Source organism: Triticum aestivum, chromosome 4A (genome assembly GCF_018294505.1).
Source record: "Triticum aestivum cultivar Chinese Spring chromosome 4A, IWGSC CS RefSeq v2.1, whole genome shotgun sequence".
In the NCBI taxonomy this organism is placed as follows: Eukaryota; Viridiplantae; Streptophyta; class Magnoliopsida; order Poales; family Poaceae; genus Triticum; species Triticum aestivum.
In genome coordinates this window covers 421,067,272-421,139,360 of record NC_057803.1, presented here as the reverse complement: position 1 = coordinate 421,139,360, position 72,089 = coordinate 421,067,272, and positions in this window count along the sequence as shown.

The following is a 72,089-nucleotide window of genomic DNA, read 5'->3' as shown; positions in this document are numbered from 1 at the left end:
TATGGGCAGATGGGAATTTGTCAATGTCCGGTTGTAGAAAACCTAAAGTTTATCTTAATTAAAATACATCAACCGCGTGTGTAACCGTGATGGTCTTTTTCCGGCGGAGTTCGAGAAGTGAACACGGTGTTGGAGTAATGCTTGACGTAGGTTGTTCTACGATCACTTCTTGATCAAAAATTCTCGACCGTGCTTTTGCCTTCTCTTCTCGCTCTCATTTGCGTATGTTTAGCCACCATATATGCTAGTCGCTTGCTGCAGCTCCACCTCATACCTTTACCTTTACCCATAATCTTAAATAGTCTTGATCGCGAGGGGGTGAGATTGCTAAGTCCCCATGACTCACAGATACTTCCAAAACCAGTTTGCAGGTGCTGATGATATCGTGTAGATGACGTAACCAAGCTCAAGGAGGAGCGCGATGAAGACCTTGTCCTTTGTGTTGTTTCGTTCTAGTTGATCAGTAGTGGAGCCCACTTGGGGTCGATCGGGGATCTGTGTAGCATTGGGGTAGCCTTCTTTTATTTTGGTTCCGTAGTCGGACCTTGATTGTATCTGGTTGATGTAATGCTTTATTCATGTAATTGTGTGAAGTGGCGATTGTAAGCCAACTATGTATCTCTTTCCCTTATGTATTACATGGGTTGTGTGAAGATTACCTCACTTGCGACATTGCTTTCAATGCGGTTATGCCATATGTTCATGTTGTTTCCTGGTGATCCGTGCCTCTTTTGAGGATGATATGTAAGGATGATTTGTTAACATTGTGGTGCTCTATCAATCCATGTCTTTGTTTGCATTTATGGAGCAACCTAGCTTGAGTCAATCGAGCTCTACTTTTGCTATTTCGTGAATCCTGGCAGATTGTTGACTTGTTAGCGATTTCGCCGAGGTTGTTGCTATTGATCCGTGCATGCTATGTTGTTGTTCTTGCCATGTCAAGCTTCTAGGGCATGTATTCTTAATGGGTGTATGCTTAGTTTGTCATGCCATGCTTTGTAGTGACTGCATCGAGCTCGTGAACATGCCTACTCGTTAACTGATTTGCATGCTCCAGTTTTTCACTAAGTCTGTAATCTGATCATGTTTTTGCCATGTTCACATGCTTGCAATTGTATTTTTTGATCCTTTTGGCTCAAGGTCACTAAGGGAATTTTGTTAAGTGCTTTGAGTAGGTTCATGCCATGCCTTGCTTTGCCATGTTAATCTCCTGTAGCATGTAGTTTGCATGCTCTAAAGTGTGCTACCAAATGTTAAATTCCAGACTTGTGTTAATTTCACTAAGACTGAAACCTGTTATCATTTGCACTTTTGCCATGCTTGTTTGAATCTGTTAATGGATGAATTGGCCGTAGCTCAGTGTTCATCTTTTGTCAAGCATCATGAGTGGTTCCCTGCCATGTATTTTGTTGTCATGTTTGAGTGCTGTAGCATATTTATCTTGATGCTTTTAGATGGCTACTTGCTGATTATCGCAGATCGGTGCCATATTTTTTTTGCTTTCCATTTCCAAACCGTGCATCCGATTCCGGTGATCTTTATATCGATTTCAACCGAAATCATGTCACCTTTCGAGTGGCACTCTTGGATTCCCAAGTTGAGGCCAGGTTCATTCATTCCCTTGCAAATCATGCATATGCATCGCATACCGCATCCCGCATATCATACCGTGTTCATGTGTTGGTTGTTTACTATGTTGTGTGCTTCTTTCCGGTGTTTGCTTCTCCGGGTTGGTTCCGATAACGTTGCGTTTGTGAGGACCCGTTCATCTACGTCCACTTGTCTTCTTCGTGGACTCGTTCTTCTTCCTTGCGGGATCTCAGGCAAGACGGCCATACCCTCGAAATCACTTCTATCTTTGCTTGATAGATGCTCGCTCTTTTGCAATGCCTACGTTGTGATACCTACCACTTGCTTATCATGCCTCCCATATTGTGAACCAAGCCTCTAACCCACCTTGTCCTAGCAAACCATTGTTTGGCTATGTTACCGCTTTGCTCAGCCCCTCTTATAGCGTTGTTAGTTGTAGGTGAAGATGAAGTTTGTACCTTATTGGTACATGGTTATGTTGTTCCTTGTTGGAACATGTTTACTTGTTGGGATATCACAATATCTCTGATTTACTTAATGCATCTATATACTTGGTAAAGGGTGGAAGGCTTGGCCTTATGCCTGGTGTTTTGTTCCACTCTTGCCGCCCTAGTTTCCGTCATATCGGTGTTATGTTCCCGGATTTTTGCGTTCCTTACACAGTTGGGTTATGATGGGAACCCCTTAATAGTTTGCCTTGAATAAAACTCCTCCAGCAATGCCCAACATTGGTTTTACCATTCGCCACCTAGCCTCTTTTTCCCTTGAGTTCTGCAGACTCAAGGGTCATCTTTATTTTCACCCCCCCTGGGCCAGTGCTCCTCTGAGTGTTGGTCCAAACTGAGCTGCCTGCGGGGCAAACTCGGGAAACTTGAGGGTTGGTTTTACTCGTAGCTAGTCTCATATAAGTGTACCCTGAAAACAAGATATGTGCAGCTCCTATCGGGATTTGTCGGCACATTCGGGCGGTGTTGCTGGACTTGTTTTACCATTGTCGAGGATGTCTTGTAACTGGGATTCCGAGCCTGATCGGGTGTTCCCGCTAGAAGGAATATCCTTCGTTGACCATGAGAGCTTGTGATGGGCTAAGTTGGGACACCCCTGTAGGTATTTGAACTTTCGAAAGCCGTGCCCACGGTTATGGGCAAATGGGAATTTGTCAATGCCCGGTTGTAGAAAACCTGAAGTTTATCTTAATTAAAATACATCAACTGCGTGTGTAACTGTGATGGTCTCTTTCCGGCGGAGTCCGGAAAGTGAACACGGTGTTGGAGTAATGCTTGACGTAGGTTGTTCTAGGATCACTTCTTGATCATAAATTCTCGATCGTGCGTTTGCCTTCTCTTCTCGCTCTCATTTGTGCATGTTTAGCCACCATATATTCTAGTCGCTTGCTGCACCTCCACCTCATACCTTTACCTTTACCCATAATCTTAAATAGTCTTGGTCGCGAGGGGGTGAGATTGCGGAGTCCCCGTGACTCACAGATACTTCCAAAGCCAGTTTGCAGGTGCCGATGATACCGTGTAGATGACGCAACCAAGCTCAAGGAGGAGTGCGATGAAGAACTTGTCCTTTGTGTTGTTTCGTTCTAGTTGATCAGTAGTGGAGCCCAGTTGGGGTCGATCGGGGATCTGTGTAGCATTGGGGTAGTCTTCTTTTATTTTGGTTCCGTAGTCGGACCTTGATTGTATCTGGTTGATGTAATGCTTTATTCATGTAATTGTGTGAAGTGGCGATTGTAAGCCAACTATGTATCTCTTTCCCTTATGTATTACATGGGTTGTGTGAAGATTACCTCACTTGCGACATTGCTTTCAATGCGGTTATGCCATATGTTCATGTTGTTTCCTAGTGATCCGTGCCTCTTTTGAGGATGATCTGTAAGGATGATTTGTTAACATTGTGGTGCTCTATCCATCCATGTCTTTGTTTGCATTTATGGAGCAACCTAGCTTGAGTCAATCGAGCTCTACTTTTGCTATTTCGTGAATCCTGGCAGATTGTTGACTTGTTAGCGATTTCGTCGAGGTTTTTGCTATTGATCCGTGCATGCTATGTTGTTTATCTTGCCATGTCAAGCTTCTAGGGCATGTATTCTTAATGGGTGTATGCTTAGTTTGTCATGCCATGCTCTGTAGTGAGTGCATCGAGCTTGTGAACATGCCTACTCGTTAACTGATTTACATGCTCCAGTTTTTCACTCAGTCTGTAATCTGATCATGTTTTTGCCATGTTCACATGCTTGCAATTGTATTTTTTGATCCCTTTTGGCTCAAGGTGACTAAGGGACTTTTGTTAAGTGCTTTGATTAGCTTCATGACATGCCTTGCTTTGCCATGTTAAGCTCCTGTAGCATGTAGTATGCATGCTCTAAAGTGTGCTACCTGATGTTAAATTCCAGACTTGTGTTAATTTCACTAAGTCTGAAACCTGTTATCATTTGCACTTTTCCCATGCTTGTTTGAATCTGTTAATGAATGAATTGGTCGTAGCTCAGTGTTCATCTTTTGTCAAGCATCATGAGTGGTTCCCTGCCATGTATTTTGTTGTCATGTTTGAGTGCCGTAGCATATTTATCTTGATGCTTTTAGATGGCTACTTGCTGATTATCGCAGACCGGTGCCATATTTGTTTTGCTTGCCGTTTCCAAACCGTGCATCCGATTCGGGTGATCTTTATATCAATTTCAACCGAAACCATGTCACCTTTCCAGTGGCACTCCTGGATTCACATGTTGAGGCCAGGTTCATTCATTCCCTTGCAAATCATGCATATGCATCGCATACCGCATCCCGCATATCATACCGTGTTCATGTGTTGGTTGTTTACTATGTTGTATGCTTCTTTCCGGTGTTTGCTTCTCCGGGTTGGTTCCGATAATGTTGCGTTTTTGAGGACCCGTTCGTCTACGTCCGCTTGTCTTCTTCATGGACTCGTTCTTCTTCCTTGCGGGATCTCAGGCAAGTTGACCATACCCACGAAATCACTTCTATCTTTGCTTGATAGATGCTCGCTCTTTTGCTATGCCTAGGCTGCGATACCTACCACTTGCTTATCATTCCTCCCATATTGTGAACCAAGCCTCTAACCCACCTTGTCCTAGCAAACCATTGTTTGGCTATGTTACCGCTTTGCTCAGCCCCTCTTATAGCGTTATTAGTTGCAGGTGAACATGAAGTTTGTACCTTGTTGGTACATGGTTATGTTGTTCCTTGTTGGAACATGTTTACTTGTTGGGATATCACAATATCTATAATTTAATTAATGCATCTATATACTTGGTAAAGGGTGGAAGGCTCGGCCTTATGCCTGGTGTTTTGTTCCACTCTTGCCGCCCTAGTTTCTGTCATATCGGTGTTATGTTCTCGGATTTTTGCATTCCTTACTTGGTTGGGTTATAATGGGAACCCCTTGACAGTTCGCCTTGAATAAAACTCCTCCAGCAATGCCCAACATTGGTTTTACCATTCGCCACCTAGCCTCTTTTTCCCTTGGGTTCTGCAGACTCAAGGGTCATCTTTATTTTAACCCCCCCTGGGCCAGTGCTCCTCTGAGTGTTGGTCCAAACTGAGCTGCCTGCGGGGCAAACTCGGGGAAACTTGAGGGTTGGTTTTACTCGTAGCTAGTCTCATATAAGTGTACCCTGAGAACAAGATATGTGCAGCTCCTATCGGGATTTGTCGGCACATTCGGGCGGTGTTGCTGGACTTGTTTTACCATTGTCGAGGATGTCTTGTAACCGGGATTCCGAGCCTGATCGGGTCTTCCCGCTAGAAGGAATATCCTTCGTTGCCCGTGAGAGCTTGTGATGGGCTAAGTTGGGACACCCCTGCAGGTATTTGAACTTTCGAAAGGCGTGCCCACGGTTTTGGGCAGATGGGAATTTGTCAATGTCCGGTTGTAGAAAACCTGGAGTTTATCTTAATTAAAATACATCAATCGCGTGTGTAACCATGTTGGTCTCTTTCCGGCGGAGTCCGGGAAGTGAACACGGTGTTGGAGTAATGCTTGACATAGGTTGTTCTAGGATCACTTCTTGATCATAAATTCTCGACCGTGCTTTTTCCTTCTCTTCTTGCTCTCATTTGCGTATGTTTAGCCACCATATATGCTAGTCGCTTGCTGCAGCTCCACCTCATACCTTTACCTTTACCCATAATCTTAAATAGTCTTGATCGCGAGGGGGTGAGATTGCCGAGTCCCCGTGACTCACAGATACTTCCAAAACTAGTTTGCAGGTGCCGATGATACTGTGCAGATGACGCAACCAAGCTCAAGGAGGAGCGCGATGAAGACCTTGTCCTTTGTGTTGTTTCGTTCTAGTTGATCAGTAGTGGAGTCCAGTTGGGGTCGATCGGGGATCTGTGTAGCATTGGGGTAGTCTTCTTTTATTTTGGTTCCGTAGTCGGACCTTGATTGTATCTGGTTGATGTAATGCTTTAATCATGTAATTGTGTGAAGTGGCGATTGTAAGCCAACTATGTATCTCTTTCCCTTATGTATTACATGGGTTGTGTGAAGATTACCTCACTTGCGACATTGCTTTCAATGCGGTTATGCCTCTAAGTCATGCTTCGACACGTGGGAGATATAGCCGCATCGAGGGCGTTACATAACATTTCAAGAATTCTCAAGCATCAAAGCTTGGGGATGCCCCGGTTGGCATCCCACCTTTCTTCTTCTTCAACAATTATCGGTTAGTATTGGTTGATCCTAAGTTTTTGCTTCTTCACATGATGTTTGCTATTGTTAGATGTCATTTTATTTTGCTTTGCTTGCTGTTTGAATAGAATACCAAGATCTAAAACTATTAAATGTTAGAGAGCCTTCACATAGTTGCATAATTATTCGACTACTCATTGATCTTCACTTATATCTTTCGGAGTAGTTTGTCGTTTGCTCTAGTGCTTCACTTATATCTTTTTAGAGCACGGTGGTGGTATTATAGAAATAGATGAACTCTCATGCTTCACTTAGATTATTTTGAGAGTTTTAAATAGCATGGTAATTTTCTTAGAATCCTAATATGCTAGGTATTCAAGAACAATAAAATTCTCTTATGAGTGTGTTGAATACTAAGAGAAGTTTGATACTTGATGATTGTTTTGAGATATGGAGATGGTGATATTAGAGTCATGCTAGTTGAGTAGTTGTGAATTTGAGAAATACTTGTGTTGAAGTTTGTGATTCCCGTAGCATGCACGTATGGTGAACCGTTATGTAACGAAGTTGGAGCATGAGGTGTTTATTGATTGTCTTCCTTACGAGTGGCGGTCGGGGACGAGCGATGGTATTTTCCTACCAATCTATCCCCCTAGGAGCTTGCGCGTAGTACTTTGTTTTGATGACTAATAGATTTTTGCAATAAGTATGTGAGTTCTTTATGACTAATGTTGAGTCCATGGATTATACGCACTCTCACTCTTCCACCCTTACTAGCCTCTCTAGTACCGCGCACCTTTCGCCGGTACCATAAACCCACCATATACCTTCCTCAAAACAGCCACCATACCTACCTATTATGGCATCTCCATAGCCATTCCGAGATATATTGCCATGCAACTTTCCACCATCTAGTTCATCATGACACATTCATCATTGTCATAATGCTTAGCATGATCATGTAGTTGACATTGTATTTGTGGCAAAGCCACCGTTCATAATTCTTTCATACTTGTCACTCTTGATTCATTGCATATCCCGGTACACCGCCGGAGGCATTCATATGGAGTCATACTTTGTTCTAGTATCGAGTTGTATCATCAAGTTGTAAATAAATAGAAGTGTGATGATCATCATTCAATATAGCATTGTCCCAAAAAAGAGGAAGGCCAAAAAAGGCCAAATAAAAAAAAGAAAGGCCAAAAAAATAAAAATAAAAATAAGGGGCAATGCTACTATCCTTTTTCCACACTTGTGCTTCAAAGTAGCACCATGTTCTTCATATAGAGAATCTCTTGTTTTGTCATTTTCATATACTAGTGGGAATCTTTCAATATAGAACTTGGCTTGTATATTCCAATAATGGGACTCCTCAAGTGCCCTAGGTCTTCGTGAGCAAGCAAGTTGGATGAACACCCACTTAGTTTCTTTTGTTGAGCTTTCACACATTTATAGCTCTAGTGCATCCGTTGCATGGCAATCCCTACTCACTCACATTGATATCTATTGATGGGCATCTCCATAGCCCGTTGATATGCCTAGTTGATGTGATACTATCTTCCCCTCCTTTTTTTCTTCTCCACAACCACCATTCTATTCCACCTATAGTGCTATATCCATGGCTCAAGCTCATGTATTGCGTGAAGATTGAAAAAGTTTGAGAACATAAAAAGTATGAAACAATTGCTTGTCTTGTCATCGGGGTTGTGCATGATTTAAATATGTTGTGTGGTGAAGATGGAGCATAGCCAGACTATATGATTTTGTAGGGATAACTTTCTTTGGCCATGTTATTTTGAGAAGACATGATTGCTTTATTAGTATGCTTGAAGTATTATTGTTTCTATGTCAATATTAAACTTTTGTCTTGAATCTTATGGATCTGAATATTCATGCCACAATTAAGAAGAATTACATTGAAATTATGCCAACTAGCATTCCACATCAAAAATTATCTTTTTTCTCATTTACCTACTCGAGGACGACCAGGAAATAAGCTTGGGGATGCTTGATACGTCTCCAACGTATCTATAATTTTTGATTGCTCCATGCTATATTATCTACTGTTTTGGGCAATATTGGGCTTTATTATCCACTTTTATATTACTTTTGGGACTAACCTATTAACCGGAGGCCAAGCCCAGATTTGTTGTTTTATGCCTATTTCAATGTTTTGAAGAAAAGGAATATCAGACGGAGTCGGAACGGAACGAAATCAACTAGAGAAGTTATTTTTGGAAGGAAATACACCCGATGGACTTGGACTCCACGTCAAGGAAGGAACGAGGTGCTCACGAGGGTGGGGGCACCCCCCTAGGGCGTGCCCCCCTGTCTCGTGGGGCCCTCGTGGCTCCCCTGGCGTACCTCCTGCACCCATATATACCTACATGAGCTAAAACTTCCAGAACGCAAGATGGATCGGGAGTTCCGCTGCCAGAAGCCTCCGTAGCCACCAAAAGTCAATCGGGGCCCTGTTCCGGCACCCTGACGGAGGGGGGAACCCTCACTGGTGGCCATCTTCATCATCCCGGTGCTCTCCATGACAAGGAGGGAGTAGTTCTCCCTCGGGGCTGAGGGTATGTACCAGTAGCTATGTGTTTGATCTCTCTCTCTCTCTCTCTCTCTCGTGTTCTTGAGATGATACGATCTTGATGTATCACGAGCTTTGCTATTATAGTTGGATCTTATGTTTCTCCTCCCCCTCTTCTCTCTTGTAATGAATTGAGTTTCCCCTTTGAAGTAATCTTATCGGATTGAGTCTTTAAAGACTTCAGAACACTTGATGTATGTCTTGCCGTGGATATCTATGGTGACAATGGAATACCACGTGCCACTTGATGTATGTTAAGGTGACCAACTTGCGGGTTTCGTGACATTGGGAATCTATGCGTAGGTGTTGGCACACGTTTTCGTCGTGATTCTCCGGTAGAACTTTTGGGCACTCTTTGAGGTCCTTTGTGTTGATTGAATAGATGAATCTGAGATTGTGTGATACAAATCGTATAATCATCCCCACGGATACTTGAGGTGACATTGGAGTATCTAGGTGACATTAGGGTTTTGGTTGATTTGTGTCTTAAGGTGTTATTCTAGTACGAACTCTAGGGCTGTTTGTGACACTTATAGGAATGGCCCAACAGATTGATTGGAAAGAATAACTTCGAGGTGGTTTCGTACCCTACCATAATCTCTTCGTTCGTTCTCTGCTATTAGTGACTTTGGAGTGACTCTTTGTTGCATGTGATCCAATTATGTTAGTATTATTGAGAGGACTTACACTAGTGAAAGTATGAACCCTAGGCCTTGTTTCCTAGCATTGCAATACCGTTTACGCTCACTTTTACCATTAGTTACCTTGCTGTTTTTATAATTTCAGATTACAAAAACTATTATCTACCATCCATATACCACTTGTATCACCATCTCTTCGCCGAACTAGTGCACATATACAATTTACCATTGTATTGGGTGTGTTGGGGACACAAGAGACTCTTTGTTATTTGGTTGCAGGGTTGCTTGAGAGAGACCATCTTCATCCTACGCCTCCTACGGATTGATAAACCTTAGGTCATCCACTTGAGGAAAATTTGCTACTGTCCTACAAACCTCTGCACTTGAAGGCCCAACAACGTCTACAAGAAGAATGTTGTGTGGTAGACATCAAGACTTTCTTGCCTTGCTGGAAGCAGAGCTGCACGGTGTGGTAGAGCTTATCCTGAGTGGGCGAGATGAGCACTGCTCCAGCTCCCACGCCCTGGCATGCAAATGTACCATCGAAATACATGTCCCAGCCATCTGGTGCTTCAGTTCCTGGCGAGAGGGATTGGTCCTCGCCTGCTTCAAACCTCGGGGCGTCAGTCCATTCTGCCACGAAGTCGGCAAGCGTAGCTCCCTTGATGCCCCTAGTTGTGCTGAACTCCAGCTGGAATGCTTGCAGCTCGATGTTCCATTCGGTGACTCTTCCAGCAGCGTTGGGGTTCCTGAGTACTGTCGGTGTCAAAACTGTCGGATCTCAGGTAGGGGGTCCCGAACTGTGCGTCTAAGTCAAATGGTAACAGGAGGCGGGGGACACGATGTTTACCCCGGTTCGGGCCCTCTCGATGGAGGTAATACGCTACTTCCTGCTGATTGATCTTGATGATATGAGTATTACAAGAGTTCATCTACCACGAGATCGTAGAGGCTAAACCCTAGAAGCTAGCCTATGGTATAATTGTTGTTGTCCTACGGACTAAACCCTCCGGTTTATATAGACACCAGAGGGGGCTAGGGTTACGCAGAGTTGGTTACAAGGGAGGAGATCTACATATCCGTATTGCGAAGCTTGCCTTCCACGCCAAGAAAAGTCCCATCTGGAAACGGGACGGAGTCTTCAATCTTGTATCTTCATAGTCCAACAGTCCGACCAAAGAATATAGTCCTGCTGTCCGAAGACCCCCTAATCCAGGACTCCCTCAGTAGCCCCTGAACCAGGCTTCAATGACGATGAGTCCGGCCCACAGATTTGTCTTTGGCATTGCAAGACGGGTTCTTCTTCCAGATACTCCATAGAAGATTTTGAACACAAGGATAGTGTCCGGCTCTGCAAAACAAGTTCCACATACCACCGTAGAGAGAATAATATTTCCACAAATCTAATCTGCAGACACGTTTAGCAACATGACATCATGTCATGGCCCGGTCATTATTCGAATCGTTTTTCTCAACCAGCACTACACATATCGGGATTCTCATCAATACGGACATGGGTAACCCAATCATGCCTATTGGTATGACTCCTCGATTTTAGGCAAGTCCCAAACGGGCCCGAGGAGGACTCTTGATATTCACCCTCTTTATAAAGAGGCCAAGGCCTGTCCTTTTTTCCCTCTCGTACTCAATCGAATCCTTCCCATGCCTCGAGTTCTAACTTCCAAGGCTCAGGTCAGGCACTTCGGACCTTCAACCATGTCCGGATCCCAACCTTCAAGGTCAGTGGATGCCTTCCTCTGTCAGAGAGGAAGACATCAAGAAGCTAAGAGAGGCCATGTATTTGACCGGTGAAATCTCGCACAGGCTGCCTGCTCGAGGGCAGGTCATTCCCACTCCCGAATCCAGCAAGAGTGTGGTATTCATCTCTCACTTCCTCCGAGGGCTAGGCCTCGCTCTGGATCCCTTTGTTAGGGGGCTCATGTTCTACTATGGGCTGGATTTCCATGACCTGGTCCCGGTGAGGGAGTCCTGGATTAGGGGGTCTCCAGACAACCGGACTATACCCTTTGGCCGGACTGTTGGACTATGAAGACACAAGATTGAAGACTTCGTCCCGTGTCCGAATGGGACTCTACTTGGTGTGGAAGGCAAGCTAGGAAATACGGATATGTATATCTCCTCCTTTGTAATCGACCTTGTGTAACTCTAGCACCCTCCGGTGTCTATATAAACCGGAGGGTTTTAGTCCGTAGGACAACATACAATCATACCATAGGCTAGGTTTTAGGGTTTAGCCTCTCTGATCTCGTGGTAGATAAACTCTTGTACTACTCGTATTATCAAGAATAATCAAGAAGGACATAGGGTTTTACCTCCATCAAGAGGGCCCGAACCTGGCTAAAACATCGTGTCCCGTGCCTCCTATTACCATCCGCCTTAGACGCACAGTTCGGGACCCCCTACCCGAGATCCACTGGTTTTGACACCGACATTGGTGCTTTCATTGAGAGTTCCACCGTGTCGTCGCCGTAAGGAATGATGCCTCATCTCGTTGTTAAAAACAACATTACTGCCGGGGGAGCCCTGGCTGTCGGCCAAACTCTCCGGCTTGGCAGTTTCATCATGACCGCCCATTCAGCCGCTGCACCGATGATGACTTCTCGGGTCATCGAAAACAGCCTCCACATCGGCTCGGAATTTGCCGAGCAGATGGATCCAATGGAGCTCTCTTCCCTAAACGAGCTCTTGGATCGGATCGCCGCCTTGGGAGTCGCTATGGACTATGATCGGATTGGGCTTAAACCCGATCAAAGGGAGATTAACTCTCCACCTGTCACCCATCATATTGCGGTGGTGGAGGAACAACGCGGCGATTCTTCCTCTATCTTGAGGACTAACTATGTCCGGATTCCTGAGCTCTCCGAGCCGGATACCCATTTACGGGAGGACATCACCCAAGCCCTGAACCTAGAGTCAGGCAGCGGGCCAGACTCATCGGGCAACATCCCGGAATCCAAACTTCCAAGATGGGAAACACCTCGGCCCCTGGGTCTCAGATAGGGTAAGGGTTTAGACTCAAATACACCCACCCACCCAGACATAAATGATCTTTCCCACATTACGCAAGAGCCCCATGAAACAATACATCATTATTGGGCCAGATTCCTCCTTGTGATGAACAAGGTTAAGGACTGCCGCGAGGAAGACGCAGTCTCACTTTTCGGCAATAACAGCACGGACAAGGGAATCCTTAACGCCATAAGTCGGCGTGACATATCACGCTTCACCGACTTGGCGTCCATAGTACGAAAGTACTATGCGATGGAAAGTGCCTGGGATAATCCAGCTCAGAATATACACCCAGTCCGAAGTAAAAGGGTGCACTATCATAAGACACCCGAGTTAATTACAAAGATGCAATAACCCTTTACAGGGCATGGAACCATATTGGAGGGATGGCTCAACGGACCCTGCAAAATTCATAGTATAGCGGATACCATACCAACGCACAGCCTTAGAGCATGTTGGATTCTTCGGCAGGTGGCCAAAAGTGGCGAGGATCTTCTCATCCCAGATGCCACAGAGCACCATCCCAGGGATAACAATACGGTATTAATAGTCATTGAGACCTTCGCATCAAATAATAGGCGCAAGTGAACACTCCGCAACATTGCCGAAATCTGCCACGTGGCAGCAATAAATCCATGGAGCGACACGGCTATTACCTTCAATCCAAGTGATGAACCTAAATTCCGAATATCCCGAGCACCAGCTGCACTGGTCCTCAGTCCAATTGTGGACGGCTTTCGACTCACCGAAGTACTCATGGACGGTGGTAGTGGATTAAACCTCATCTATGAGGAAACTCTTCAAAAAATGGAAATAGACTGGAACCGCATTGAGAAAAGTAGCACAACCTTTAGAGGAATCATCCCCAGTCGGAAAGCACACTATGCTGTTAAAATCACACTAGATGTGGTATTCGGCACGGCGGAGAACTATAGGTCCGAAGAAATTAGATTCCAAGTGGCCCCGTTCAGTAGTGGATACCACGCCCTTCTAGGGCGGGAGGCGTTCATGATCTTCCAAGCCATACCCCATTATGGGTACATGAAGCTCAAAATGCCCGAGCCCAACGGAATCACCACTCTCGCTAGTCATCTGGACACATCACTCCGCGCCGAAAACAAAACAGCCGCATTGGACCTCGAGGCATTATCCGAAGCCCTTTCGGCTGAGGAATTAACTGCGCTATGCTCCACGTTGAACAGGGACGACATGATACTTGACAAGAGATCCAAGTCCACCTCTTTTAAACCAGCGGATGAAATAGTCAAATTCCAAGTCCACCCAACGGACCCTACAAAAACATCCTCCATCGGGGCACAGTTAAACCCCGCCGTGGATGCCGCACTACGAGAGTTCCTGTGCGAGAATTGGGACATATTCGCCTGGCACCCCTCAGACATGCGAGGAATCCCAGCAGGCTGGCTGAGCACAACCTCAATATTCTAAAGTGATTCAAGCCGGTCAAGCAGACTCTTCGGCTCTGAACCTAAGAGACAAGCTATGGGAGAAGAACTAGCCAAGTTATTAGAGGCCGGTTTCACTAGAGAAATAAAACACCCAGATTGGCTAGAAAACCTGGTGATGGTACCAAAGAAGGACAAATCCTGGTGCTTGTGTGTCGATTTTAAGGACCTCAACAAGGCCTGCCCCAAGGATCCCTTCCCTTCCCCCGCATTGATCAAATTATCGATGCTACCGTAGGACACGAGTCATTGTGTTTCCTCGACGCATACTCCGTCTACCACCAAATCAAGATGGCGGAGTCCGACCAAGCCGCAACAATATTTATCACACCATACAGCCCCTTCTGTTTCAACACAATGCCTTTCGGGCTCAAAAACGCCGACGCAACATATCAGCGCATGATTCAGACATGTTTGGAGAAACAGATCGACAAAACAGTAGAGGCATACATATATGATGTGGTCGTCAAAACCAAGCACGTCGACTCTCTAATAGACGACTTGAGGCTAACATTCGACAACCTCTAACAATACAACATCAAGCTCAATCTGGAAAAATGCGTTTTTGGCGTACCGACCGGAAAGCTCCTGGGCTTCATTGTCTCCAGTAGAAGAATTGAAGCTAATCCGGCCAAAATCCGAGCTCTTTCACAGTTGGCTACCCCAATAGACCTCAAACAAATCCAGAAATTAACTGGATGTGTGGCGGCTCTAAGCCGCTTTCTCTCCCGCTTAGGAGAAAAGGCATTACCCCTTTATCGCCTCCTTCGGCGCACTGAACACTTCGAGTGGACGGGCGCTGCCACAGCCGAATTGGAAGAAATAAAGGCCATACTGGCAACCAACCCAATCCTGGCCGCGCGAAACATCGGCAACTCATCAGGTTGTAATCGTAGTGCTCGTCGTCGAACAAGAAGCGGACGGACATAAATTCCCTCTTCAAAAGCCGGTATATTATGTATCCACTATCCTCACTCCATGCAAATCACGGTACCCACATTATCAAAAGATAGCCTATGCGGTATTCATGGCATCCCGGAAGCTGCGACACTACTTTCAAGAGTGTTTGATTACAGTAGCCCCAAAAGTGCCACTTATTGATATTATAAATAACCGCGACGCCACGGGCCGGATTGCCAATTGGGCCATTGAGCTCCTCCCGTTCGACATAACATACAAACCTCGGCGAGCCATTAAATCGCAAGTATTGGCCGACTTTGTCGTCGAATGGACAGAAGCCGAACTACCTAAAGAGTACGACGCATACTCCAATTGGATCATGCACTTCGACGACTCCAAAATGCTGGCTAGTCTGGGGGCTGGCGTCGTCCTGACATCCCCAACCGGAGATACAGTTCAATATGTACTGTAGATACTGTATACAGACTCCAACAACGCAGCCGAATACGAAGCCCTGTTACATGGTCTTCGGATGGCAGTATCCATGGGCATTCAACGCCTCGAGGTGCGTGGGGATTCGAACCTCGCAATATCCCAAATAAATGGAGACTTCGGTGCCAAGGATCTGAAGATGGCGGCCCATCGAAACGCCGTCCTAAAGATGTCAGCTCGGTTCGAGGGGCTCAAATTTCACCATGTGGCTCGGGAAAACAATCAGACGACGGATATCCTCGCCCGCATCGGTGCAAAACGCGATGCGGTCCCCCCAATAACTTTTTGGAGAGGTTGTTTAAGCCATCCGTGGTATGGGAAGGGGACACCGGTAACAACAGTCCGGACCCGGCCAAAATGCCTGATACCGAACACTCTGACATAATTGGAGGCTCTGCCACCGAAATAACACCTTCAGCCCACGTAATAATGGCCATCATTGCCCCGTGGACAGAACCATTCCTGGCCTACCTAACTAGGCAGGAACTTCCCGAGGACCAAAATGAGGCACATTGCATAGTGCGGCGATCTAAAGCCTATAGGGTCCACGAGGGAGAGCTGTATAAAAAAAGCACTACCGGAGTCCTTCAAAGGTGCATCTCCGAAGAGGAAGGGCGGAAGCTTTTGGCAGAAATTCACGCCGGACTCGGCGGCCACCATGCTGCAGCCCGGGCCCTTGTAAGCAAGGCCTTCCGTACAGGTTTTTATTGGCCAACAGCCCGGGCAGACGCACATGACTTGGTCCAACGCTGCTACGGTTGCCAGCTTTTTGCAAACCAAAGCCACATGCCACCCACCGCCCTCCAAACAACCCCCATTACTTGGCCCTTCGCGGTCTGGGGGCTTGACATGGTTGGACCCCTTAAAGGGGGAACCCATAAGAAAAAAATACTTACTGGTCATGGTGGATAAATTCACCAAATGGATAGAAGCCAAACCTGTTAAAACGGCCGAATCCAAACCGATGATAGACTTCATATCCGGGGTTGTACACCGCCCCACAGCATCATCACTGACAATGGCACGAACTTCACGTCCGACGAGGTAAAACTTTGGTGTAACAACATGGGCATCAAGGCCGATTATGCTTCCGTCTATCACCCACAAACCAAGGACCAAGTTGAGTGAGCAAATGGTCTTATCATGAGAGGCATTAAACCCAGATTAGTGTGGTCCTTAAAGGAGTGTAACACGCACTGGGTAGAGGAGCTCGACTCTGTACTCTGGGGGCTGTAGACCATGCCGAATCGTACTACTAGATATACACCCTTCTTTATGGTGTACGGCGCAGAGACAGTTCTGCCCTATGAGATAATTCATGACTCACCTCGAGTGCACATGTACGAAGAAAGAGAAGCCGAGCTCGATCGGCAGGACGGCCTGGACACCCTGGAGGAGGAGCGCGACATGGCAAAAGCCCGTTCCGCATTCTATCAGCAACAGGCTCGCAGATACCAAAGCAGAGAAGTACGGGCCAAAACTTATAATGTTGGTGAGTTAGTTCTACACCTGCCGGAGAAGAAAAAGACCAAGCTCGAGCCCAAATGGGAAGGTCCCTTCATTATTGACCAAGTTCTGACCGGTGGAGCATACCATCTGCGGGATGCATCGAATAATCGACTTGAGCCGAACCCATGGAACGCAGCCAGGCTCTGAAGATTCTACACCTAGCGCCGGACTCTATGTTCGTCTCCTTCCTCTGTCCATTTTTTGCATATACATTATCTTTCTTTTTTCTCTTTCTTTCTTTTATTCTTTCTCAAGGCCTTCAAGGGCCAACTTGTGCCTCGCTTGCACACTATAGACACGCTAACCGCGCTCATTATACCTCGGGGCTTCTTACACAGAAGCTTAATTATCTATCTGGGCTTCATGCCCCGCACATGTGTTATTCTTCCGCATGTACCTTTTATTCGCCATTATATGCATCGATATGACTTAAGTTTTGGCCAAGCTGGGTTGCCTGGCTCTTATATTTATCCCCTACGTTCCCGTTAATTCGGCTAGGGCATAAGGGGAGCACCTCTGCAATCGTTACTGCCGAGTCAGCCGGATATGTACGTCAGACTGGGTGAAGCCGAAAGCTAGCGTTCTTAAGGGAATATTCGATCGGCGAACAGAAGATGATTTTTATTTATTTTCCATATATGCCCCCAGATGTTTTTGCCTGCATCTCTACTCGCAGTCCGGACATGCACTTTAGGGCATGTGTACCTAGAGAAAGGAACCCCTAACAGAATTATTCTCCCTGTAAGATGTTTCTTACTACCCATGTAAGATAACGGAACTAGTTGGGTACTTGTCTGTTCAAACACTAATGACCCCTACGCCTGGTTTCCACGCATACACCGGTTCTTATATAACTGAGCGGGTATTCGGACACACTCCGGACTATCGGGTCCCAAGGTTGAAGCGAAAAGGTCCGCCATGACAAATGATTTACAATCCGGCAAGAAGGCATTATACATGTCACTTTAATTACATAGTCATGTAGACTGACTAAATTCCTCTTCTATACCATCCAATAGGCGGTCTATCCTACAATCCTGTTGGGAATACTTTGCGGCTAATTCTACTTGCCCATAGACTAAGCTAACGGGTATCTCTTTCCCATCGGGCCCCACAGGTCCGACCTCGGCCATGTGGCTTCCCTGGCACCTTAACGGCAGGCCGATATCTTCTATAATCAGAAGCGCCGCCGTGCTCCCTTGAGCTTCTCCGCAAGCTCTCCAATGCTTTGTGGCAGGGAGACTGATGGCCACAAGGCCTGGGCAATACCTTGCATCACCTGCCGAACTTGTTCGTGCAGTTGTGAGAGATCGGATAGAAGATCACCCGCAGACCCGGGCATCTCCTCCACGGGACGACCCGTCAGCATACCTGCAGACATAACTCTGTTAGCCGGCTTCTCCGCCACCCCCTTTTTTAGGGTTCGTTCAAGCACTTGCTATAAATTCCGCGTCGAAGCCGCTTATTCTCCTTCTTGGAGTCTGCAAGCTGGGCTCGAACATCTTTCATTTCCACGCTCATCTTGGTATTGGCATCTTGGAGATTTTTTTCTCCCGCCCGACCTCAGTCAGCACGCGTTCCCCAGCCTTTAGCTGTCGTACGACATGTTGGTCTTCCGGATTCTCTCTGGATTCATCTGCAATATCTATTTTTAGATCTGCAGCCACGCCACATGCTATATGGTACCTATCATTCTTTGAAACAAATGTTACCAGCTGGGGACTTTTTGGGTTCCTTCAATGCGGCAGCGGTGGCCCGAAGTTGGGTCTTGCATTCCTCTAGCTCCTATGACAGTCGAGTACTCTTCTGTGTAAGAACCTGCACAATAGATGATCCTTAAATCAGTTCTACTAACTGTTTCAAGTCTTAGGGGCTACTGATACATATAATCGTCAGATTTGCTTACCCGTACATCCCTTACATACTGGTCCGTGGCTCTGGCTAGACCATTTTGAGCAGCACGGAGGTACGCGTGTCCAGAATTGAAGGCATGAAATGCCTCTGGTGAGAAGCAAGCGTCACGGAGTACGGCCCGGCGACGCCTATGATTCATGGCGAACTCCACTTCTGAATTTGTAGCGGATAGTCTATCCGCATCCTCTGTAGGGGGAGTATCCGGCGTCCGCCCCATGTCGGCTTCCACCTTTATGTCCGGTCCTAGAGCCCGACTAGTGGAAGAATGATCGGCAGCCTCACCGAACATATTCCTGCGAGCGTTTTTTCTGCTAAAGAAACATGGAAGTCATTTCATTTTGAGAAAGACGACAACCACGGAGCGGGTTTTTTTGTCATACCTCTGAACCGGCGTCTCCGTCCTGACCGCCTTCCTTTTTGGCCTGCCCGGCCTCGGTGCCTCTTGTTGGCGAGTTGCTGCGGGTTCGGCACGGCGTCCCGAATGCCTTCCCTGTAAAACACCATATGTATATGGTAGGTGAAGTGTCTAAAAGGGGATCCTAGTTTTTGGAGTTGGGATTTTTGGTTTTTCTTACATGCGATGCAGGAAGCAGTCCGGGATAGTCAGCCGTAATGGCCACCATGGCGTCATCACAACTTAATTGATAGAACTGCCGGTCTATCAGCTCCACGAATATGTCCCGATCTTCTTTGAGTCCGGGACCGAGGGCCCGGTCAGGGTCCTCTGGTTGTGGAGATGGGCTGTTGACCTCCCTTATGGCTTTTCGTAGTTCCTGCCGCAAAATGGCAAGGTGAGTACCTACGACAAAGAACACAGGAAGAATGGGAGTAAGGAGATATAACTTACCCAGCTTGGAGGGTTGTACATGGAGAATCCATCCCGTGGCTTGATGCGGATGAACTCCTCTTCTTCTTCCTTGAACAACTCGGACAAATTTTTTGCTAAAGCAGCAGCGTTTTCCGGACCCTTACGCCCGCAACGGGTGGCATCATCTTCCCCGTTAAAACACCACAAGGGGTGCCCTCGAAATTGAAGTGGCTGCACTCCCCTTGTTATGCATATTGATATAACCTCGATTACTGTCAATCCTGATTGAGCCAGCGCTTTAATCCGGTTCATCAGGTAAAGAACTTCTCCGTTGTCTTCCCCCTGGGGGCTCTGTGGGCGCCAACTTCGGCGTTTCTTTAGAGGAGCATTTTTGAACTCAGGAAGACCCCGTCGAACAAGGTCCGGAAGGGGGATGTCCTCCATATAAAACCATGCTCAAGGCCAGTCTTCGGACGTCTTTTTCGGAGAACCGGACAGGTATCCGGTTTCGTCGATGCGCCATATTTTGGCTCCACCCTCTTGATAAAGTGACCCCTTCTGTGTGCGGGGGACGAGGCAAAATAACCTTTTCCACAGCTCGAAATGAGCCTCGCAGCCTAGGAATAACTCGCAGAGGGCAACATAGCCGGCGATGTGTAATATGGAAGCAGGGGTGAAATTATGCAGTTGGAGGCCGCAAAACTCCAGGAGCCCATGGAGGAAAGGATGAATTGGAATTCCGAGTCCCCTTAATAAGTAAGGAACAAGGCATACCCGCTCCCCCGTAGAGGGGCTGGGGAAGCTCTCCGCTTGCTCCCCGCCATTGTAGGTGGCGAGCTCGGCTCGGACGGGAACCATATACGCTGGAGGGAGAAATCCCTTGGTCTGCAGTTCAACTAATCGACTGTCTGGGACAGAACACCTCTCCCAATCACCGGGCTTAGGGCTATGGGGGCGGGAGGAGGAGCTGCGGAGGTCGGCCATGCTGGAGTGGATTTTTCTGAAGCACGCTCCGATGGATTCTCGCTGGGGGAGGATGAGATGGATTGGATCTAAGAATCCCCATCCCTTTAATAGACAATTTATTTATCTGGCTAGGGGAGCGAATGTAAAAACGCCCTGGCTCCTCGTATTTATTCGACGCGTGGAAGATAGCCCTTATTGGGCACAGAAGCCAAGAGGTCCAACATTTATGGGGCCGGACACTGCTTAACGAACATTCGAAATTTGGAGAAGAACCCTCCTTGCAATGCCGAAGACAATACTGCATGTCGGACTTGACGTCATTGAAGCCTGGTTCGGGGGCTACTGAGGGAGTCCTGCATTAGGGGGTCTACGGACAACCGGACTATATCCTTTGGCCAGACTGTTGGACTATGAAGACACAAGATTGAAGACTTCGTCCTGTGTCCGGGTGGGACTCTACATGGCGTGGAAGGCAAGCTAGGCAATACGGATATGTATATCTCCTCCTTTGTAACCGACCTTGTGTAACCCTAGCCCCCTCCGGTGTCAATATAAACCGGAGGGTTTTAGTCCGTAGGACAACATACAATCATACCATAGGCTAGCTTTTAGGGTTTAGCCTCTCTGATCTCGTGGTAGATCAACTCTTGTACTACTCATATTATCAAGAATAATCAAGCAGGACGTAGGGTTTTACCTCCATCAAGAGGGCCCGAACATGGGTAAAACATCGTGTCCCCTGCCTCCTGTTACCATCTACCTTAGACGCACAGTTCGGGACCCCCTACCCGAGATCCGTCAGTTTTGACACCGACACCCAGATTCCCTCCTTCACATCTTGTCGTTCATCGTCGTGTGTGAGGCCTTCCTCCGCATTACCCCACACTTCGGCCTGTGGCTCAAGACTTTCAATGCGAAGCCAAAGATGATCGAGGGGTGACACGCAGAGTGTGGAGGTGCTGTAATAAGAAAAAGCGCTGATGTTCCATGGCCAGAGGGTTCCTTCCCAGAGGTGTCCAGTTTATGGCAACGGGAGTGGTTTTATATCACAGCTTCCCGGGGTACCATGTGGGTGGCTGCCCCTGCCTTTTGCTCGGGCCCCCCACCACAACTGACGTCATGGATCAACAAGGGGCTGGACTGGGGGCCAGTAAACGACGTGTCGATATTGTAGAGTCGCATCCGAGATCTCCATGAGAGAGATGTCAGCCTTGTCAAGGTAATGCAAGTCATGCTAGTTCATCGAGTCCCGCCTTGCAAACGTTTACCACTCCGTATGTGGGAATTCAACCCGGAAGGACCGCAAACTATTCAACACTTCCTCGGCATGATGCTCGAAGACATGTAGAAATTGTTCTTCGGACCACAAATAAAGTGTCCGGACACCACCGAGGATGCGGGTCTGAGCTGTAATTGCCCAGATACCCAAGTAAGTAATCCCGTGGCCGAACACGTTGTCTTTTTATTTATCACAACATCATTCTGAAAAGTTGCTCTTTGACCAGGACTGGGTAACAAAGGCGAAGATGATCAGGTGTTCGGCCCCCCTTCCCGAAGGCTCGGCCGATCCAGTAGTAGCCCGAATGATCGAGCCGGCGCCTTATCAGGCGCCCTTAGGGGAAGACAAAGGGGGAAGAAAGAGGCTGAAAGCAGGCCTCACTCATTATTCATCCAAACCGGGGGGAATTAGTGCCTCTGAGAAGGAGGATAACCAGGGAGAAGAATCTGAAATTCCCTCTCCCCAAGGAAGGAAGAGGACCACCTCTGAAGACCCGGAAACAAAGGTTTCCAAATGGGGGAAGAAATCTTCGCCAGAGGGTCCTGCCTCGGTGGGTATTCTTGCCGCACAGTGCCCGCAAGGGGATCAGCCCTCTACCGAGCTGAAAGTAAACAAAAAGTACTTAATAGTAAAAATATCCTACATTACTTCTAAAGACAATAACCGAAGCATATATCTTGTACTCCGGATCGTAGCCCTTCTCGATATAGTTCGTCTTCAGGGGATCTTCTTCCAGAGATGATGGAGAGCAAAACACCTCCCCGTGCCACCGCGCCTCATGAGGCGGGCGACCCTGAACTGTCGTTGTGGAGGGTTTCTGTAAGTGCATCTAGTGCCACCCCTAGTTGGTTTTGGAATATTGACGACAAACCTAGTTAAGGGACTAATGTGTTTGTGAGAATTGCAGGATAACACAGGTAGACGCCCCTCATTGATTCGTTTTTCCTACCAGAGATGACCCCTAAAAATGTATGAAGACATTGAAGTCAAAGGTGGTATATGAAGATATTCACATTTGAAGACTATGACAAGAGAAGACACCACAAGAAGCCTATGGAGCTCGAAGACTTAGATCTTTCGTAGTTCTTTTTCTTTTGTGTTGAGTCATAGGAACCACCGTACTATTAAGTGGGGTCCAAGAGAACCAGTCAGACTGACTGAAGTGATGCCTAACCAAAAACCTATGTCTTCGAGTGAAGACTATGAGAGCGAATCTTGTCCAAAGTCGGACAAGTCAGCTTTGCTTGTAGCCCAAGTAAAGTTGCCATGTGAGTTTGAAATCTGACCGTTGGAACACGTCAGTTCCTTAGTGACCCAGGGTCATTTCGGACAAATCAGGTCGGGTTGCCAAGTGGCTATAAATAGCCCACCCCCACAACCATAAACAGTTGGCTGCTCAGATTGAGAGTACGGCTTTTGTCGTTTGAGAGCAACCCACCTCGAAGCCTTTGAGAGAGAATTCCTTGCAAGGATAGAGCCCTAACCACCCAGAGCCAGAGAGAATTGGGCATCACTTAAGTCTTCTTGTCTGTGTGATCTGAAGACTTATTACACTTGAGGATTGTGCATCCTCCAGCCGGTTAGGCGTCGCGTTCTGAGCATCCAAGAGACATTGTGGATTGCCGGTGAACGAAGTCTGTGAAGGCTTTGGAGTCTACCTTGAAGACTTACCAGAGTGATTGGGCGAGGTCTGTGTGACCTTAGCTCAAGGGGAATACGGTGAGGACTGGGTGTCCCGAGCTGCGTGTTCAGGACTGGGTGTCCGGGACTGTGTGTCCTAAGGTTTAAATACCTAGCCGCCCCAACCAGACGTACAGTTGTCACAACAACTGGAACTGGTCCAACAAATCATTGTCTTCAACGAGTCACTGGTTTCATCTTCCCTTCCCTTTACTTACTGTTGCTCCTTGTGAAGTCATTGTATGATTGCACTATCTTTTGTCTTCACTGAGTGACTGCATGTTCTGTATGGCTTCATAATATCTTCCTACCTGATCCTTACTACATTGCTGCTATTAAGTCATTGTGCTTTCACTTCATTGAATACTTGACTATGCCTTGTCTAGTGTAGTCTACCTTCCGCTGCATGGTAATAGGTTTATTTCTATCGTTTGTCTTCATAACTTCCATGTTTTGAAGACTTCCATAAAAATCGCCTATTCACCCCCCTCTAGTCGATATAACGCACTTTCAATTGGTATCAGAGCAAGGTGCTCCCTTGTTCTGTGTGATTCGGTTTAACCACCTGGAGTTTTAGCTATGTCGACTATAGGGATAATTAAAGTCTCCGCTGCATGCCCCGTCTTCGATGGAACTGAATATCCCTACTGGAAGAATAAGATGCGCATGCATCTTGAAGCCATTGATGTCGACCTATGGTATGTCATAGAAAACAGTGTTCCCAAAGCTGGAGAAGGTGTCACTGCTGCTTACATCAAGAATTTTGTTCAACTGGACTCTACTTCCAAGAATATCATCTGTGGTCACCTAACCAAAGGACAGTATGGCCGTGTGAGTGCTTTGAAGACATCTAAGCTGGTCTGGGACTGGCTCTCCAAGGTCAATGAAGGCATCTCAACCAAGAGAGATCAGAGAATCAGTGTCCTTCGCAACCTCTTCAACCGCTTCAAGCGAAATGACAATGAGAATGTCCAGCACACTTTTGACCGACTCACTGACATCACAAGTGAGCTTCAAGCCCTCGGCGCTACTGAGATCACCAAACATGAAGTCGTCAAGACACTACTGAGATCACTTGATAGTTCGTTTGACATCCTAGCCCTGATGATTCAAGAATGTCCTGATTTCAAGACACTCGATCCATCTGACATACTTGAGAGGCTCAACACACATGAGTTTCAGCTTTCTGAGAAAAGAGATATCTACGGTCCAAACTATGGGCGAACTCGTGCCTTGAAGGCAAAAGCAGTCTCCTCATCTAAAGAAGAATCGGACAGCAGTTCTGATGATCCTAAAGACATTGGAAGAGAACTTGCTATGCTTGTGAAGAAGTTCCAAAAATTCACCAAGAAGAAAGGCTTCAGAAAGTCTTCCCGATCAAGCTCAAGGAATGATGAAGCTTCTGCTCACGACTACAAGAAGAAAACATGTCACAAGTGCAAGAAACCTGGCCACTTCATCTCTGAGTGTCCACAGTGGGACAATGAGAACAAAAAGAAGAAGAAGAGCAAGGAATATGACTCTGACGACAAGAAGAAGAAGAAATACTCAAAGTCTTCGTCCAAGTCTTCCTCAAAGTCTTCATCACACAAGAAGAGCTCATCTCGCAAGGCACGTGTGTTTGTTGGCAAGCAAATGGACTCAGAGGAGGAGTCCGCTTCTGAGGAGGCGGAGGTGGAGTCTGAGGAGGAGTCCGATTCAGGCGTCGCAAGTCTGGCTACAGCATACGTTGCCAAGTCCATCTTCAATACTGAAGACAATGACCTCGTCACCTACACTGATGCAATTGACAAGGACTACTCTGCTTCTACCTACTGCTTCATGGCACGCGGTGCCAAGGTAAACACACGTACTACTCACTATCAAACATCTAGTGACGATGACTCTGATTGTGATTCAAAACCCAGCTACAAAACACTTGCTAAAATTGCAACTGAACAACAGAAAGCTATGGAACATATTCAAAAACTGTTAGACAGAAGCGATGATCTGTTAGGTGCTGAAATGACTCGATCTGAATCCTTAATTGAAGACATAAAAAATCTTCACGTTAAGTATCAGGAACTTGAAAGTCGTCATGAAACTCTCTCAACAACTCATGAAAAGCTTTCCTATGATTATCTTCAAAGGAAGCAAGATCTTGAGAAATTGAGAGCGGTTCATGAAGATCTTCAAAAGGAAAACGAGTCACTTCACGCCAAACAGATCAGTCCCGCTCAGGAAGGATTTGAACCACCATGTCTTAAATGCATTGAGCGTGATAATGCTACTTCTGTTGCTGAATGTTCTACTGCTACTACTGTTGCAATATCTTCAATTGTTGATGTGGTAACTAACCCCTCTGCTGAGGATACCACTGCTATTGCTGATGAGAATGCTAGGTTGAAGACATTGCTTGAAACAGGGATGTACAAAAGTCTTAAAGGGCATCAGACACTATGTGATGTCCTCAAAAAGCAGATTCTGAACCGAAACCCGAGGAAAGAGGGTGTTGGGTTCGTAAGGAAAATGAATGCTGATGGCTCTTACTGGAAACCTGAGCAGTACCCCAAAACCATGTGGGTTGCTGCAAAGGAACCTTCAGCAGACCCATCCAATCTATCTGGCTTCACCTGTGCTAACCCCATTATCATTGATGAATCCTTTGATGCAAACTATATACTGTTTAAGAATCAGAATGGTGAAGTGTTTGCCAGGAACATTGGTACTAACTGCAGGAATGGACCGCCTATGAAGAAGATCTGGGTTCCGAAAAGGTGTCTGGAGAATCTTCCTGTGAATGTCATCATGACACCTCATGTGAAGAAGACAAACCTCAGACCAAAGGCTTCATACGGTCCAAAGGCTTCATACAGACAGAGGACTCACCTGAGTCGCACTAACGCAAATGTTTTGTAGGGAAACCATACTCAGGCATATGAATATGAGAGCGGTTCATCAAACCGCCATGTTCATAAGACCAAGAACTATTCTGCTTATTCTTATGAGTACTATTGTCCGCCTACAAGACTGTTTGCTAGGGCTCCAAAGCCAAAATTCTCAGATGCTGCACTTAGACTTATTGCTTCTCAGCCACCCTTGAAGATGTGGGTGGCTAAGAAAGCTTAACTCTCTTTTGCAGGGAAAGGTCTCCAGCAGAAAACCAAAATCGTCTGACGCCATTGCTGGGGACCTTAAACATCTTGTAGGGCGCAAGATCAAATGCCCGAATGGTCTTACTATGTACTTCGTTCCTGAATCGCTTGCTACTCTCCCTATTAGTCCTAATCTGGATCTATGCTTTCATAACCCATTGGTTCGTCAAATGTTTTTGCTTCACAATGCTCTTGGTGAAGCCTATCCCCCTAACTGCACTGTAGGGTACGACACCAGCGTCTTCAGAATGGATTATTGATAGTGGGTGTACAAATCACATGACTGGTAAAAGAAGTCTTCTTATGGACTCAACCTTACGTCCATCCGACAAGAGCCACATCACATTTGCTGACACTGGTAAAAGTAAGGTATTGGGTCTAGGTAGAGTTGCAATCTCAAGGGATCAACACATGGACAAAGTCATGTTTGTTGAATCCCTTGGCTTCAACTTAATGTCTGTCTCAATGCTTTGCAATTTGAACATGATCGTAATATTTGGAAAATATCGTTGCCTTGTACTAATGGAATCTGACAAGTCTCTAGTGTTTGAAGGGTATCGAAAAGATGATCTGTACGTAGTAGATTTCTCAGCAGGACCACATCTTGCCGTATGTCTTCTAGCAAAAGCTTCAGAATGCTGGCTCTGGCATCAGAGGCTTGGGCATGCTGGCATGAGGAACCTCCACACCCTTGCGAAGAAGAAGCATGTCATAGGCATAGAGGGCGTCAAGTTCAAGAAAGACCACTTATGCGGTGCCTGTGAAGCAGGGAAGATGATGAGGGCCAAACATCCTTCGAAGATAATCATGACCACTACTCGACCCTTCGAACTGCTTCACATGGATCTTTTCGGTCCCACTCATTACCCAACTCTTACTACTACTGCATGCCTCTTTGGCTTCGTTATTGTTGATGATTACTCTAGATACACTTGGGTGCACATAATCCTTTACAAGACTGAAGTGCAGGATGTTTTCAGACGCTTCGCCAGTTGAGCTATGAACAATTATGGCGCCAAGATAAAGCACATCAGAAGTGACAATGGCACTGAATTCAAGAACACTGGCCTTGATACATATCTTGATACCTTGGGCATCACACATGAATTCTCAACCCCGTACACGCCACAGCAGAATGGCGTCGTCGAACGCAAGAACAGAACACTCATTGAGATGGCCAGAACGATGATAGATGAATACAAGACCCCAAGAAAATTCTGGCCTGAAGCCATTGATACTGCATGCCATACAATCAATCGTGTTTATCTTCACAAGCTTCTGAACAAGACATCTTATGAGCTCCTTACAGGCAAGAAGCCAAATGTCAGTTACTTCAGAGTATTTGGCGCAAGGTGCTGGATCAAGGACCCACATCACACCTCAAAGTTTGCACCAAAAGCACATGAGGGTTTTATGCTTGGATATGGAAAGGATTCACACTCCTACAGAGTCTTCAATCTCTTTCATTACAAAGTGGTTGAAACAGTGGATGTGCGGTTCGATGAGACCAATGGTTCACAAAGAGAGAAACTGCCAAATGTGCTAGATGAAGTTCCATCCAGTGAATCGATCAAGCTAATGGGAACTGGAGAAATTATACCTTCTGAAGCTCATCTTGAAGAAGAACTTATCATCTCAGCACCTGATCAACATGAAGACAATGCTCAGCCTGAAGACATTCCGTCTAACAACGACAATGATCTGCAAGAGCAAAGTCTTCGCCCTGTACATCCTCGCGTTGCCAATGAAGTGCAGATTGAAAGAATAATTGATAGCATCAATGCACCCGGTCCACTCACTCGTTCAAGGGCAACTCAGCTAGCAAATTTCTGTGGGCACTTCGCATTCGTCTCAATAACAGAACCCAAGAAAGTTGAAGAAGCCTTCATGGAACCTGAATGGATTCAAGCTATGCAAGAAGAGCTTCAACAGTTTGAGCTGAATAATGTATGGGAACTAGTTAAGCGTCCTGATCCACGGAAGCACAATATAATAGGCACCAAATGGATATACCGCAACAAGCAAGATGAGCATGGTCAAGTTGTCAGAAACAAAGCTCGTCTCGTTGCTCAAGGATATACTCAAGTGGAAGGCATTGACTTCGATGAAACATTTGCTCCTGTGGCTAGACTTGAAGCCATACGCATACTGCTAGCCTATGCAAATCATCACAACATACTTCTATATCAAATGGATGTGAAGAGTTCTTTTCTCAATGGCAAGATTGGAGAAGAAGTGTATGTTGCACAACCGCCTGGCTTTGAAGATCCAAAACGTCCTGACATGGTATACAAGCTCAACAAGGCACTGTATGGCCTCAAACAAGCCCCTCGGGCCTGGTATGACACACTCAAATACTTCCTGAAGAGCAAAGGCTTCATACCTGGTTCCCTAGACCCCACTCTCTTCACGAAGACATATGATGGTGAACTGTTTGTGTGCCAAATATATGTGGATGACATTATCTTCGGCTGCACCAATCAGAAGTACAGTGAAGAGTTTGGATATATGATGCAAGAGCAATATCAGATGTCCATGATGGGAGAGCTGAAGTTCTTCCTCGGTCTTCAAATACGACAACAACGCAACGGCATCTTCATATCTCAAGAGAAGTATCTCAAAGACTGCCTGAAGAAGTTCGGTATGCAAGACTGCAAAGGCTTCACAACACCAATGCCAGCCAAACATCATCTGGGTCCCGACGACAATGGTAAAGAGTTCGATCAAAAGGTATACCGCTCCATGATTGGTTCTTTACTTTATCTATGTGCATCTAGGCCAGATATTATGCTTAGTGTTTGCATGTGTGATCGATTTCAAGCGGCACCAAAGGAGTCGCATCACTTAGCTTTGAAGCGAATTCTTCGATATTTGGCTCACACCCCAACTCTAGGATTATGGTATCCAAAGGGCTCAGAGTTTGATCTGGTTGGATTCTCGGATGCTGATTATGCTGGTGACAAATTTGATCGAAAGTCTACATCAGGCACATGTCACTTTCTGGGACGATCACTTGTATGTTGGTCTTCAAAGAAGCAGAACTGTGTATCTCTCTCCACTGCTGAATCTGAATACATTGCTGCTGGATCTTGCTGCGCTCAGCTTCTGTGGATGAAGCAAACACTCAAGGACTATGGCATTCATCTGAAGCAAGTGCCACTTTACTGCGACAACGAAAGCACCATCAAGATCGCCAACAACCCAGTTCAACACTCGAAGACAAAGCACATTGAAATTCGACCTTTCTCAGAGATCATGTTGTGAAGGAAGATATTGATATCATACATGTCAACACTGAAGAGCAATTGGCAGATATCTTCACCAAGCCCTTGGATGAGAAGAGATTTTGCAAGTTACGGTGTGAGCTAAATATCCTGGAATCCTCAAATGTCCTGTGATCAGGCACACATCCTAACCCTTATGCATATTGATGACTTAGATGTGCAACACACGAAGTAAAGTATATCTTCAATCAATGAAGACATACATTCTAAGTGTGAATACATTAATGCGGAATTTGACTTCGGAGCGCCACGATAATTGTGCGCCGTGTCTGGGTCTAATACTTCCTATACGGTGGGTAACGCCACCACCAAATGTTCTACTTTGAAGTGTTTCACTCATGGCGTTACCTTGCAATGTCTTCACATTTGGTTTGGCTTCGATCTCAACATATCTTCATGATTATCTTCACTATGTTGATTATATATATATATTAGTGTTCTGTCCTCTACAGCAATCACTTATAGCTATGTCTTCATTGTTGAATCTTTTGAACTAAGTGAATGTGATCGGACCCTAACCTCTCTATGCTTTCTATCTCAAATTCTATCTCTCCAAATCATATGCATTCTATTGAAACTGTCGAATGTCTTCTCTGCGTCCTTGTCAGCAGAAGATACAGAGACAACCATTAAGTTCGTTTTCAATGCTCATTCCTCCACATGAAACCCGGAGAAGTAGGAACGACCACCCGACAATCAAGGCGTGCGTGGGACGTGGAATAAACCCCAAAATTCTGCATAATGGCCACGTGTTCCTTAGATGCGAATCACCAGGGGCACCTGTGTAATAGCGCAGTGCCGCCCATGTACCTATAAATACACACTTCACAACGGTCATTATCTCTTCTTCCACTCTCGCACGAACCCTAGCGCCACCGCTAGCCCTCGACGACGCCGGCGACGAAGCGCTTCGCTGCCGCAACCTCTCCGACGTTGTCTTCACGCTGACCGCGGACATCGTCCTCTCCGCCGTCGCCGTAGGTGTCCTCCGTCACCAAGTTAGGGCATGGAAGATCGAACTGCTCGGCCTCATCTTCCACTTCGTCTAGCAGTTCTTAGTGTGGTAAATAAAAGTTCCTTTTTACAGCACCATTGATCCTATGGATTTGTCACTTTCTACCACAAGCAGTGTCTATTCACACAAGTTAGATCTCTCTCATACTACATCTCATAACATGCCTAGTATATTCACTTATGCTTCACAAAGTAGTTAGATTCCTCACTTGTACGGATCTGTGGATTCGTACAAATCTGGAACCAACTCCTTATCTATGAGTGAATGTCTTCGCAAAATGAGGTCAATGTCTTCTAAACTGATTTATCTTCAAAATCTTCTAAGAATGTATATGACCTCTTCCCCTTCCCTCGCACCTTAATGCTGTCATAGGTACATGTCCGTGGGAGAATCCTTTGGTTCTCATAGTCTGCATTCATTTGCAGAATTTTTACAGCATCACATTAATTCTCCCGAAGCCAGTTCCTGTTGGTCCAGCAAGCGAAAATCTTTGAAGCCTTTGAACGTATTGAAGCCTTTCAACTTAAAGTTTATGGCTTCAGAGAAAGTAGCAAGGAAGGGTGGCAGAAAGCGTCACGGAGAAACATCTAGAGATCTGCCAGATGAACTCTCAGAACTGTACAAGACAGATCCTGAAGAGGATTACAATCAGCGCAAGACCCGAATCCAATGGATTCGAAGATATTGGGCAGAATAATGGTTCAAATACCGATTTGTAACCCAAGAATATGATGAGAAAAATGCCATCAAGAGACCGTGGGGAGACATCCAATACAAGAATCTTCTACCCAGGTCTAGAGATGAAGCCATTGCTCAAGGCTTCTATCCCTGCATGGTCCGTGGGCCACAGCCAGCTGATGCACACCCATCGTCACTACTATGGTGTCGTGATGACAATCTGTTCAAGCGCAACTTCCAGTTTGCCCAAAACTCAGCGAAGCAGAACAAGAAGACTTTGGGGTTAGACTTTAACCCTGGTCCCTCAGCACCAAGGGCAGATGGCACCGAGATGCAGAACCCAATGTCATCGGTCCTTTCCACAACCTTGAAGGCCTCATCACCCGCATCTTAGTTCAAGGGACTGCAGTGAATGAGCCTGCAGCTGACGCTGAATCAGAAGAAGCTCCTGTAGCGCCGAAGACAAAGAAGATGAAGAAGCCTAAAGCTTCAAAGCCTGGCCCCTCACCAAAAATCTCAAGGGCAAAGCCACTGGCAACTGCACCTCCTGAAGACAGTGTGCAGTCCGAAGACTTATCTCGCATCTCCAAGCCCCAGAAAGTCAATATGCCTCTGCCTCACACCGGACAAGAGCTAACTGCTGCTGCCATTCTGCGCAATGACGACATTGATCTGTCAAGTGATGAAGATCTAGCAGATGACGCTCTTGAGCAACTCATCAAGAACAAAGAAGAAGCAGAAATCTTCAATGATCTGCCTCTCTTTGATGTGACCATCATCCAGAACTTCATTGACGAGTGGTTTGATACGCCAAACATCAGCTTTGAAGATCTGCAGCTACCAATTGGCCTCAGTGTCGCCTTCCAAGGCGCCATTGCTTCAGAACTCGCTATTGCCCAGCGCATTGCTGAACTGAAGCAAAAGATTGACTATGAAAAGGCTCAGTTCAAGAAGCATATGGCCAAGCTCAGCGTGCAGGAAGTGAAGAACTTCAAGAGTATGATGCATGAGCTCAAGGAAGCCTTTGTAAAGAAACGTGCAGAAGCTCAGGGTTCGCGTGAGTGCATGAAGACTCTGGCTGACAGATGTGTGCAAGCCTACAATGAGGCTGAGAAGCGCAAGGCCCTTGGGCGTCCTGGCACCGACCCCAGGATGGCCGCAAAGAAGAAGAAGAAGCCTGCTACGGCTGAACCTGACGCACCAAGGCAGGAGCAGTTCCTATTGTCTTCACAACTAAAATGACTGGCTCGAAGCCAAAAAGCCGGTCAACAGCTTCAGAGCTCAAGAAGACAAGGACTGCTGAGGCTAAAGCCAGGAAGAGGAAACATTCTGAAGCCTCTCCAACTGCCCCCTCCAAGAAGAAGAGGAAGACCAAGAAAGATCGGGCAGCTCCCACAGAGCCCTTGATAGTTGAACCCATTTCCATGGTCTATCCTGAAGCTGAACGCCATGAACGCCAACTGACTATCCATGAGCCTGCTTCCATAGAGGCTCATGAAGCTGAAGACTTTCCAGCAGCTGATCCCATCGCTGCTGAAGACATTGGTCAACATGACAATGTAGAAGATGGTGCAGTCCTTCCTCAGAACAGCGAACTCATCAGCATTGGTCGTCCACTGACGCCAATTGCACAGGATGCTTCATGGGCAGATCGCCCACAAGAGGAAGAAGACTATGAGGCCCAACCCACTCCAACTCCACAGGCGTTGCCCGTGTTGTGCAGGCTTCGCAAAGGTCCAAGGCCTCAAGTCTCTGCTGAAGACAATCCGGCAGCATCAGCCGCGGAAGATGAAGTCCCATAAGTTGCCACTCCACTGTCCCACCAAGAAGCAGTTCTCAAGGAGAACGTGCTTGAAAATCTTGCGGCTGCCACAACCACCAATGAAGCTAATGTGGAGCCCTCCCCAACGGAAAAAGAAGACAATGGAGCCACTGATCCCGTCACTTCTGTTCCTGAGTCTGCTACCGGTCCACAGTTCGACTATCATGTTGAGCACAGGCCTCAGGTACAGAAGCCAATCCCAAGATTGCCAAGGTTCCCAGGTCCTGCATCAGCACCTGGCTCATTCAATATCAATGGCTTCAGGGCAGACAACACATTCTTCGATAGCTCCAGGAACCCCTACTCAAGGGAAAGGATATCATCTGATCGGTTCTGGAGCTATCCTCAGCGAAGCTATTACTCATGCATTCTTTACAACCAAGGTTGCATCTTCCCACACAAGTGCCTTGACATTGAAGCCATAGCTGGTCTGCCCTGTCTGGAAGAAGCTTTGGATTGCTTCAAGGAAGTTGGACTACTGCCGTTCGTTACTGACCAAGAGCATTGGAATGAAGAGCTGCTGCTCCAATTCTATGCCACACTTGACATCCGCGGGTACAGCAGAGATCCGAAGACTTGGGTCCTGGAGTGGATGACCGGAAATGTTCATCATGAAGCCAATGCATTTGACATCATTGAGCTCACTGGTTCGCCCACTCCTGGCGATCTCTACGAGCATGGCTATCAGCTGCATAGTGAAGCTATTGAGAGCATCTTTAAGAGGCCGGAACCTGATATGAGTCACATGCTCAGCATGATGAAGCCATTGCCCCAAGATGCTGCTTATCCAACAGAGTTCTTTGTTGAAGACATTGAGTATCTGCCACGAACCATCTATCACATCGTCAGGCGAACTCTCTGGCCCATCAAAGGGGACTCTCCAAATGCCAAGCTTGAGGGTGCAATGAAGACTTTGGTCTTCTATATTCTTCATGGAAAATGCTTCAATGCACAGGACTTATTCATCCGCCAACTTGCTGCATCGGGCTCTTATCTGTTTGGCTTGAAGTTCTATGCCCCATGGGTAATGCAGCTAATTAAACTTCACTCCGATATCTCATATCAGCCATCTGCTCGCAATCATAGGATTTTTCTGCCTGATGTGGATATCTCTACTGAAGCCATCTATCCTGAGCCTGCAAAGGAACCTCTAAGTCTTCAGAATGCAGAGCATCAGAGTTTCTCACAGAACATTGAAGGAGTTGAAGCAGTCACTCGGGTGTATCCTTTGGCTGGCACTACACGTGCACCATACCCTGCGTCTACTGAAGCCACTGATAGTACAACTGCTCCAAGACCCAAGAAGCGCACTCGTGTTCTCAACGACCGAGAGCTTCTTGTGGCTCTTCATCAGAAACAGGATAGGCATCATGACTGGCTGAAGCGTCACATGAAAAGCCACTTGGTGAAAGTTAATCGCATTCGCAATCTTGCCACCAAGAATGCTTTCGTTGCCCCTGAAACCTGTCGCCGTACATGGAAAGGGCTAACGATGATGTGTTCTAAAGATGATCTCCAAGAGGATGGCTTCACTGAGCGATTCAAGTTTGACTCCACACCTCCTCGAAGAGCTGTGCTGCTAGGAACTCCACCCCTTGAAGACTATGAGTTCTCTTCATCTGCTGCAACAGTGACTGCCAGAGTTATCGAGGATGAAGATGATGCTACTTCACCACCACCTCCTTCAGCACGCGTCAACTCTGCTCCAACCTCTTCAGCACTGCCAAACACCACCAACGACCCTGCTACTTCACCTACTCCGCATGGGAACGAGTAGATGCTCTATGTCTTCAAACCTTTTTGGTCCTTACTAACAAAAGGGGGAGAAGAATATGAGGTTGATAGTCCTAAAGCGGGTCCATATGGGCGGGTGCTTTATATTTTGCTTCGTGCTCACACCTCTCGTTTTGCTACATTTGGTTCTTTGAGTTGTAACACTTAAACTCGATGGTCGTCTGCTACTTATCTGCCACATTGTTTTGCGATGATAAATTCCGCATGTGCGACGTCAAATTCCGCACATAGATCATTCTGCAGATGTCCATTTTCCATTATGCATGTCATTATCTTCATATACTTTCACATGCATAGTGGATTGTCATCATAAGTTGAAGTGGATCTCCACAAGTACAACCTGCCATGTGCATTTGCATTTCAAAAGCAAAGTACCTATATGCACATCTTCAGGGGGAGCCCTTGCAACTTATGAAGACAATTCCTTATCCTTTACAATTTCACAGATTATATTCCCCATTGAAAACTTCAACTAGTTTGTCATCAATCACCAAAAAGGGGGAGATTGTAAGTGCATCTAGTGCCACCCCTAGTTGGTTTTGGAGTATTGACGACAAACCTAGTTGAGGGACTAATGTGTTTGTGAGAATTGCAGGATAACACAGGTAGAAGTCCCTCATTGATTCGGTTTTCCTACCAGAGATGACTCCTAAAAATGTATGAAGACATTGAAGTCAAAGGTGGTATATGAAGATATTCACATTTGAAGACTATGACAATAGAAGACACCACATGAAGCCTATGGAGCTCGAAGACTTAGATCTTTCGTAGTTCTTTTTCTTTTGTGTTGAGTCATAGGAACCACCGTACTGTTAAGTGGGGTCCAAGAGAACCAGTCAGACTGACTGAAGTGATGCCTAACCAAAAACCTATGTCTTCGAGTGAAGACTATGAGAGCGAATCTTGTCCAGAGTCGGACAAGTTAGCTTTGCTTGTAGCCCAAGTAAAGTTGCCGTGTGAGTTTGAAATCTGACCGTTGGAACACGTGTCAGTTCCTTAGTGACCTAGGGTCATTTCAGACAAATCAGGTCGGGTTGCCAAGTGGCTATAAATAGCCCACCCCCCACAACCATAAACGGTTGGCTGCTCAGATTGAGAGTACGGATTTTGTCATTTGAGAGCAACCCACCTCGAAGCCTTTGAGAGAGAATTCCTTGCGAGGATAAAGCCCTAACCACCCAGAGCCAGAGAGAATTGGGCATCACTTAAGTCTTCTTGTCTGTGTGATCTGAAGACTTATTACACTTGAGGACTGTGCATCCTCCAGCCGGTTAGGCGTCGCATTCTGAGCATCCAGGAGACATTGTGGATTGCCGGTGAACGAAGTCTGTGAAGGTTTGGGAGTCTACCTTGAAGACTTACCAGAGTGATTGGGCAAGGTTTGTGTGACCTCAGCTCAAGGGGAATACGGTGAGGACTGGGTGTCCTGAGCTGCGTGTTCAGGACTGGGTGTCCGGGACTGTGTGTCCTAAGGTTTAAATACATAGCCACCCCAACCAGACGTACAGTTGTCACTGCAACTGGAACTGGTCCAACAAATCATTGTCTTCAACGAGTCACTGGTTTCATCTTCCCTTCCCTTTACTTACTGTTGCTCCTTGTGAAGTCATTGTATGATTGCACTATCTTTTGTCTTCACTGAGTGACTGCATGTTCTATATGGCTTCATAATATCTTCCTACATGATCCTTACTACATTTCTGCTATTAAGTCATTGTGCTTTCACTTCATTGAATACTTGACTATGGCTTGTCTAGTGTAGTCTACCTTCTGCTGCATGGTAATAGGTTTATTTCTATCGTTTGTCTTCATAACTTCCACGTTTTGAAGACTTTCATAAAAATCGCCTATTCACCCCCCCTCTAGTCGATATAACGCACTTTCAGTTTCTCCTAATCTGCCAAGGCCAGAGGGTAATCCTTCAGCCACCCGAAGTCCTCAGTATTCGGCTCCTAAAGAGATCAACAGAAAGAGTCTGGAACCGTCCGGTGTGCGATCGGACGCACTGAAGGATATTCAAGAGCAAGCGGCCATCTCAGAAGCGCATCGTACACTAATGGGTATGGTGATTGAGAGGATTTCATCCGCCGAAAGCGGGTTGCATGAAGCTTTTATGAGTCTGTTGAAAGGCTTTGAGGTACGTGAAATAGTGTATGTTTTTGACAGTATCGCACACGTTAGGTGTGCCCTATGCAGATAGTAGCCCCTAAGACTCTGGTTGCCGTCGAGGATGGCGGCAAACATAGGATCATAGTCCCAGGTAATAATCAGCCGCCTTCATGTGCAGGTGGCTGAAGGTCCGGTGGCTAGCCGGACTGCTGAGTTTGCCGAGCTGAAGCGGCAATTTGATGCGACAGTTGCCAACATCATGCTTGTCAACAAGCGGCTCGACGAGGCACAGGGTATGTGATTTCTCCGGTGATCGACACATAGTAAGAGGAGCATGATGCTAGTATCTTTAATATGTTGTTACTGTTGATGGAGCTGCCGCCGTGGAGACCCTTCGGGCGGAAATTACCCGAGCCAAGGCACAAGCCAGGAATAGTGATCTGACCGCTCTAAAGGCGGTCGAAGAGCTAAGGGTCGAATAGGCTGCGCATTTCCAAAGCAAGGAAAAAATAGCCAAGATAGCCGTTGAGTTGAACGATGCCGCCGGCCGTTACCAGCTTCTTGAAAAAGAAAGCCGAGTGAAGGCAATGAACATGGAGAAGGCCATGGTAGCAGCCAAGGAAGCCCGCTCTAAAATCAGAGCGGCGAAGGAGGAGCTGTGTCAAGCTGGAGATATCGTGGCCGGGAAGCCCTTTTTGTTGCGGACGAAGTTCGGAGATCCAAAGTATGCCCCTCTTGATCAACTATGTAGTTCTGCAGACGCATACATGGACTTGGCAGCCATTGCTGCTGATGCGGCCGAGTACTTCAAGGATCAAAAAGATCGTGTAGTGGAAAGGCTATTTTGGTCACAGTTCCATGTTCTAGTGCGTCCGCTGCTGTTGAATGAGCGAATGGCCGAATGGGCCGATCTCCATAGGTTGTCCGGGCTTGCCATGAGGTCTGTTGTGGATCATCTGTGGCCTGAAGGGCCAAGGCCGAACAATTATTTGAGTTTAGTGCAACAGTTCCTTGGTGCGGTGCTGCACATCGACGCTATGAAGATGTCGGCGTGCATAGAGGGTGCGTGTATGGCACTTGCCCGTGTCAAGACATACTGGGCAGAGATGGAGGCCATCGCTATTGCAACCCAGAGATCGGCCGTAGGCCGAGTATCCGTCGAGCACTAGTTTGAAGAAGTCCTTGAAGGAGCTCGTTCAATAGAGGCTCAGTGCTCGAAGAATATTATGTTCTAGTGACATGTATTCCCATTATAAAAACAATGTTTTACCTGAAAAGTTGTGTTTATACTTTCGCCTGAAAGTATTATGATGCCTCCTGTGTGGACGTTTATGTATATATGTATATAACCTGAAAGTTTGCAGTCGTCGACTTCAGCCCCCACGCATATAATGTGGGGGTGTTCGCAAAAAACGTGTATTCACACTTGATCCAACGTCTTGGTCCATTAAGGAGGTGGTAGCACAGCGAACGAGGCAATCGGACTATATTGCTTTAACACTTTCACTTAGCCATAGGAGTTTGACGGTGGGACTATAATATAGCCCCTGCTACCTCCGGGCTCGTCCGAATATGGTGCACGTACATACATGGCCGGGAAACGGCCCTTCTTTAATGCGGAGGAATCCTGAAGATTCCGCTAAGTCATTGAGTGGTTGACCAGTCTCGTGCTTTATCGTGCTAGTCAGTTTTCGGCTTTCTCTACTGAGGTGCTCATCCGGATGAACCAGGGCACAATCGTAGTAGTTTTCCCGGTGCCGCCTTAGCCGATAGAGCGGAACGTAAGGTAGCAAAACACAGGAGCTGGGCAAACCCAACATTTCACCAAAGACATGATTCAGAGCTGATGCATACAAGGCCAAACTCGCGACGCCGAACACTCCCTAAGGTATTCAGTCTTTATAACATATGCCGGGCTGAACAATTCCCTTAATAATAAACCTCGAGTGTCCAGGTACGTGCAATATTCTGACGTGGTGAAATGCCAATAACGTCAGCATCCTTCTTGGTTGTATTGAGTATCCCGAGGATGTGAACAACAAGAGACAGTAAAAAAGGATTACGTAGGGTCTGAATCTGAAAAGAAACCTTTGAGCGGTCCCTGCTGCACGTGTGCGCCTGTGTCTCCATTGTGTCGTGTCCTGGATGGGTGTAGCACGATTTTCATCTGTAAAAGAGAAGAACTTAGGTGAAAGTTGTTGTGCCAAAAAAATTGGTTATTCTCAATAAACCATTAAAATTCAAGATAAGTCAAGTTGACCCGAACTAGCCCAGATTACACGCGGGAAGCCCCTGGTACCATCTATGAGATTTTAACCATAAGAACAATCTCGGGTATATGTAGTGATGCGCCGGACTTGTCTAACCGTGTCCGCGGTCTTGACGACCTGTCATTTATTCTGGTTGGTGAGGCCGTCTAGTGCTCGGTGTTAAAGCCGTCGCACATTCTTTCGCGCATAGAGAACACTCAATGTTTCCACTAACTGCGATGGTGCCACGTGGACCCGACATCTTAAGCTTAAGAGAAGCTTAATGTGGTACCGCATTAAAATGAGCGAAAGTTGTTCTTCCGAGTAGTGCTTGATAGCCGCTTTAGAATGGATCAATGTCGAAGTCTAACTTCTCACTTCGGTAGTTGTCAGGTGAACCGAATACAACCTCTAGTATTAGAGAGCCCGTGGAGCGGGCCTCTGGGCCTGGTACTACTCCCTTGAAGGTAGTATTACTGTGGCTGATTTTTGTTGGGTCTATCCCCATTTTGTGGACTGTGTCCTGATATATCAGATTTAGACCACTGCCACCGTCCACAAGGACTCGTGTGAGATGGTATCCGTTTATTATTGGGTCTAACACCAAGGCAGCCAATCCTTCATGCCAGATGCTTGTCGGCTGATCCCTGTGATAAAAAGTGATTGGGCAGGCCAACCAGGGGTTGAACTTAGGGGTGACAGGCTCTACGGCGCGTATGTCTTGGAGTGCATGTTTGCTTCTCCTCTTCGTCACGTGGATCATGTTTACTATTTTAACCTCTGGTGGGAATTTTTTTGTCCTCCAATGCTTTCATGGCGAGGTTTGTCCTCGTCTTCGCTTGGTGTCTCCCTCCCCTTGTGTTCGGCGATTAGCTTACCGGCCTGCTTGAAGACCCAACATTCTCTGTGGGTGTGATTTGCAGGTTTATCGGGGGTGCCATGAATCTGACATAGTTTTTCTAGAATCTTGTTTAGGCTGGACGGTCCATCTGTGCTGCCTTTGAAAGGCTTTTTCTGCTGACCTGGTCGAGAGCCCCTGAATCCGGCATTTACCGCCGTATTATCTGGATTGTCTTCTTTATTTTGACGCTTGCTTTTGCTACGTCATGGTTTTCCATTGCCATCCCTGACTCCGGATGTGCTTGGGTCGCTGGTGCTTCTGCGGGCTAACCAGCTATCTTCGCCCGCGCAAAAGCTGGTCATGAGGCTTGTCAGGGCTGCCATTGTTCTCGGTTTTTCTTGGCCGAGGTGTCTGGCGAGCCATTCGTCTCAGACGTTGTTCTTGAAAGCTGCTAAGGCTTCGGCGTCCGGGCAGTCGATGATTTGGTTCTTCTTAGTGAGAAACCTATTCCAAAGCTTTCGAGTTGTTGAATTATATGACTTAAATCGTCTGCATCCGGAGGTCGGACATAGGTCTCTTGAAAATTAGCCCTAAAAGCATCCTCGAGCTCCTCCCAACTTCCAATTGAGTTTTCGGGAGGCTTTTCAGCCAGTGCCGAGCTGGTCCTTTAAGCTTGAGGGGGCAAGTACTTGATGGCGTGGAGATCGTCTCCGCGAGCCATATGGACATGGAGGATAAAGTCCTCAATCCAGACCCCAGGGTTTCTGGTCCCGTCGTACGCCTCTATGTTCATTGGTTTGAATCCTTCTGGAAATTCATGGTCCAGCACCTCATTGGTGAAAAATAGGTGGTATGCGACACCCCTGTATTTGGATGTATCATGGCGTTTGGACGGTTGTAGTATTCGATTTTGATTTTGTGTCGGAGCGCGCTTCCTAGATCCATAGATGGATCTGGTCATGCTGGATTTTTGGCGTAAGTCCTCATGTAGATCGTTTGTTGACTTATGTGCGGCCTTGTTAGCCGCTCTATCACGGCCACAAGGTGGTTGATCCCGTCGGTTGGCCATTTTATTTTTCGGCTATGTGGGCTCTAAGGCCTCATCGTCGAATTCAGGTAATAGCTTGCGCTTTGGATAGCTCTTTGTGTGGTAACTTCCACCATACTTTTCTTCGTTGTCGAGCACTTTGTTCCACCTGCTGTTGAGCGTATTTTGTGCGGCCTTAAGCCTTTACTTCTACTTCTTCAGACTCCTCGATGTGGCAATAAGCCTTCTGTGGAGGTTCTCTTGTTCCAAGTGCCTTTCTGGGATCATGTGTGCATCGTCGTCTCGACTGTTTTCCTCCCCCAAGGGGGGTTGATGAGGTTTATCCTGGGTGGCACCGTGTTCGGACATCGGATCCGTACTATGTTCGCCCTTTGCAGTTTCCTCATGCTCTGCCGCTGGGTCAATGTGGTCGTTGTTTCCTCTGGAGTCAACTGGAGTGTTATTTTCTCTTGCGCTGTTATAGCTGTTTTTGCCAAGACAGGATTTTGAGCGGCGCCTATGCCGACGCTTTGCATGCTTCACTAGGGAACTATTCTTCGCTGCATCCTGCTGTTCTTCATCATTGTTTTCTTTGTGTGTATCCACCATGTATATGTCATGTGGAGAAGTGGCTGTCCAGCGCCCGGTGGGCACTGGTTCCTGTTTCTCTCTTGCATCATCGTCCATGCCATCGATGTCTTCGGAGTCGAAATCGAGCATGTCGGTTAAATCGTCGACAGAGGCCCATTCTAGCCGGACATAGTTCGGCCAAGGATCTCCTGACAAGGAGAGAGACCTTAATGAATTTAGCATGTTGCCAAAAGGTGAGTGCTGAAAGATATCCGCGGAGGTGAACTCCGTGATTGGCGCCCAATCGGATTTGATAGGAATGGACGCAGGCGGCTCGGAGTCCGTGGCTAGAGACGAATCAAGTGGTTCGGCAACACGGCTCACGTAAGGTGTGAAGTCAGTATCCGACGCCATCGCCACTGAGAGTATGGCCTCCATAGCGGGGTCTATCTACCCGTCCTCGGATGGCCTAATTTGCTCCAGATTGAGGGCCGGAGTAGTTGCAGGTGTTATCTCTTGAACACTGTCTGACGACACAGTTACGTCTTGCTCGTCGTGATTGTGCGGCGCACCTGACATGGGCACAAATCCGTCGAACATCAAGTCTCCGCGGATGTCGGTAGTGTAGTTTAAGTTTCCGAACCTGACCTGATGGCCAGGGGCGTAGCTCTCGATCTGCTCTAGATGGCCAAGCGAGTTGGCCCGCAGTGCGAAGCCGCCGAATACGGTCCGGGGAGGAAAACCTCACCCTAGACCGCATCGTTACCGATGATTGAAGGAGCCATCAAGCCTTACAGTGACGGCACAGTGGAACTCTCAATGAAAGCACCAATGTCGGTGTCAAAACCAGCGGATCTTGGGTAGGGGGTCCCGAACTATCTGTCTAAGACGGATGGTAACAGGAGGCGGGGGACACGATGTTTACCCAGGTTCGGGCCCTCTCGATGGAGGTAGTACCCTACTTCCTGCCTGATTGATCTTGATGATATGAGTATTACAAGAGTTGATCTACCACGAGATCGTAGAGGCTAAACCCTAGAAGCTAGCCTATGGTATAATTGTTTTTGTCCTATGGACTAAACCCTCCGGTTTATAAAGACACCGGAGGGGGCTAGGGTTGCGCCAAGTCGGTTACAATGGAGGAGATCTACATATCTGTATTGCCAAGCTTGCCTTACACGCCAAGGAACCTCACATCCGGACACATGACGAAGTCTTCAATCTTGTATCTTCATAGTCCAACAGTTCGTCCAAAGGATATAGTCCGGTTGTCCGGAGACCCCCTAATCCAGGACTCCCTCAAGTACCCTCTCCAGCGGCTAGGCCGAGACGACCTTGAATGGGTGACCTTGGAAGTAGTGTTGCAGTTTATGTGAGGCCACCAAGACCGCGAGCAAGAGCTTCTGAGGCATAGGGTATCGTGCCCTTGCATACCGCATTACCGTGCTGACGAAGTACAATGGGTGTTCGATGAGGGCTGGAGCATCGACAGAACTTGTGCCTACCGGAAGTTGGGGCATCTCCTGAGGTGACGGGACCCCAAGAGTCTGGCCGCCCACCGGGGCCTCTACTGGCCCGCGAACACCGCCTTGTTGAGCCTGGTCAATCATTGGCGTTGCTGCAGCCCTAGCAGTGCCCTCTCGGTCCTGTTGCCCCGACTGGGGGCGCTCCATGCCACAGCAGACCCTTTGGCCCGGCATTCTTCCCGAACCGCCACTAGAGCTGCGCTAGCGGAGTAGGGAGTGGCGACAAGGTAAAACACTAGGGGCTCGAGAGGGTGATGCGCCACCATCACCCGAGGGCTGGTCAGGTATCTCTTGTGGTCTTGAAATCCTTGGTCAGCCTTCGGGGTCCACTCGAACGGGCTCTTCTTCTTCACCAACTTGAAGAATGGCAGGGCGTGCTCTCCCAGCTTGGAGATGAAGTGCCCCGGCGAGGTCACGTAGCCTACAAGCTTCTGCATCTCTTTGAGAGTTTGTGGTGGGCTCATCTCTTCTATCTCCTATGGGACACGAGGAAGCCCAACAGCTTGCCAGAGGGGACACCCAACATGCACTTCTCTGGGTTGAGCCGCAGGTCTACCTGGCGCAGGCTTGCGAAGGTCTCCTCCAGGTCTTGAATCAAAGTTCTTGCCTCCCGAGAATTTACCACAATGTTGTCGACGTAAGCCTAAGTGTTCCTCCCGAGCTGGTGACCCAGGACGATGTGCATCAGCAGTTGGAAGGTCGCGCCTGCGTTGCACAGCCCGAATGGCATGCAAGTGTAGAAGTACACCCCACTCGGGGTCAGGAAGGCCGTCTTCTCCACATCCTCCACTGCCATCTTGATCTAGTGATAGCCTAAAAATGCGTCTAGGAAGCACAGCAGGTCGCATTCGGTGGTGGAGTCGACAATCTGGTCGATGCGAGGGAGCGGGAACGGGTCTTCGGCACAGGCCCTGTTAAGGTTGGTGAAGTCAACACACATGCGCTCCTTCCCACCTTTCTTTGGTATGACGACGGGGTTCGCCAGCCACTCAGGATACCGAACCTTGCGAATGACACCTGCTGCCTCCAGCTTGCGGTTTTCCTAGACGATGAAGGACTGCTTCTTTGTGGACTGTCGCTGCGCCTTCTGCTTCACAGGGCGCATATTGGGGCACTCCCTCATGTGATGCTCGATCACCCCTCTAGGGACGCCTACTAGCTGCTTAGGTTCCCAGGAGAATACATCCTTGTTCGCGCGCAGGAACCTCACCAATGCCTCCTCTTAATCCGGGTCGAGGTTGGCAGGTTGGCGCCTATGGTGAAGGTGGAGCCTGAGGAACCATCTTCCTCGACTAGCACCTAATCCTAATTGGTTTTGGCCCAATCTTGAGTGAACAACTACTTCTTTGCTGGCGTGGCCTCCTTAACCCCTGGGGTGGCCTCGTTGGCCGGTCATTCTGCCGCGGTGATTTTGAGGGCACACTTGAGCGCCGCCAAGGCTTCCTTGGTGTCTCCTACTATGGTGAGGACGTCCTTGCTCCTGGGCATTTTCATGAGGTTGTAGGCCGGATGTGTCGCTACCATAAACTGAGACAGAGCCGGGTATCTGAGGATGGCATTGTTTGGGAGGCCGATGTAGGCGATGTCAAAGTCGATCAGCTCGGAGCGGTAGTTGTCGCGAGTGCCGAAGGTCATGAGAAGGCAGATCTGCCCTAGGGGGCTGGTGTTGCCACCGCCGACCCCAGAGAAGGGCTTGCTGGGGCGGAGCCGTTCAAGTGGTACGTGAAGATGGATAAAAGCCTCCATAGAGAGCATGTTGAGGCCGTGCCACCGTTGATGAGGGTCTTCGTGACGGCTACGCAGCAGATGGTGGGTGTGCAAAGCATTGGAAGCACGCCCGAGTCGATGGTGGTGACGGGGTGATCCCCCGAGTCGAAGGCGACGTTGGCCTTGGGCTCCGCCCAGCCTAGGGGAACTCCTTGCCACGCGAAAGCGGCACCAATCTGGCAGAAGAACGGCTTGGTGTGACGGTCGGAGGGCGGTTCTCGCGAGCCGCCAAGGAGGGCCGCGACGGCGAGGGGCCCCGGTGCCGCAAAGCGCGCGACGAAGAGGCCACACAGCTCCTCCCAAGATGCCACTGAGGATCCTGGGAGGGCGAGCAGCCAGGCACGTGGCGCACCAGTGAGGGCCATGGGAAGCCAGTTGGCCATGACCTTGTCATCGCCCCCAGCCTTCAGGACGACCTCTTCATATGCCAAGCCTGATGGGTCCGTCGCACCGTCGTAGCGCGGCGGCATCTCCGTCTTGAACTTGGGCGGCCATTGTACCTGTTGCAAGGCGGGGACAAAGGCCCTGAGCCCCCTGGCGCTGTCGTGGGCGTCCATCATCCTAGCCGGGGGAGCAACGCCGGCCATGGGGACAAGGCGCGGAGGTGGCGGAGTGTGGATCAACGGAAGGAAAGCTTCAGCGCACATCCTACCTGGTGCGCCATATGTCGGATTTCAGGTTTCGGCAAAACCCTTGAGGTTCGAACTCTGGGGTGCGCCAAATGTCGGATTTTGGGTTTCAGCAAAACCCTCGAGGTTCAAACTCTGTTGTGTCTCTTGTCCCTTGGGTTCATCGATCTAGGCTATGGAATCGTTGAGCCGGCAGGTTGGAAAGAGGGAGTTCTTCGCATGCACCCTAGTGTTCGAACCTCTCAAGGGTCTGGAGAACCCCGAATCCAACAAGCGCGGCTATCGCTGGGTCAGCCATCAGAAGCTTGAGCATCGCGCACAGTGTCTTGGAAGGAAGCGCAGGCACCTGGAGCATCATGGGGTCCGTGCTGCCAGCAAAGGCCCACATTGGGTGAGAATGGCGCTGGAGTGGAGCGATACGCCATCGGATGAACTCCTTCACAACCATCGGCGCCGTCGCTCGGACCTTCTTCAATCTGGCCAGCCTGGACCAGACATAGGCGAGCCAGCGGTCGACAAGCTTCTCGTGTCCCCAGCCGGAGCTGGGTGCCACCGGCGCTAGCGGGAGCAGGAGGAGGGGGTTGAGCGTGCCGGCGTCCACGTACACTACCGCTTCCGGAACCCCTTCATCTGTTGGCGGAGTGTGAAGTCGATGCCTGAGCCAGCCGCCGCTACCACGGCCTGGAAGGCCACGCATCCCGTGCACTAGCGAGTGTCGACTAGGGGGAGCGAGAAGAAATGGCAAAGCAAGGCAACGGAGGGAGCAATGTGTCGGAGTTATTGGCGACGGGTACCCCGAAGACGGCAGGACGATATTTCAAGACATCGAGGCTAGCAAAGCCCCCCTGTCCGACTGCCCGGGCCGACTCGTCACACGGGCCACTACCCAGCCGGCTGCCGACTGTGCCAACCAGAGGGCTGCCGACTGGAGCCCGCCCCGACACCGACAAGACACCGACGAGATGGCCATACCGCGACGTCATCTACAGTGTACTGTGTCCCCTGGGCACTGATTTATAAAGTGCCCTAGGGGACAAGCATAGCATGCACCATGCCTCACACATGGCTTGGTTTGTAAGCTACCCAAGGTAGCTTACAACCAATGCCACCATGCCCATGCCTACCTAGCTTACTCTCTAAGCTAGCTACACACTATATATAAGCTAGCTCCATCCATCCATCAGGGGATGGACTCACGCACACACACATTGAGCCACTAGCAAGCTAGCTAGTCGGCCATAAGAACACGTCTATTATCGGTGTACAAAAGTAGGGGCTCTCCTTTTGACCCCTTTACTTGTGCACGAGCAGTCAGAGCCACGCGCCGCAGCCACGCTTAGCAGGGCAGAGGAGGGAAGCCGGAGAGAAGCCGAAGCACAAGACAACCAAGGCGACGCCAAGACCAAAAGCGCAGGAGCGCAAGAGGGCAAGGTGGACTTCCTCTGCAAGATCCTTGCCGAGGCGGCCCACCGCAGCCCCGGCAAGAGCCTTGTCGGGGCAACTCGCCCAACACCAGCAGAGCGAGCCACCCTTGAGCCCACAGGCTCTAACCCAATCAACTACATTGGGACCAAGGCTCGGGAGGCACCTCCTTGGTCACATGCATATCTTTGTCAAGATCATAAACACAGAAGATCAGATGAGGATTAGAAGACGACGACCCTCGGCGGGAACCTTGCTAGGGAAATCCACAAGACCCCCGGCAAGCATCTTGCCGGGGACGACTGCCACAACGGCAAGACCCTTGCCGGGCCCACGGCAAGGCCCTTGCCAGGGACACCAGCAGGGCCACTGCCAGGCCCGCACCAGCCGAGACTCTACCGCCGATCGCATGCAGCTGCCAGCCCAACCAGCTGGGCAGGCACCTGCGTAGAAACATGCAGCTTCCAGGCCAAATCAGCAAGCACCTGTGTGGCGGCATGCAGATCTTCATGAAGGCCCTACCACTGCCCCACCTCAGCTACTTCCCTGCCTACATGGCGCTGCATGCATCGCTAGCCTGGGCGTGTGTCGAAGCGAGGCGGAGCGTCGACAGACGGGACGGGCCTCGTTCCCGTCCCCGATAAAGCTAATGGACACCTACGTGGTGCATTTAATGCACTTTGTCCCATAATGCCATGTGATAAGCTCGCACACTGTAGGCCTTTCCACCTCTTGTGTGCCACTGTGGCAAGCCCTTTTTAATATAAAAGGAGGCCCGAGGTGACGAGGAGAGGAATTCGGCTTTTTGGAACGGCACAGCCACCATAGCTAGTTCAAAAAGCTCAAGAACACTCAATACATCCACCAAAGCAGGACTAGGGTTTTACGCATCCAAACGACCTGAACCAGGGTAACCGATCCGTGTGCTAACTCCCAAGCCTGCTCTCCTCACGACCCCTTGCCGCCGACCGTAGAAGGGATCCAAGTGATCCCATAGGTGTCGTTCCCACCGACATCTTTGGCGCGCCAGGTTGGGGGGCGCAGTTGTGAGAATCTGTTCTAGCAGTTAGCCTAGCAGTTCTTCGTCGCCATGGCTCCCAAGAAGAGGGCGGCCATGGCGGTTAGTTTGTTGGGGGCAGACGGCCCGTACCGATGAGGGCGAGTAGCGGGCCAGTCACGGACAGGACCCAAGGCGCGGCCCGTGAACACCAACATCGCTCTGGCAGTCAGAGCCTGCCGAGCGGCATCGTTCGTGTGCAAGACAGCGGGCCACACGCCACAAAATCCAAAGAAGGAGCTGGCCCCCCGCGGGCGGCGCGGGGCCCTCCGGAGTCGCCACCGTGCCATCCACGGGCGGCGCGATGACCTCCAGGACGCCCGCCCCGACTCCCACAGCGCGCTCTTTACATGGTGTGTGCAACGAGAATTGTCACCACGCCGGCAACAATGGACGTCGCCATGGGAAGAGCCATGTGCATCATCTGCGGGACGAAGGAGGCCAGCCTGCCCGCCGAAGTGCTGGCGACAATGCCATGCAGCTGCAGGGCCGTGATAAAGATCCCTCTAACATGGTCAGAAGTTGAAGCGCCCCAAGGTCCATGATGCTTTCGCCACCACCCGCGCCAGCAGAAGCTTTGGTGCGCGCGCAGCTACTCCTCGACTTCCCTCCTGCTACGGAGAAGCTAGATGAGTGGAGAGCCACCATCCGGAGCCTCGTCACCGTCGCCAACAAAGACGAGCCACAGCTGGCTGGGCCCTCGGGCCGGCGCTACGTCGAGCCACCACACGCCAGCGTTGGAAGGACCGGTGGAGCTACAGCCACACTGCACTCTCCTCCCCCACGCCAGCCACTGCCGGTGCTGATCCATCATAACGATGCTGGAGGTAACATTTCCATAGCATCGTCCGACCCTCGGACCCACCGCGATCAACGCCAAGTTCTTCGGGAGCAAGCCCACGAAGACGCTCGAACCACTATCGAGCGCCCGCGCGATACACGCCACAAGTCGGATAAGCGAGAGGGACCCGCTATGGACCACCCAGCACCGGGGGGCTCCGGTAGCCTACATTACGAGGTGCGTTGCCCAGCCTTTAGCCGTGAGCTACGGCAGTTCAAGTGGCCGTCCCACCGCACGTTCAAGCCCGACGTCGGCGAGAACTACAACGGCAAGACCCACCCGTCAGAGTTCCTCAGCATCTACACCATCGCGATGCAAGCTGTCGGAGCTCACGACGATAAGGTCCTTGCCAATTACTTCCCGTTGGCACTAAAGCCCAACGTCATGTCTTGGTTGATGCACTTGCCGGGGGATTCCATTTCTTCTTTGTCGAATCTGTGCCATGAGTTCGTTGGTGCCTTCACCAGAGGCCACCAAGCTCATGGCCAGGCCAGTGATTTGCAGATCCTTCCCCAGAAGGAAGGGGAAACCCTACGTAAGTACATCCAGAGATTCAGCCGGGTATAGTACACCATCCCTGATGTTCATCCCGCCGTCGTGATTAGCGCGTTCCATCAGAACATGCGCAACCGCAAGATGTGCAAAGAGCTGGCGATGAACGAGATTAAGGATATGGACGAACTTTATTTTCTGGCCGATAGGTGCGCCCGGGCTGAAGAGGGTAGGAAGTACCACGGCGAGGACGCCGGCGTATAAACCGACTCTACTGATGAAGACACCGCCGTCCCGACGAAGAAGAGCCGGCATCGCAACAGGAAACGCAAGGGCAAGGCCGGGATTGCCGTCGAGGGATCCGATGACACCGTTGCCGCGAAGAAGGCCAAGGCAGACGACCCCGGCAAGGAGATTGCCGAGTGCGCTGCCTGCCGGGCCTTGGCGGTCACCGACAAGCCAGGAGGCTCCCACAAGCAGTATTGCAAGATCCACCGCAGCAAGGGCCACGACCTCCAGAACTGCCGACAGGTCGAGCTGCTTGCCGAAAAGTAAAAGGCCGAGTATGAGAGGCGGGATAATGAAAAGGGTCACGATGGTGCCGAAGGATCCGGTAACAAGCATGGCAGGCAAGGAGGCCGCCGCAGCAAGGATAACCTGCAAGAGAGGCCCGCTCGGAGCCGCGACAAGAAGGAGGAAGACGATGATCATGACGAGGACGACGAGTCCGGCGAGCAAGAGTTTTAGAAGGCTACAAAGGCCATATGCGTCAATGGTGGCGCCTCGCTGCACACTTCTGTAACACCCACAATGCGGCTATATCTCCCATGTGTCGGGGCACGACTTAGAGGCATAGCCGCGTGGTAGTTTTGTCGGAAGAGGGGTAATCTTAAACACAATCCCATGTACTGAATAAGAAAGGGATAAAGAGTTGGCTTACAATTGCCACTTCACACAAATACAAGTTAAACATACATCATCCAGAATACAATCAAGGTCCGACTACGGAACCAAAATAAAGGAAGACAACCCCATATTCTAGATCCCCGGTCGTCCCAACTGGGCTCCACTACTGATTAACCGGAAAAGACACAAAACAATGTTCTAGATCTTCATCGAGCTCCCACTTGAGCTCGGTTGCATCACCTACACTGGTATCATCGGCACCTGCAACTGTTTGGAAGTATTTGTGAGTCACGAGGATTCAGCAATCTCACACCCGCGAGATGAAGACTATTTAAGCTTATGGGTAGGGGAAGGTAGTGAGGTGGAGCTGCAGCAAGCACTAAGCATATATGGTGGCTAACATACGCAAATAAGAGCGAGAAGAGAAGCAATGCAACGGTCGTGAAGCTAGAAGTGATTAAGAAGTGATCCTCAAACTACTTACGCAGAAACATAACACAAGAACCATGTTCACTTCCCGGACTCCGCCGGAAAGAGACCATCATGGCTACACATGCGGTTGATGCATTTAATTTGAGTTAAGTGTCAAGTTATCTACAACCAGATATTAACAAATTCCCATCTGCCACATAACCGTGGGCACGGCTTTCGAAAGTTTATACCCTGCAAGGGTGTCCCAACTTAGCCCATCACAAGCTCTCATGGTCAACGAAGGATATTCCTTCTCCTGGGAAGACCCGATCTGTCTCGGAATCCCGATTACAAGACATTTGGACAATGGTAAAACAAGGCCAGCAAAGCCACCCGGATGTGTCGAAAATCCTGATAGGAGCTGGACATCTCTCGTGCTCAGGGCACGCCCTATGAACACTACGTACAGCTAAAACCAACCCTCAAGTTTCCCCGAGGTGGCACTGCAAGTGGCTCTGTTTTTGGACCAACACTCAGAGGAGCACTAGCCCGGGGGGTTAAAATAAAGATGACCCTCGAGCTCCGGAAACCCAAGGGAAAACGGCTTAGGTTGTTAGGAAAATGTAAAACCAAGGTTGGGCCTTGCTAGAGGAGTTTTATTCAAAGCAAACTGTCAAGGGGTTCCCATAACACCCAACCGCGTAAGGAACACAAAATCAAGGAACATAACACCGGTATGACGGAAACTAGGGCGGCAAGAGTGGAACAAAACACCAGGCATAAGGCCGAGCCTTCCACCCTTTACCAAGTATATAGATGCATTAATTAACTAAGAGATATTGTGATATCCCAACATATCCATGTTCCAACATGGAACATATCCATGTTGCAACTAGCAACACTATAAGATGGGCTGAGCAAAAGAGGTAACATAGCCAAACAACGGTTTGCTAGGAAGGTGGGTTAGAGGCTTGACATGGCAATATGGGAGGCATGATAAAACAAGTGGTAGGTAGCGCGACATAGCGGTAGAACGAACAACTAGCAAGCAAAGATAGAAGTGATTTCGAGGGTATGGTAATCTTGCCTGAGATCCTGCAAGGAAGAAGAACGAGTCCATGAAGAAGACAAACGGACGTAGTCGAACGGATCCTCACAACTCCGAAATGAAACCGAAGCTAACAAGAGAAGCAACCCGGAAAGAAGTAAACAACATAGTAAACAACCATCACATAAACATGCCATGATGCACAAACAAGTATGATGCATGTCCGGTTTAATGAGGCATGGCATGGAAAAGTGCACAAACAATACTACAAGTTAAGCGGTGCTCAATATGCAACAAGTTGCGTATTGATGAAACACCACATTCGATTATTTCACTCCCGGTTAGGTACCCAACAACATTAAATGTTATTAAACATGGCAAGAGGTGAGGCATATGAAAACTACCTATCTAGGAAAGTTTAAATGAGGCCGCAACAACAAACAACAAGTCCGGTAAATCCTCATGAGCATATATTAGATTTGGTACTGTTCTGCCCTAAAACATACTTTAAAGTTGTGAAACAGTAAAACAAAGTGCACCATGTTAATCTAGGCATTTTTCCACCCCATTTACATATAAATGCTGTTAAGTTTGGAGCTACGGTTATTTAGTTATCAAATAAAGCATTTCAGCATGGAATTTTAGCAAATTAATGCAAACAGCAATATAAACACTTCAAACATGCATGAAAGTTTGATATTATGAATCTACACAAAATTCTAATCATTTTACATATATAAATTATTGTAATCCGATGCACCATTTGTGAGTTATTAAATGCATGAAATAGAAGGGTTTTTCTGTAAAACTGTAAACTCTGGAAAAATACAGAAATTCGCAGAGCCTAAAAAACCTATACGGGCCGAATTTGGCAGGCCCAACTGCACAGGGGGAGGTGGGTGGCTGCTCACCACTTGGGCAAGCCCAAGTTGTTGGAGAGGGAGAGGCCGGCAGGGGCGCGCTGGGCCGACCTGCTTGGCTCGATCGAAAGGGTCAACGCGGCTTTGCGTCGCTCCTGTTCTGATGAAGCAGAGGGACGTAGTGGTTCGCTGTAGCGGGACTTGTAGCGGCAGTGGCGGGACATGGCAGCAGGGCGGCGACGGGTCTTGGGAGCGACGCAGGGCGAAGCGAGCAAGGAGGCAGGGGCTTGCCGGCGGTGTGAATCCGGGCGGTGGAGGCGCAGGCAGGGTCAGGTCGAGCTGATCCGGTGGTGCGGTGGCCATGGGACTCAGGCGTCAGGTGTCGGGTTCCTGTCCCGGAGCAAGTGCGGGCGGCGAGGAAGAGCTAGGCATCGGGTGGCTCGGGAGGAGGCGCACGGAGAGCTCCCAGCGTGGGAATTTGAAGAAGGTGGAGGATTGGTTGCGCTGGGATCTCGAGGAAGATCTTGGAGCGGCGGCGGCGGGGAGGGACAAACCTTCTAGGTTTTAGGGTTAGGATAGATTAGGTGAGGTTGGACTATAAATAGAGAAATAGGGTTGGGGTTGGACCCTCTGATCGTAATCGGACAGTCGAGAAAAATATAGGATAGAAAGTCCAAATAAGAAAACGGAGAAGTTTTCGGGATGTTTGGGGATGATCCGGATCCAACGGTAACGACAGAGTGGGTCGGGTTCGGGACAACTTTCGGACGCGCACATGAGGAGGGCCGCGGGCATAACCGAAAGAGGTTAGGTTGGGCCTGGCGGTAGGTAGTGGACAGTGTAGATGGTCTAGGGAGGAAAGAGAGGGAATGTCGGGCAACAGTTTTTGTAGACCGAAAACGTCCGACGATTTGACCGACTATATTGTCGCTATAGTTATCTGTTGGGGCGTCAAACAGACTCCGAATGCAATAAAAATTTGGCAGGCGGCCTATCTACACCATAACAACACCGCATGCCAACTTTCAACCCATTCCGAGAACATTTTTTGGCCACTTATAAAAATGCTATTTCAGACATGTCGCGGGCGCGTGAAAGTGTGGTTGGGCACGAAACGGACACCGGATGAAACTAGGGGAACCCGGACGGATGCAAGTTTTGAAAACATGCAAATGTAATGCGGATGATGACATGGCAAGATCCAACACGCAATCGAATGACAAGGCAACAATAACGAATAACTGGAAGACACCTGGCGCATCAGTCTCGGGGCGTTACAACACTCCACCACTACAAGAGGATCTCGTCCCGAGATCTAGGATGGCACCAGAGAGAAAACGGAAGAGGAAGAGGTAAAACTAAGTTGCTTCTTTGACAAATGAGTGAAACCAAAGAACCTTGCGAGGTTGAACAAAATGAAAGAAAGAATGCAGCGAAGATGAACAAAGTTTTTTTTGAGGAACTGGGACAGTGGGAGAGGCTCCCACTGTCATATATTAATAATTATAGCACATTTACAGGAGTAGTTACATCATGTACATGTCTCACCCCATCTCTCTTTGGAGTGGGGATATAAAAGATCTAAAGATTACAATTAATTAGAGGGTAGGGAGTCTAAAAGCAAGAAGAGGAACTCTTTCTTGTTGTCTTTAACCCTATATTGGAGAAGACTAAACTCTTCTCTAAATCTGGCTAGCCAAGAGTGGTAGGACGGGCTTATATTTCTGAAAAGTTTGTTATTCCTTTCTTTCCAAATGCTCCAGGATGCTTGAAGAATGATTTCCATGAACAAAGGCCTGCCCCAAATAAGTTTAGCTTGCTCTAGCCATGACAACCTAGTGGCCGGATCTCCAGGGTCTATCCCAAAGGTTGACCAGTAGTTTTTGCTAAATGGGCATGTTAGGATCAAATGATCAATGTCTTCTTCTTTTTGGCCACACAGTAAGATGAACAAAGTTGAAAACACTCCTTTAGAAAAGAGGAACAATGGACATTACTAGAACCTTGCAGGTTGAAAGACATTACAAAAGGGTTGCAATGGACAAGAAGTACATTCAAGCACTCCGGATGGAACTAGATGTACAAGGAACAATAAAGATCAATTACGACAACACTTCGGTTGGAAATGGAAGGCATAGAATATAAACTTGGCAAAAGAAAGCACTTGGATGAGACTCTAGTTAGAAGAGGAATGGTAGAAACAACACTTCGGTTAAAAACAAGATAGAGAAGGAATAAGAATGATATAATTTGGACAACACTCCGGTTGAGAAGGGAGGTAAAACTTGACATAATGGGAAGAATTGAAAAGCAGGTATGACACTCCGGTTGAATGGATAAGAAAAGGAAAGAACATGATCTTCACAATCCGAGATGATGAGTGAAAAGAGAAACATCACAGTGCCTCCAGAAGGAAGAATAGAAGCTGTATTGTTGGGACAAAGGGATGAAGAAGAAACCACATCTTCTATCACAATTGAATTTGCGAGAGCATCCTTATAAAGAAGGATTGAATGGAGTTGTTGAAAAAAACTCAACATGGCAGAAGATATACTCCTCGTGGGCTTATGAAAACATCTCAAAACTACAGGTGAAATTCTGCAACTAACGAAAAAAATAGATTGGATTGATATCAACAAGGAGACGAGAAACTTATTTCACCGGGAGGATAAATAAAGAACTTGGGTCATTTATGAGCACCATAAATAGTAACAATCCTTAGGGAAAGCTTTAGGTGAAATATAACCCAATATAACTCCAATGAAGAGATTGATGGATTGAAAAGATGTCTTGAGCAAAGAGAAAATGATGGATTTAGATATGTCACTCATGAAAACTTGTGAATCATGAAACACGAAGGGAAATTATCAGCAATGACATAACACCACCTCAAAAGCAGAGATATGAAAGAATTGCACTTTGGAATGCAAGATGAAGAAGGCTTGAACTCCTCAAAACAAGACATGTGTTGAACACCATGTTTATTTTAGAGTATATCTTGGCAGATGTTAGCTCCGAGAGAAATCTTGAAGAACAATTGAAGAATGGAATGAATCCTTGATGAACCACCATGTAGAACCTCCATGAAGAACTCCGGTAATAAAAGGATGATAGAAAGAAAGAGAAGTTGAAAACACAAGGTGAAGCCTTGCGATGATTTAGATGGAGCTTCGCGACGAGATAAAGCAGAAAACTTGAAACTCCGGAAAAGAAAAGATGAAGCATCTCGAACTGAGAATGTGATATGATGAACAACTCCGGAAAGAGGAAATTAGATCACTTGGATGAAACAATAATAAGAATTACGTTATGCGTATCTTTCACCAATTTAAATTGATAACAAGCAATGGATTTGGCATACTACTTATTCTCGTAGAGAGGACTAAGAGAGATATAGCGCAAACTTGAGAAAGGTCTTCAATAATCTGCTTGTAGGATTGGAAAGAACGAATGAATTGATATGAGAACATAGGAAGAGGAATCTTAACCAATCCCACGTAGGAATTAAAAATGAAAGTAGCAAAGGTACAATTCACCGGAAAGAATTGGAAAACGGAAGGTGATACTTGAGGAATTTAGATTCATGAGAACGAAGAGATCATGAACTGATTAGAGGATATTTGAATGATGCACCGGTAAGATTTGGAGAACGAGAGCTGAAAGCTGGAATGAATAATTCTGAGATGATGGGCTCCGGAGAATCAAACTAAAAAGACTCTTGAATTGCTCCGGATGGGTGAAAAGCATTCTAACAATCGAAAACAATAATGAGAGGATTGCATCAAGCTTGAACTATGCATCTTTGAGAGAACGGACCAAGATTTGAGAGAAACACTTCTTCGGTCTTCAAATGTTGAGAAACACCACCATGAATTGTTGAGGTACTCCAAAGTTATTAAAAGAGGAAAGGTTGAGCCAAATATGAAAAGACTTTGAAAGATCTTGGAGAAATACATATGACTGATGATAATTCATTCTTACGTCAAGCTTGGAAAAGAGTTTGAGAGTAACTCCGAGAAAATAGAAGAGTCAGGTAAGATCCTAGAAAAAGGCCTGTGGGTTAGGGCCCACTCAAAAGAAACACCGTTGAACGATTTAAAAGAAAGATTTCACCGGTTGAATTAAATGGCTTGAATGAGGTAACAACCTCAAAATAGTTTGAATTGATGCGGAGTGGAAACACGAATCTTGAAAGATATCTTCAGCACTTCGGAACAATTGAATAGCAAATGGGGAATGATTATGAGGTGCACCGGCATGAGAAAACATTTGAAAAGAGGAAAATGGGACATGCTCAACACCGAAAACTTGAATTGAATCCACCGGAGAAGAAAAAGAACGAAGAATGATTAACTTGTAGATCAGCTTTATGAGGACCACCGGCTAAGAGCATTGAAGGAAAAGAATGAAGAGACTTCGCATGAATAAAATGGATAGTTGATTAAGAATTTTGAGTCCATGAAGAAAAAGGGTGAGAGGGCGGGAAAACAAAGGCAACTTGCACTAGTAGAAAAACCCCCATTCGTCCTGGTTGATAAGGGGCTTTTGTCCCGGTTTGTGAACCGGGACTAAAGGGTCGTTACTAATGCCCTAAACCTTTAGTCCCAGTTCTTACACGAACCGGGACAGATGGGCCCCCACGTGGCCGGTGTGCCGAGCCCAGGCAGGAGGGCCTTTGGTCCCGGTTGGTGGCACCAACCGGGACCAATAGGCATCCACGCGTCAGCATTTCAGGGGCTGGGGATTTTGTTTTTTTTTTGAATGGGGGGGTTGGGGGTTTAACTTAGGTGTTTCATATATTGTGTTAGCTAGCTAATTAATAGAGAGACGTGTCCTGTCTTATGTCTGTGCTTGGTCGACGCTATATATACATATATATAGAGAGGACTAGATACGCTAGCTAGTAAGCAAATGAAGGAAACAGAAGATCGTCATGAACATATGCATACAGAGAGAAGTGATATCGACCACCTCTCCTTCTCCGAGAGATTGGTCGAACAATAAGTTCTCGTATATCTATACGACACTACCGTCTACATATATATAATAATTATCTCTTACAATATTCCTAATTATATATGAACACAGGGTCCACATAGTATTCTCCGTCTTCAGCGATCACGTGGTTAAGGAAGATTGCGTCACAGCCCTAGAATTTGATTGCAAATAGTTGCACAAGCATCTTGCATCATGTTTAAATTCATGAAAGTTGAATTGGGGAAAGTGGAAAGCCTCAGAAATCATTTCAAAAAAAATGATCAACATTAAAAATTGCTTCAAATAAACCCAAGAAAATGTTCCTGTTAAGCTATAAAAATATTGGCAAGAGGTAAAATTCAAACCGATATTTTTGGAGTCACAGAAATATTTATTTTGGGCATTTGAGTTAATCCAATAATTACTTGCATTGGATTTATATAGGTGATATATTAACTATATGTCCAATAATTCTGATAATTGTTGAGGGGCTTTGGAATAATCCATTTAGTCCCTGCAAAAATTGTCAGAAGCAGAAAAATTAGTTTGGTTCAAAAACCAAATTAAAACAAATGTCAGAAATTGAAAACAGATACTATAATGAAGGAAAGAGAGAGAAAGATTTTTACCTTGGCTTCTTACCTGGCCCAGTAGTCGGCCCAACTCCTGTTCAGGCCCACCCCACCAGGGGTAGCCTTGTCTTCCTCCTCTCGCCAGTAGGCAGAGGGGAAGCAGTGCACGGCGCACGCGCGCACTGGCACGCAGCTGCCTGCCTGGCTCCCCCTCAACGCGCCTAGACGACACCACGGAGACGCCCAAACCACGCCTCTCTCCTCTCCCTCACTCGCTACTCTCTCTCCCCTCCCTTGTCTTGCTATCTTCCCCACCACCGAGCATACCCGTCGCCGCCGCTCACCGTTGCCGCGCCCTGAGCCACCGACTCGCCTCCTTGATGTATCCCTTGTCGCCGCCATGTTGTACTGAAGCTCCGCGCCTACTCACGCAAGCCAGGGATGCCCGCAACATCACTGACGTCGTCGTGTTCATCGTCGGGCGCCGGAGATCGTCGTCGCCGATTTTTCATCCTCAGTGCGTCCCCGAGCTCTCTGGTGACTCCTTCGGATCCACTATGAGCCGCTGTGTCGATCCCCCCTCTCCCTAGCTCGGTTCCTTCCTCTAACGTTGATGCCCATCGGAGTCAAGAGCTCTTCGCCGCCATTCATGTCGCCGCCGTGGCCACTGTCACCTAGGGCCGCGACCAAGCACACCACCATGCTCAGTGCAACGCGGGGACACCAAAACTGTCACCCGTTGCTTCTGTCGTGCACCGGAGCACCGAAACCGCCAACTTCCGAGCTCCGGCAGCCGCCTTTGAGCTCGTCGCGGTCATCCCCAGCCACCAGAGCTCTCCGTCTGCTCCATCAGCTCCGCACGAGTAGCAGCTCTTCGTAGAGCCCCCGAACGCCCAAAACCATCGCCTGTGGGCGATTTCCGAAGCCCTCCACCGTCTCTGGCCTTGCTGGCGATGAGCCGCGGGTCAAATCCAGTGGGGTTGACCCCGGTTTGACTGGGGTCTGACCCCCCTGAGTCTATGACATGTGGGCCTAGGCCTGCTGACACTTTTAGTTAAGTTAGTCTAGCCACTAACTAGCTCTGTTAACCATTGGGTCACTAACCAGTGGGCCCTAATGGTCAGGTTTGACCCGGACCACTTCATTGACCGCTAACGTCAGCATGGTGTCATGCTGATGTAGTAAATCATTTACTGGATTTTGTTTAATTCTAAATAACCAGAAAATCCAAAAAATGATTTGAACTTCCAAAAATCATAGAAATTCAACCGTAGCTCAGAATGAAATAATTTATATATGAAAAATGATCAGAAAAATATGAAGAATCTGTTTATGCCATGATCATGCATATTTGAACAAGTTAACCTCACTGAATAGGACAAATGATGATTAGGTCAATTTATGAAATAACATTTGGAGTTGGAATTTGATCTTGTTTGAGTTCCACTTCAATTAACTTGGCTAGATATTGCATTAGGTGAATTCAGTACCTTAACATGACATGTCATTCATGTGAATGTGCATTGCATTGATTGTGTACCTTCTTTGCTAGTCGGTGGTTGTTCCCCCTCAGTAGACGTATGTTCCGACGATGAGATCTATGACACCGATGAAGAACTATACTATCTTCAGAAGTGCCAGGCAAGAAAACCCCCCTTTTTCATTCCGATACAATCCCACTCTCTCGCTCCTGCTCTCTTTTACTGCATTAGGACAACAACGATTCAACTGTTACATGTTGCGGTAGTTGAACCCCTTTCCTCTGCATGACCTGTCATTGCCACAGTAAATAGATGAAACCCACTAGCATGAGTAGGAATTGTTTGAGCCCTGATGTGCCTACTTATTCATGCTTGTTGTCATGCCTTCTACTTCTTAGAGTTGAGTTAGGTCTGATTCATCGAGAATGAATTGGAACATGGTGAACATGTCCTACCGTTGAGAGCTAAGTGTGTGAACATGATTTGGTAAAGGTAGCGGTGAGAGGCCATGTAGGAGTACATGGTGGGTTGTCTCATTGCAGCCGTCCTCAGGAACTAAGTTCTGTGTTTGTGATCCAAGAACAGTTACAAACACACATTGGGTTCCGGTAACTCGGCCCCTCTCGGCTTATTAATCAACTCGATCTCTGTCTAGGAGTTGCAACTAGTTTCTGGTGTTTGTAGGTAGTGTTAGTAGTCTACCAAGTGGGACCCGGTACAGGTGGGCTTGGGACAGACTAGGCACAGTGGCACGGTGTACCAAGTGGCACCCGGATAGTGGGCTTGGGAACCCTGCACACATCGTTTGGGGCCGTGAGCGACACCCCGGCCGGATCTCCTTGCGGATGGAACCTGAATAGGCGATAAACCTGGACGAGAGACTTGTGTGGTTAGTCAGGTCGTGGCTGACTCGCTCGCCAGGCTTCCGCTTGAAGGTTGCCGAGATACACGACGTGTACATGGTGGTAAGTGGCGAGAGCGTGTGTGAAGAAGTACACCCCTGCAGGGTTATCATTATCTATTCGAATAGTTGGATGCCTCGAATATGGAAACTTGGACCCCTTGCATAGTTCATAGACAAGTGAAAGTGGATACTCTAAAATGCGCAAGATAAGCATGAGTGCTATGTATGGCGTTCTTGTAGGGAGACGGGAGCAGATCCATATTGGTGTAGTGATATGTTGAATATGTGGACTCATGTGCGCCACCTCAATGAGTTATTTGCAGTGGTAGTTCAGGTTAGCCACTGAGTCAAAGCTGGCTTGCTGCAGTTAAACTCCACAACCCCCTTTGTTGCTACCAATGCATATGTAGTTAGTTCTGATATAAGTCTTGCTGGGTACATTTGTACTCACGTTTGCTTAATTTATGTTTTCGATAGAGACTTCAGTCTCGCTAGTAGTTCCACGTGGACTTCGACGTTTAGCTCGTTACCTCAGCTACGATCTTGTACCCTTGGGAGGGTCTTGTAGATAGTCAGGCTTCTCAGCCTTCTTCATTTGTAGTTGTCTGTACTCAGACAAGTTAAGCTTCCGCATGTGCTTATTGCTTGTATGCTCTGTATGTTGGGTCATGAGACCCATGTTTGTAATATCTCGCTCCTCAGAGCCTAATGAATAAATACTTTGAGTCGTAGAGTTTTGTTGTGATGCCATGTTGTATTTACACATATAGAGCATATTGTGTGTATGATTGAAATGCTTGGTATGTGTGGGATCCGATAACCTAGTTGTCTATCCTTGGTAGCCTCTCTTATGGGGAAATGTAGTCTTATGCTTCCATGAGCCATAGTAGTCCGCTACAGCCCGGTTCATCGGAGTCCTACTAGCCCAGCACCACTGCTCTGGAACACTTGACTGACCGGCATGTGATTCACTTCGTTCATGTGTCTGTCCCTTCAGGGAAATGTCACGCTGTGACATCCGGAGTCCTGCCTAGCCTGCTACAGCCCAGTTCACCGGAGTCTTGTTAGCGCAGTGCTACAGCCCGGATTCGCACGCTGCTGACCGACATGCTCGATGTTGATTCATGTATGCCTGTCCCCGTAAGTTAGTGCCACTTTGGGTTCACAACTAGTCATGTTGGCCCGGGTTCTCTGTCATATGGATGCTAGCGACACTATCATATACGTGAGCCAAAAGGCACAAACGGTCCAGGGCCATGGTAAGGCGACACCCGTGCGAACACCGTGCGTGAGGCCACAAAGTGATATGAGGTGTTACCGGCTAGATCAATGTGACTTGGAATCGGGGTCCTGACAGAATGCCGCCAACTCCTCTTGAATTGCTCGCATACGATCTGGTTCTAGGAGTTCATCCCGCATCTGAAACATCTAATTTGAACAAGGGGGTCAATACATATATATATGAATAAATGAAACTCAACACAAATGATGGTAATAAAATAAAATTGTGAATATTATTTCTTACGCACTTCATATTGTTCGTCAGAGTACCCTCGTTCACAGGTCGTGTGGTGGATGGGCTCGCAAATGTAGTATCCACCGAAATCATTCCCTTGTTGCTGCCACAACCACTTTACAAGAAATAGAGGTCAATCAAACTGATAAGCAAGCATGCCAAATGGTATTGATGAAACTAGTGCTTGAATCACTAGGAGATGCGAGGAACATGTTACTATAGTACTTACTTTCGGGTGTCTAAATTGCAGCTTCTTCGGCAGTCCCGAAGCTTTTTTGGTGAATTTCTCCAAACCCTGCCAGACAAAGAAAACAATTACTTGATATCAGGAAATGAACAAAGTTGCTGATATGGTGGATAATGATCGATTTAACTTACTTCTCGAGCATTTGAGTCATGTCCGCATAGTCCTGGGGATCTTTTCGTCTCGAGTCTAAGACGGTTACTAGTCCGTGCTCAAGCTTGATCTCTAGGAGAATATAGTGGAAGCTTTTCACGCATGCATAACTCATCAATTACATTACTATAACTTGGACTAATAAGGGAAACCGAATGTGCATAAGACAGTAACACTCACTTGAAGTTGTAAGGAAAGAGTATTATATCTTTGTTTTCATTTATTACCAATGATCCTAGCAGGTTGGCCTCGGTATCTTTGACACGATATTTAACCTCAGTTGCATCTATCAGATTTGTGTTAATGAACCCAATATCACCGATTTGTCTTTTCTTCATTTCGGCAGTCTTCAATCTGCATAATATAGTGAGGATAATTATAAATACATGCAATGAAGGAGCTGACCTATATAGAGAGACTTAATCACAGAAGTAGCACTACTTACAGACAGTAGCAAGTGACTATTGCTTTATCGAGGGCCTTTTGATTGAAAAACTGGAAGAACTCCTCAAATGGAACATTCAACAGTTCAATTCCAACGAGGTCATGCTCCTCTCTAACTCTCAGCGTCAAAGTATTCCTCCCCGGGACTCTCTGTAGGTTTTCATGTACCAATCATGGAATCTTCACATCATCGTTGTTTGAGATCTTTCATCTTTGATGAGAGGCTTCCCGTACTCGTATTTGTGTTCCTCCACCTCCAAGAAATCATAATGTACATCATCGGGCAATCGTCGGGCAGGTAATCTCCAAGATTCCTATAATCGGGCACCATCCTCGGATCATTAGTAGACACCTTGAGTGGGGGGCACGATTGGTTTGCCTGTTCGCCAAGCTATGCAATTTTTTCCCAGATCATCATCCTTTTAACCTTTGATCACTGACAGTACTTCCCGACCACTCCGCTTCGATAAATGACTTTGCAATAATGCGCTCATAGTTGCCTTTCGGCGAAGGCATTGCTGGTTTTTTCAGGGCAGCCATGGTGCGGTTCGCTTTCACCGGATCTACCTTCTCCTCCGGAGGTGGATGTTTCTTTGCTTTCACCCTTCAAAGAAGTTCGTCACTTCGGCTTGTGCGATCTTTGCGTTCTCCTCTGGGGTCCTCTCGTATGGTAACTTCTCTGGAGTCTTCAGAGAAGGACCGAATCTGTATTGCCTCCCGCCTCTGGCTGTACTGCTACACGCCGGCAAAGCAGATGGAGCGGTTGTGGCTGTCTTCTTTCCTTGCTTATGAGGCGGGGGAGAAGGACTACGACGCGCCGGAGCAGCCGGAGCGGCGGCGGATCTCTTCCGCCCTTGCTGACGAGGCGGAGAAGGAGGAGGCTGGCTGCTCGGGCGCGCCAGCAGAGGCGGAGAAGGAGGCGGAGTGCCGCCACGCGCCGGAGAAGGAGGCTGAGTGCCCTGATCACTCGCCGGAGGAGGAGGCGGAGGAGGAGGCGGAGTGCCCTGACTCGTCGGAGGAGGAGGAGGAGGCCGAGGCGTCCAGTTCAGAAGCTTGATGAGCTCCTTCCGCCATAGGCATGGAGTCAATAGACAAGAACCCAACCGAGTCTCCCATTCACCAGTAGGGTAGTCAAGCTGGAAGTCCTCAAATCCCTCCGTTATTTCGTGCACCGTCACCCTGGCATATCCTTCTGGAATCGGACTATAGTGAAAAGTTGCGCCGAGTTCAGGAGGTCGAGCAGAGCCGACAGCCACCTTGATTTTGAAGTTCTGCCATTGCGTCATAAGGTGGCAATGTTGAGACTCTATGATAGCATCCACAGGGTAGCTAGCCGGAGCCGTCAAGACATGCTCTGGCTGAAGTAGCTCGGTGGAAGCCACGCTGCTTCTCCGCTGAGATGTCCGGGTAGCTTCGGGGAAGTTTCGTCAGGTCGCTTGCTGCGAGCTACTTCTCGTTCCTCTAGTGCTTGAACCCTTTCGTGCAGCGTCTGAATTTGGGCATGCTCCACTTTTTTCCTCCCCTCCTGGAATTTGTAACTGCCTGCGTCCGGAAAACCAGCCTTCCACGGAACGGAGCTTGGCGTGCCTCGTGTCCGTCCAGGGTGCCTAGGATTCCCGAGGGCCATTGTGAACTCGTCGTTCCCTCTGTCTGGAAACGAACGTCCCTTGCTGCGCTGCATCGATATAGTTCTTAAGCCTCTTGACTGGGATGTTCATTTGCTCGTCCGTCCAAATGCATTTCCCTGATACAGGGTCCAATGTTCCGCCAGCCCCAAAGAACCAAGTCCGGTAACGGTCTGGCCAGTTCATTGTCTCTGGTTCGATCCCTTTATCAAGCAGATCATTCTCAGTCTTGGCCCACTTAGGCCGGGCTTTGAGGTAGCCACCTGACCCCATGCGATGGTGAAGCTTCTTCTTCGCAGCATTTTTCTTGTTTGTCGCCGACATCTTCTTACTCTTTTCTGATGTCTTGTTGGCCACAAATGTGGGCCAGTGATCTCTGATCTTCTCATATCTGCCGATGAATTCTTGTGTCTCTTCTTTGTGGACAAACGTTTTCAGCTCATTCTTCCACCTCCTGAATAGGTCTGCCATCTTCTTAAGAGCATGAGACTTGATTAATTGCTTTTTAACTGGCTTCTACGGATCCTCCTCTGGCGGTAGGGTGAAATTTGCCTTCAGCTTAGTCCAAAGATCATCTTTATGCATATCATTGACATAAGACACCTCAGGGTCTTCGTTCTTAGGCTTATACCATTGCTGGATGCTGATCGGGATCTTGTCCCTAACAAGAACCCCGCACTGAGCAGCAAATGCTTCCTTTGTCCGGATGGGTTCAATCGGCATGCCATCGCGTGCGATTGTTCTGATCTCAAACCTTTCATCCAAGCACAACATTTTCTTCGGGTGTCGTCTCTTTACCGAAGTTGTGCTCGATCCGGAGGGCTAGCAAAACAAGAATTAGACGAGAGTTAGTTAATATGTGTACATACCAAAACAATGAATGCATCAATTAGCTAGTCATCATAGGCTTAACTAATATATTTACTTGGTCGGACTCTGTTCAGTCACCGGAGCCGTCACCACGGGCTCCTTCTTGCACCAGCATTGTGTCACCGGAGCCATCATAATCATGTCTTTCCTCCTCCATTATTCGATCACCGTAGCCTGCTTCTTCTTCACCCTGTTCTTCCAGACCATCATTGTTGTTAAGATACGACAAGAAATCACCTCCGGCTAAGATTATGTCCCCCAACACCTCTTCTGCTTCCTCGTGTCGTCCATGCTCCATTGTTTCTGCAAATATTACAACATGGCAATTATTACACAAACATGACAATAGGTGGATATATTAGTGGCAAACGTAGACTTAGCTTATTCTGGGTTTGGGGTGGCCTTGACAACGCTTCAAGGGTAGGGGTGCGGCGGGAGGGGGTAGGAGACCGACATTGTTTTTTTCTAGGGTTTGGGTGTCATCCAGAGTTTCGGTCGAGTGAGAGGGCCGGGGGTGTGCCCGTGGTATAAGTTATCACGGTCAAAGTTATCCGGGTGGGGGTTATATCGACAACGACGACATACATACATGGGAAAATAATGTTATCGGGGAGGGGGTAGGTCGAACCCCCCCTCGTGTTGAAGTTATCAGGACACGGGCTATATCGACAACGACATATCCGATAAAAAATAAGAATATGAAGAAGAAATAAAAAGAGGAGAAGAAGATATTAATAGAGGAGAAGATTGAAGAAAAAAAGAAGAAGAAAAAAGAGGAGAAGAAGAAAGGAATGGAGGAGAAGAAGAGAAAATAGCAGACTATTTTCTCTTCTTCTCCTCTATTCCTTTCTTCTTCTCCTCTTCTTTTTCTTCTTTTTCTTCTTCTTATTTATTTCTCCGCTTCTTCCTCTCCTCTTCTCCTTTCTTCCTCTTCTTATTTTCCTTTTTCCTCTCATTCTTTTGTTCTTCTTCCTTTCCTAGCTAGATATAGAAAACCTTTCTAAAAATGTAACTTTTGCATATATACATGGAAAAAATGTTATAGGGGAGGGGGTATATCGACCCCCCTCGACCCTCTTTTCCTTCTTTTTCCTTCTTCCTCTTTTCTTCTCCAACACAAAACACTTTTTTTCTTAAATGTTACATATGAACATTTTATTAAATGAGCATATGAACATTTTCTTAAATATTAATGAGCATATGGACATACATATCACCAAAAAATAGACCTTCTTCTTGGCAACAAAAAAAATGCAAAAAGAGCATTATACAGCATATACAGAGCATTATACAGTGAACATACATACATACATACAGTGAGCATATACAGAGAGCAATACACGGCGACGGCGACAATGGTTGGCGGTGGCGCGCGCTTACGGATGGAGTGTGGGGACGGCAATGAGAAGGAAAGGGGAGGAGGCAGTGGCTCACAGCGCCGGGAGGGGTCGAGGTCGCCGGCCGGAATCGGTATGGCAGCGGACGAACGGCCTCGGGGATGAACGGGTCGCGGGAGCCGGTGTGGTGCTTCCCCGCAGTGACGGCAACGATGGGCGCGGGCGATGACGACAGCGTCGGCGGGGGCGGCGGGCGGCGTCGGGGCAGCCTGGCGGCGACGGGCAGGAGCGACGACGGGGGCGCACGGACAGCACCGAGGCGGCGCGCGGACGACGTCTGGGCGGCGGGCAACGTCGGGGCGGGGCGACTGATGCATAGATGGGTGTGAAAAACGCAAAGTGTTTTCTTATATACCAAGGGCATTGGTCACGGTTCGTGCCACCAACCAGGACCAATGCCCCCCTTTAGTCCCGGTTGGTGCCACCAACCGGGACCATAGGTCTCTTTTCAGCAGCCCAAAGGGCGGGAAGCAGAGGCCTTCGGTCCCGGTTGGTGGCACCAACCGGGACTAAAGGGGGTCATTGGTCCCGGTTGGTGCCACGAACCGTGACTAATGCACCCCTTTAGTCCCGGTTGGTGGCATCAACCGGGACCAAAGGCCTTGTGCTGCCCCGCGTCAAAAGTTTAGTACCCCCTTGCTAGCTGAGAGAGCTCGAGAGTGGTTTATAAGCGCTGCTGCACCCACCCTCTCGAGCTCCTCTCAATTGTAGGCTTTCGGGCCTAACCGTACGCTGTGTGCCTGTGGGCCTACTGGGCCTCCTGCGGGCCTGAATCCTGGCCCATGGTAGGGTTTCTAGTCGTATTCAGGCCGTGGGGGCCCGGTAGGTGGAACTTTTTTTGTTTTCTTTGTTGCTTTATTTATTTTATTTTGTTTCTACTTACAACAAAATACTTATTGTTGCTATTTTTATTTATTTTATTAAAGTTTATTTTTAATTATTTTTCTTTTAGGTCACAAAAATTATAAACTTTCTGTTAGTGCCATTAGTTTTCAATTTTTTTTGTTTTCTTTGTTGCTTTATTTCTTTTATTTTTTTCTACTTACAACAAAATACTTATTGTTGCTATTTTTATTTATTTTATTCAAGTTTATTTTTAATTATTTTTCTTTTAGGTCAAAAAATTATAAACTTTCTATTAGTGCCATTAGTTTTCAAATTTGTTTTTTTCTTTGTTGCTTTATTTATTTTATTTTGTTTCTACTTACAAAAAATACTTATTGTTGCTATTTTTATTTACTTTATTAAAGATTATTTTTAATTCTTTTTGCTTTTAGGTCAGAAAAATTATAAACTTTCTGTTAGTGCCATTAGTTTTCAAATTCGAATAGTTAAAATTTGAATTCTTTGAAATTTGTGTGAATCACAAGTTTGTGATTAACTTTACTATAAAAATAGTTTTTTTTTCATTTTTTGTTGTTTGCATTATTTATTTTCTTTTATTTTTTGCTTTATTTTTGATTCTTTTTGCTTATAGGTTAGAAAAATTATAAACTTTCTATTAGTGCCATTAGTTTTCAAATTTGAATAGTTAAAATTTGAATTCTTTGAAATTTGTGTGAATCACAAGTTTGTGATTAACTGTACTTAAAAAATGAGCATAGATGCGCTTATAGAGAAAATTCAACCTAAATTCATAGTAAATTTCTATGAATTTTAGAGAAATTCACTCTGAATTTAGGTCAAATTTCCTGTATAAGGGCATCTATTTTCACTTTGAGAGGAGCTCAACAAGGCAGAGAGGGAAGGGCTTATAAACCGGTGTGAGCGCACTTCGGTTGGCGAGGTGGGACTAAACTCTGACCGCAACGAGGACCAACCCTTTAGTCCCGGTTTTTGGCACAAACCGGGACTAATGGTCATGGGCCAGGGGCAAGGCACATTGGTCCCGGTTGGTGCCATGAACCGGGACCAATGACCCCTTTAGTCCCGGTTGGTGGTACCAACCGGGACCAAAGGCCTTGTGCTGCCCCGCGTCAAAATATTAGTACCACCTCGCTAGCTGAGAGAGCTCGAGAGTGGTTTATAAGCGCTGCTACGCCCACCCTCTTGAGCTCCTCTCAATTGTAGGCTTTCGGGCCTAACCATACGCTGTGTGCCTGTGGGCCTACTGGGCCACCTGCGGGCCTGAATCCTGGCCCATGGTAGGGTTTCTAGTCGTATTCATGCCGAGGGGGCCCAGTAGGTGGCACTTTTTTTGTTTTATTTGTTGCTTTATTTTTTTTCTACTTACAACAAAATACTTATTGTTTCTATTTTTATTTATTTTATTAAAGTTTATTTTTTATTATTTTTCTTTTAGGTCACAAAAATTATAAACTTTCTGTTAGTGCCATTAGTTTCAAATTTGAATAGTTAAAATTTGAATAATGGTATTACGAGGGCCGAACCATAAGACATTAAAGCATTTCAAATGAACTCTGAAAAAGTTGAAAGTTGGCATGGTATCATAATTTCACCCATATAACATGTGCATGTACAAAACGGACATTGGTATCATACTCGCCTGTTACAAAGTTGGCATGGTATCATCATAATAGTTGCGGGAGAAAGTCTTCACTTTTTCCTCGCTTGTGTCATTTGCTTATTGCCCTTTAACCATGGATAATCTTCATCGTTTATCAGGATGCTTGGGTCAGCCTTGACTTTGAAAGGAGGAATTTCATGAAACTTTTCATAATATTCAGACATGTCTGTCTTGCCCTCCACTCCCATGATGTCCCTTTTTCCTGAAAGAACTATGTGGCACTTTGGCTCATCGTATGATGTATTCGCTTCCTTATCTTTTCTTTTTCTCGGTTTGGTAGACATGTCCTTCACATAGACAACTTGTGCCACATCATTCACTAGGAAGAACGGTTCGTCAGTGTACCCAAGATTTTTCAGATCCACTATTGTCATTCGTACTGTGGGTCTACCTGTACCCCGCCTCCTGATAGATTGACCCATTTGCACTTAAACAAAGGGACCTTAAAATCATGTCTGTAGTCAAGTTCCCATATGTCCACTATGTGTCATTTCCCCTCTTGGTTGCTGCATCAAAGCGGACACCGCTCTTTTGGTTGGTGCTCTTTTGATCTTGGGCGATCGTGTAAAATGTATTCCCATTTATCTCGTATCCTTTATAAGTCAATACAGTCAAAGATGGTCCCCTGGACAACAAGTACAACTGATCACAAATAGTGTTGTCACCTCCGAGACGTGTTTCCAACAAACTGTTGAAAGTCCTGATGTGTTCACATGTAATCCAGTCGTCGCACTGCTGACTGTTCTTGTGTTCATCGACATACGGGGTCACCAAGGTAGAGTTCTGTAGAACTGTGTAGTGTGCTTGAGACCAAGAATATCCGTCCCTGCATATTATTGAGTCCCCTCCCAGCGTGCCTTTTCCAGTCAGTCTCCCCTGATACCGCAATTTAGGGAGACCTATCTTCTTAAGGCCAGGAATGAAGTCAACACAAAACCCAATGACATCCTTTGTTTGATGGCCCATGGAGACGCTTCCATCTAGCCTAGCGCGCTTACAGACATATTTCTTTAGGACTCCCATGAACCTCTCAAAGGGGAACATATTGTGTAGAAATGCGGGCATAGAATGACAATCTCGTCGACTAGATGAACTAGGACGTGCGTCATGAAATTGAAGAAGGATGGTGGGAACACCAGCTCGAAACTGACAAGACATTGCACCACATCACTCCTTAGCCTTGGTACGATTTCTGGATCGATCACCTTCTGAGAGATTGCATTGAGGAATGCACATAGCTTCACAATGGCTAATCGGACGTTTTTCGGTAGAAGCCCCCTCAATGCAACCGGAAGCAGTTGCGTCATGAGACTTTAGGTCTTGGAACTTTTTCTCTGGCATTTTTATTATTCCCTTTATTTTCGACGAGAAGCCAGTCGTGACCTTCATACTGAGAAGGCATTCATGAAGATTTATTTCTCTTCTTTCTTAAGAGTGTAGCTGGCAGGACCTTCATACTACTTCGGAGGCATGTCGTCTTTTTCGTGCAAACGTTGCAGGTCCTCCCGTGCCTCAGGTGTATCTTTTGTCTTCCCATACACGCCCAAGAAGCCTAGCAGCTTCACGCAAAGGTTCTTTGTCATGTGCATCACGTCGATTGAAGAGCGGGCCTCTAGGTCTTTCTAGTAGGGTAGGTCCCAAAATATAGATTTCTTCTTCCACATGGGTGCGTGTCCCTCAGCATCATTCGGAATAGCTAGTCCGCAGGGACCCTTTCCAAAGATTATGTGTAAATCATTGACCATAGCAAGTACGCGATCACCGGTACGCATGGCGTCCTTCTTCCGGTGATCTGCCTCGCCTTTGAAATGCTTGCCTTTCTTTCGACAATGATGATTGGTCGGAAGAAATCGATGATGGCCCAGGTACACATTCTTCCTGCATTTGTCCAGGTATATACTTTCAGTATCATCTAAACAGTGCGTGCATGCGTGGTATCCCATGTTTGTGTGTCCTCAAATGTTACTGAGAGCGGGCCAATCATTGATGGTTACAAACAACAATGTGTGTAGGTTAAATTCCTCATGTTTGTGCTCATCCCACGTACGTACATCGTTTCCATTCCACAGCTGTAAAAGTTCTTCAACTATTAGCCTTAGGAACACATCAATGTCGTTCCCGGGTTGCTTAGGGCCTTGGATGAGAACTGGCATCATAATGAACTTCTGCTTCATGCACATCCAAGGAGGAAGGTTATACATACACAGAGTCATGGGCCAGGTGCTGTGATTGCTCCTCTCCTCCCCGAAAGGATTAATGCCATCCGCACATAAACCAAACCATACGTTCCTTGGGTCACTTGCAAACTCAGGCTAGTACTTTCTCTCAATTTTTCTCCACCGCGACCCGTCAGCGGGTGCTCTCAACTTC